Source organism: Cervus canadensis, chromosome 26, assembly GCF_019320065.1.
Source record: "Cervus canadensis isolate Bull #8, Minnesota chromosome 26, ASM1932006v1, whole genome shotgun sequence".
Taxonomy (NCBI): Eukaryota; Metazoa; Chordata; class Mammalia; order Artiodactyla; family Cervidae; genus Cervus; species Cervus canadensis.
Window position 1 is genome coordinate 42514068 of NC_057411.1, and position 72089 is coordinate 42586156.

The 72089-nt window shown below is 45.4% G+C and overlaps 1 protein-coding gene across 3 annotated transcripts; it reads right to left on the bottom strand.

Moving 5' to 3' along the window:
* Nucleotides 1-14740: 14740 nt before the first annotated feature.
* On the bottom strand, nt 14741-50615 carry HS3ST1 (heparan sulfate-glucosamine 3-sulfotransferase 1). Of its 3 annotated transcripts, none has more exons than XM_043448254.1 (2): nt 50482-50615; nt 14741-16139 (listed from the first exon to the last, which is right to left on the bottom strand). In XM_043448254.1, the coding sequence occupies exon 2, from the start codon at nt 16025-16027 to the stop codon at nt 15089-15091; it is 939 nt and encodes a 312-aa protein (XP_043304189.1). In that variant the 5' UTR covers nt 16028-16139; nt 50482-50615; the 3' UTR covers nt 14741-15088. The 3 variants fall into 3 exon arrangements, with proteins under 3 accessions (XP_043304189.1, XP_043304191.1, XP_043304192.1); XM_043448256.1 differs by lacking the exon at nt 50482-50615 and adding an exon at nt 49921-50122; XM_043448257.1 differs by lacking the exon at nt 50482-50615 and adding an exon at nt 47432-48420.
* Between the last annotated feature and the right edge of the window lie 21474 nt (nt 50616-72089).

The following is a 72089-nucleotide window of genomic DNA, read 5'->3' on the forward strand; positions in this document are numbered from 1 at the left end:
TGGTAGAGTTATGCTTCTCAAAAAGCTACCTTGGTGACATGTACATCTAGCGATGATTGACAACATTGGTCGGGGTGGGGTGGAATGAAATTCAAGAAAACCTTGCATATCTATCCAAGAATCCACTGAAGAATGGGGACTGCAGTCCCCTGGAGACAAACTCAGGACCGCCCTCAAGACCTGGAGCAAATGTCACCTGTCCTGTGATGCCTCCCCCGCCCAGGTGACCGCCATGTCCCTTCTCACCTCCTCCTGTCCACCTTTCTATCACACCTGGCAGGATATGCAGTCACCTCCCTTCTCCTGAGCCATAGGCTCCTCCAGGACAGACACTGTCTTCCCATTTTGCAAACATTAGAGACCTCTTGCAATGCACTGCATGAATTGAAAAGAATGCCCATGGGTACCTACACTAGGATTTCAGCATGTAGACCCTGAGACACACTCTATGAAAACAGACAACAGGACAGGATAGCCTGGGGAGAAAAGAAACTGAGTGAAAACAAGTTTGCCTTCTCTGATCCCATTTCTCAACCTGCCCAGGGCTGGGAGGCAGAAACAAGTTCCAGGCCAGAACTCAGAACTGTTAAAATAAAAAATCCCATCCACCACCTCCATTTTGTAAACACCTACACTCCTTTCTGGGCTTCCCAGGTGGCTCAATGGTAAAGAGTTCACCTGCTAATGCAGGAAAGGCAGGTTTGAGAAGATGCCCTGGAGAAGGAAATAGAAACCCACTCCACTATTCTTGCCTGGGGAATCCCATGGACAGAGGAGCCTGATGGGCTACAGGCCATGGGGTCCCAGAGTCAAACACGATTGAGTGGCTGAGCATGTAATTTGTTGCAATATCCTTAGGAAGAAAATACAAGCACATTGATGGGTCTTCTGGGTTGACCTTAACCCACATGTTGGTGAACAACCCATTCCTATACAAGGCAGACACTCTAATTATGTATATAATTTGTTTTTGCTTATAAGGAGGTAATCTTTTTTTTTTTTTATCTTTTGTTTCCAACAGTTTGATCAGTTAGTCCCAACTCATGATGAGAAATTATTGTCAAACAGAACTGACAGCATCATGGGTTAATTTTCATCCTGGATGATGCAGACAGCCTAAGGTTGGGATGTTGAACATTTCACAGGAAGGTTGGGAAGAGAACCATTTAGAGAGGAAATAATGCACTTCTCATGGGAGGGATTGAAAACTGTGTTCAGTTCAGTCATTCAGTTGTGTCCAACTCTTTGAGACCCCATGGACTGCAGCACGCCAGGCCTCCCTGTCCATCACCAACTTCTGGAGCTTGCTCAAACTCATGTCCATCTAGTCGGTGATGCCATCTAACCATCCTATCCTCTGTCATCCCCTTCCTTCCTGCCTTCAATCTTCCCCAGCATCAGGGTCTTTTCCAATGAGTCAGTTCTTCCCATCAGGTGGCCAAAGTTTTGGAGCTTCAGCCTCAGCATCAGTCTTTCCAAAGAATATTCAGGACTGATTTCTTTTAGGATGGACTGGATTGATCTCCTTGCAGTTCTAGGGGCTGTCAAGAGTCTTCTTCAACACCACAGTGTAAAACTGTGTATAGTAGCTTAAATTATAACTGTAAATGATGTATTTGGTCTCAAGATAAGTCACCAGTTAGGCACATGAAAAGTGGATCTAATTAGGCCTGCTTTACAATAAGTATCAGGTTTATTTTCCATCTTAAAATTGATATACAATGCAGCGATTATAAACTAGAATTGTTGTGCAGTGATTGGTGATACATGGAGTTAATACTTTTATGAAAGTCCACCTGCATAAATTGCAGATGAATTAAGAACAAGATTGACTTGCTTGCAATTAAGTAATAAGTTACTATAGACCCTAAGGTTGAATTTGTGTCTATATATATATACATATATATATATAAAGTGATAAGAAATATAACATAAATTTTAACCATTTTTAAGCATACATTTTAATTATATCATTCATCACTATTTCCAAAAAAAAAAAAAAGGAACATTGGTCACCATTGTCTATTTACAAAACTTTGTCATTATCCCAGCATAAACTTTGCTGTTGTTGGTGTTTAGTTACTCAGCTGTTGCACTCTTTTGCAACTCCATGGACTGTAGCCCACCAGGTCCTCTGTCCATGAGATTTCCCAGGCAAGAATACTGGAGTGGGTTGCCATTTCTTTCTCCAGAGGATCTTCCTGACCCAAGGATCGAACCCCTATCTCCTGTGTTGACAGGCTGATTCTTTACTACTGAGCCACCTGGGAAGCCCTGTAGCAGAAACTTTCCTCCCATTAGATAATAGCTCTTCATTTCTCCTTCCTCTCCAGCCCCTGATCATCTCTAATTGTCTTTCTGTCTTTATGAATTTGATCAATTATTTATTTCCTATAATTGGAATCATACAATGTTTGTTCTTTTGTGTTTGGTTTAGTTCAGTCAGCATAAAGCTTTCAAGGTTCATCCATGTTGTAGCATATATAAGAATTCATTCCTTTCCACAGCTGAGTAGCTTTTTATTGTATGGGGAGAAAACATTGGTTTACCAGGTCACCTGTGTGTGGACACTTGAGTTGCTTCTACCAGTGAAAATGCAGGTGAAGTCGCTCAGTTGTGTCCGACTCTGTGACCCCATGGAATGTAGCCTACCACACTCCTCCGTCCATGGGATTTTCCAGTCAGGAGTACTGGAGTGGGTTGCCATTTTCTTCTCCAGTTTCTACCAGTGGGTGATGTAAGTGAAAGTTTGGATTTTAATAGATAGATGACTAGCATGGGTTAAATATCCCTTGAAATTTCAAACTCTTTCAAGTCACCTTTTCAAAGTTCATACATTAGGAGATGGGAGAACTGAACCTTAAATGAATGATTATGGTACAGATCACACTCTCTCACACACACACAGATGAGAGAAATAGCAGCTAATTGAAAAACAGTCATTTTATGTCCTTAGCAAATAGTTAGGAGCCTTCTCTACCAAAACAGGTAAATTTCCAAACTATTTAGTGGAAGAGATTTTCTTTTTAAAATACCTTTAATTTGCATCTGACATGTATAGAAAAGAAAGGAGGAGGACATTCAGACTTATCTACTTCAATACTTGAATACTTCAGAAAAACAAATAGACCTTTATCATTCAGATAATTGTCTCAAAAATTGTGTTTGCTCATCAATGGCCTGGATTTATCTGGATGCTTATATTTAAAGGCACAACAAGTTTTCACTGATTTTTTGAAGGGTTGGCCTTGATATTTAAAATGGGCAGTGATACCAAGGGCCTCTTCTGTTTTCAATAGCCAGTTCTTTATTACAGAACTTTTGAAGGGATTCACAAAGAGTGTGTTAAAGAACAATGAGTGCACGCGTGTTGAATGGCTACCACGTGACTGTCTGTGCTTGCGGCCTTTAATATGCACAAGAACTCCTTAAATAATATCCTATTCCTATTTAACATATGAGCGTATTGATCCTCTGAAATAGTTAATCACATTTGTCCTGTATGACCCCCAATTAATGTCAAGATTTAAGACCTAGTTTTTTGTTTTTTGTTTTTTTAACTGGGAAGCAGATAAATAGAGGAAAAAATGTAAGTCACAGCTGAATTGGATACTTCAAGTGCAAATCAGAACTAGGTAGAGTCTTTAATTGTGTGGAAAATGTAAATCACTACTAAAGATAGAACTTCCAAATTAAAGAAAGTAGAAATGGAATCTGCCATGCATTCTTTTCAGAGTGCTGTACACAGCTTCTAAAATGCAGTGTTAAATGTCTCAGTAACCTTCTTTTGTGTTTGACAGATTATCTGAGAGGTCCTGTAGCTCTGCCTACACAGAGGACAAAATTTCCCTGCTGACCCAGTCCTCAATGTGTTCTAAGTGTATCTTTTCTCCTCATAAGGTTTGGCTGGGCTATAATAAAAACACAGTGTAAGTAACATGGAACAAATGATTCATGCAAAATCACTTAATCACCATCACACACAATCAAAAGATTGGGCTGAAAATAGGCAAATGCTTTAGGTCAAAATAGTTGAAATTACATAGTTGGCCTGAGGACTTTTAATAATGATACCTTGCATTTGTATAATGGATTCTAAGATTCATGAAAGCTCATACCTATATTAATCTCTCTTTTAAATATGACCAAAAATCCATTAAGTAGGTGTTCTGTCCATTTTATTGTCAAGGAACCACCAAGCATGGCAGCTAGTCTCCAAAGAGGTCCCCCCAGTGAACCACGCCTCCTATTATTCAGCTCCTTATATAGTCCTTTCCTACTGAATCTGGACTGGCCCCACGGTAACAATACCGTGTAGCAGTAGTTTCTCTAGTAACACTTGCAACTTTTGCTTTGCTCTTTTAGAACACTCATTCTGGGGAAAGTCAGATACCATAAAAAAGTTCCACCAATGACCTTAAGTCTGCCATGCGGTAAGGAAGGAGAAGTAGGTCACATGGAGGGTGGAGGGAGGGAGACCCAGCCAGCCCCCGGCATAGCGGTCATTCCAACAGCGGCATCAAGTCAGTCAATCAGTTCAGCTCAGTTGTGTCCGACACTTTGTGACCCCATGGACTGCAGCACACCAGGCTTCCCTGTCCATTACCAACTCCCAGAGCTTGCTCAAACTCAAGTCCAGTGAGCCAGTGATGCCATCCAACCACCTCATCTTCTGTCATCCCCTCCTCCTCCCATCTTCAATCTTTCCCAGCATCAGGTTCTTTTCAAATGAGAACCTGTTCTTCGCATCAGGTGGCCAAAGTGTTGGAGTTTCGGCTTCAACATCAGTCTTTCCAATGAATATTCAGGACCGATTTATTTTAGGATGCAGTCCAAGGGACTCTCAAGAGTCTTCTCTAGCACCACAGTTCAAAAGCATCAATTTTTAAGTGCTCAGCTTTCTTTATAATATAGCTCTCACATCCATCCATGACTATTGGAAAAACCATAGTTTTGACCAGACAGACCTTTATTAGCAAAGTGATGTCATCTCTTCTTTTTAATATGCTGTCTAGGTTGGTCATGACTTTTCTTCCTAGAAGCAAGCATCTTTTAATTTCATGGCTGCAGTCACCATCTACACTGATTTTGGAGCCCAAAAGTATAAAGGCATCAAACATGTCATTAACAAAGCTGTCTTAGATCTGCAACCCAGCCCAGCCTTCAGGCAGCTTCAATCCTAGCCACCATCTGACTACAACTGGCTGAGCACCCAAGGAAGAACTGGCCGGAATTGCCCAGCCCACCCTCGGAACTACCAGAGATAGTAAATGCTGCTTGGCTCTAAGTTTTAGAGTAATTTGGAACATCACCATGGGCAATTATAATACTAGGTCTGTGTGTGTGTGTGTGTGTGTGTGTGTGTGTGTGTGTTTGCTCAGTTGCTCAGTCATATCCTGCTCTTTGTGGCCCCATGGACTGCAGCTTGCCAGGCTCCTCAGTCCATGGAAATTTCCAGGCAAGCATACTAGACTGGGTTGCCATTTCCTACTCCAAGGGAACTTTCCGACCCAGGGATTGAAACTGCATCTCTTCCTTCTCCTGCATTGGCAGGTGGATTTCTTTACCACTGCACCACCAGTTAAGCCCAGAATACCAAGTCTACCTAGTTTTTGTTGTTTTTCCCATTGCACCCAAACCACGACTAAATGAAGACTTTAACTTTACTTAGCTGCTGTCACCTAGATATTGGCTTCCTGCAAAACATTGTGAGGCAATGGTTTTGTAGGAAGCGACAGGACGTCACCTGGGGACCAAACACTGGTGGGGAGTTACACGAGTGATATGACATCAAACACACAGTGTAGAAGGTACTAAGGAGTAGTTCTGAGTTCTCATCTATTATAAATTCAGCATGAACAGTGACTTGCCTCCTCTAGAACTCACACCCTTCTTCCATAAAACAAGGTTAGCTTAAAGGATTTCTAAGTTCTCTTTCAACTTTATCAGTGGATAGGTATCAGCTGATGTTTACCCTCAGGTTGTTGAGTGAGTTATCAAAAAGATGTAATTTATTTTTAATATATTCATGTCTTGGAAAACTCTGAAGCAAGACAAAACGTTGGCAGTGATTATTTCTAGATAATCTTACTTGAAGGATTCAGTTTTCATACAATGAACATGTATACCTTGGGTAGCAAAAAAGTCATGCATTTTGTTTGTTTTCAACAGAGAGTATATAAAAGTGAGTATAAATTGAGAAGAATGGTTAAAAAGTAGATTTAAGACTTTGTAGTGTGTGTGTGTGTGTGTGTGTGTGTGTGTTAACTGCACAGTCATGCCTGACTGTTTGCGGCCCCAGGACTATAGCCCACCAGGCTCCTCTGTCCATGGAATCCTCCAGGCAAGAATACTGGAGTGAGTAGTCATTCCTTTCTCCAGGGGATCTTCCCCACCCAGGGATCAAACTGGGTCTTATACATTGCAGGCAGACTCTTTACCATCTGAGCCATCAGGGAATATTCTATTATTAATACGTAACAAATAATTATAAATCTAGCAGCTTAAACCAACATACTACTGTTTCAGTTTCCATGAGACAGGAGTCCAAGCAGGCCCTCACTGGGTGGCAGTCAAGGTCTCAGCCGGAGTGTTCTCATCTGGAGCTTGGGGCCCTCTTCCAAGTTCACATCTTGTTGGGAAACCTGAGTTCTTTGCAGCTGTAGGGCCATGGCTTTTGTTTCCTTGCTGGATGCTGGCTGAGGGACTCTTCCAGTATTGCTGGCCAGTGCAGTCCCTTGATAAGCCTCTTGTATGGCAGGTGACTTCAAAACTAGTAGGAGAATCTTTCTCCCTCCCCAGTATGCTAAGTTGGAGTCTCAGAAAACCTGATAACGTCACATGCCATTATCCCTACCAGATAATGTAACCCGATCAAGAAGGTAAATATCCAATCTTATTTGCAAGTCCAGCTTACATTCAAGAGGAAAAGATTACACAGAGTGTGTACACCAGGGACTAGGAATCTTGGGAGGACATTCTTGAATTCGGCCTACTACATATCCTTACTGATATTTACCTTAAATTCCTAATCTCTATGTTTGCTTTCTTTATGCTCTAGCTCTTTTCAGGAGAAGGCATGTTAGAGAGAAGGGTTCTCTTCTGCACTGAAAGCTGGGATAACGTGGTGATACTAAGCTACCCTACTGGTACTAGCTAGTACTACATACTTATGCTAGCCAAGAAGACAGTCGAGGGAGCAAATCTAGCTTTATTTACTAGTCATGTGACTTTGAGAAAATTAGTTAATGTCTCTGTGCCTTGGATTCCCCATCCATAGAATGAGGTTAATAGTAAAGCCTGCCTCAGAGGCTGACCTGAAAATTAAATGAGATAATACATACCCAGCTTGTCATTATTAGTCAGTATTATTCCATTACCCTCTAAATGGGGTGACACCAGTCATGAGAGCTAAACTAATTTTCAATGTTGATGACTTTTTGTAGAATTATGATCTCTTATATGTGTACATTGGCCACTGGCCATGCCAGACTCACAGAATCTATGTGAAGAAGGCATCATTTATCTTGCTTTGCAGAAACGTACCAGAAGTTGAGAGAAGCTATAGAAATTGCCCAAGGTCACTTTGCCGTGAAAAGCTAGGTTCAGGATTAGCTCTCTAAGTTCAGTACTTCAGAATCCAAGGTCAGTGTTCTTTCCAGGGTGCCAACATGAAAAAGGGAATGAGATTTGTTCTTCATAAGAAGAACAAGCAGAAGTCACAGCCACTGGAGGAAGCTAGGGGAATAGAGTTGTCGTTACAGGAAGTATGAATTTTAGTGGCCAATTTGGAGATGCAATGGCTTGCCTTAGGGAATACTGGATTCTCTTCTAGCGCAATGTTCGGGAAGAGGTTGTATCATATGGCACAGTGGAGAGAGCTTGGAAGTTGGAATGATTCATTTAGTTAATAAATGTTTGTAACTCTTAGGCCAAACATTGCTCCATTTGCTGGGGATATGATGGTCAGAAAACAACAATGAGCTTGGACTGATTATTTCCCCCGGGTTTTGTAAGGATTAAGTAAAACAGTATACTGTGAACTGCTATCAGTGCCTGGCCCAGAGAAGGCGTTCCCAGGACGTCAGCTCAGGAAGCTGGGATACCGTACAGGGGGTTTTCACATCAGATTGACATCTGGGCTAGAATTATAATTCAATCCACAAAGAAGTATTTGCTATCTACCATGTGCCAGGCACAGTGCTGAGCGCCAGGGTGTTGTAATGAAGAGGAAAAGACATTCATTCAGGAGCTCTAAAGTAAATACTAACCAAACAATAGAGATACAATATCTTGTCACATAAGTAAGATGGAGTGATGCCCTCATGTTGGTGAGAACCAGAAAGCTTTCATGATGCTGGAGGTTGATGGTAATGCATGGACACTGTTGATAGTCTGAGAAGGCAAAAGAAGAGACTACTCCTTGATAATGATTATGTCTATCATTGTATTTAGCACTTCTGTGTGTCAGAGAACAAAATGGCCTCATTCCTTATGGGAAAAGTTAGAATAACTTGTATTACTGGCTGGTCATATTACTCATATGAAATACAGAGAGACTAAGACCTGTATGCAAGTTTACAATCTTAGAGTAGATGCTCTAGAAGCGAAGCCCTAGATGGGGATTCTTGTATTCTTGCTGCTGCTGCTAAGTCGCTTCAGTCGTGTCTGACCCTGTGCGACCACATAGATAGCAGCCCACCAGGCTCCTCCGTCCCTGGGATTCTCCAGGCAAGAACACTGGAGTGGGTTGCCATTTCCTCCTCCGCCTGTATTCTTGGGCAAGTCATTTACTAAGAATGGGATTGTGGAAGAAATAGATAACCAGGGACACAGAATAAAACAGGAGAAGAACTAGGCAGACACGTGGCTTCAGGAGAAGTCTGTGTGCGTGCATGTGTGCTAAGTCGTTTCCGTCGTATCCGACTCGGTGCAACCCTATGGACCGTAGCTCGCCAGGCTCCTCTGTCCATGCAGTTCCCCAGGCAAGAATACTGAAGTGGGTTGCCACGCCCTCTTCCAGGGGACCTTCCAGGCCCAGGGATCAAACCCACATCTCTTGCATCTCCTGCATTGGCAGGCATGTTCTTCACCACTAGCGCCACCTGGGAAGCCCTCAGAAGTCTAGCCTCCACTTGATCCCACGAATTCTGGAACATGAGTTTTACCATAGAGGTTGTCCTGCTCAGAGACCAGGAGGCTGGGCTGCTTCCCTGCGATCCTAAGCCTCATGCCACATCAGTCAATCATTAGTCACAGGCAACCACATGGAGAGTAGAGAAGAAGGGTGGGCATCACTTCCCAGGCACCTCCAGGGAAGGCAGAAACCGACAATTAAGAGAAATGCCCCAGAACACAGTACACAGAGTGAGCTTTTAGTAGCCAGATGGGGGTGGAGAATGGGCGATGGGGAATTGGAGTCTTTTTCTGGTGAATGGAGTCCAGACGGGACACCAACAGCAAAGGCCATGGTCCCAAAGCTGGGAAATGGGTGGGAAGCCAAGGCCTCGGCACCTGCTGTTTCAAAACCAGTCTTGGTCTACATCCCAAAGTTCTCAATGCTCTTAACCACTAAACCACATACCCACAGTTAACAGTTTTTACTTTATCTCACTGAATTCTCCCCAAAATAGAGTTAAGTAAATGTCAATCCATTTATATTCAGAAAAAAAAAATTTTTTTTTGAGTTTCTGGGAATTTGAACCTAATAGCTGGTGGAATTGGGATTCACATTCATACAGGTCTCCTAGCTCTCCTTGCTTTTTCTCTCAGGTCACCTGACTTGGAAATTTGAGGAAAGTGGAGTGAGGATCTTGATTTCAGGGTGAACGGAAGAGTCAGGGTCATTTCTTCCACCAAAATATTTCAGTTAAGCATCTCAGTCAAGAATCTCAGGATCTCGGGCCTCATCCTTTACTTGCCATTTGGAGAGCACCTTTGGGCTTCTCTGGTCTTTAGCTCAAGTTCAGACTTTCTAAATGAATGTCTACTGGTAAGGAATCTGCTTTATCACATTCCTTTTGTATCAGGATCCAGCCACTCTTGGCTTGAAGATGATCCAATAGAACTAGACAGTGCCTCCTGACATTCTGGATGCCTCTTATGCTTCTAGGAGCTTCTCTGGTCACTTAGTGGTAAAGAATTTGCCTGTCAATGCAAGAGACCTGGTTCAATCCCTGGGTCAAGAAGATCCCATGGAGAAGGAAATGGCCACCCACTCCAGTATTCTTGCCTGGGAAATGCTATGGACAGAGAAGCCTGATGCATATGCTTTATTTCTTCCTCTGCTGACTCACAGTTGCATAGACTTTTAGTAGCAGGGTGTGGACACTAGACCCTAAATTCCAGTTATAGCCATCAATGGCTCTGGCATTGTGGTCAAGCCCTTCAGCGTCTGAGTTTGAGTTTCCTCCCCTGTAAAATCAGTACTGTGTTGTTTCCTACTTCTCAGAACTGCCACATGGGTTAAAAACAACATATTTAAAATACCAAGCACATAGCAGGCATGCAAAAATGGTAGTTATTTTTATATGACAGATATACACCTGCACAAGAGAGAGAGAGACGCTTGGATGCCTGCTAAGCAAGCTTCCGCCACTTGGGAAGCAGATGTCAAGGCCACAGAGTGAGCTCCAGTGTGTTGAACCCACTCCCATGCCCAGGAGACCATCTCCTGCTTGCATCTCTACTTCCTCTGCCTCCACACCCACCCCCCCCCCCCCTTGATTCCTTAACCTGCTCTTGTCCAGAACGCCCTGCTCTGGTTACCTCCATTGCCTTCTGTGCTCCAGCTCTACGGCAATTCCTCCAAGAAGCCTTCCTGTGGTAACCACAGGGTCTGCTGGCCCACAAGATAAGAGATCTGGGTCACAGCTTTGCCATGCCACCCTTCCCATTTCTTCCTACTCCTGAGCAATGGCGTGGTTAAATGATACCTCTGTCATCTCTACTTTCTATGATCCTCGATGCCAATATTCCCCAACTCTGGGACGACCATCCCCATAGCGGGAATAATATTCTTCTCTTTATTATTATCATCATTGAAAAATATTTATATTTATTTATCTGGTTGCTCCAGGTCCCAATTGTGGCATGTGGGATCCTCAGTCACAGCACGTGAACCTCTGGTTGAGGAAGGCAAATTCCTGATTGCAGTATGCAACCTCTTAACTGTGGTTTGTGGGATCCAGTTACTTGACCAGGGACCAACTTGGGCCCCCTGCATTGGGAATGCAGAGTCTTAGCCATTGGACCACCAGGGAAGCTCCCTTTATTTATTTTCTTTTAAAACAATGGGGGCAGTTCCATGTCTTATGCCTCAGTTAGTCCACTCTATCCTAGGGCTAACTGACTTCTCTCAGGGATGTTCTTGAATTCATAAGCACACTACACTGGCTAATCTGTACACAGTTTAAGCTGCCTGCTTTCCTTGCCTTTCCTTTTTTAAATTTAAACACAGAATAGCCTTCCTAGCGCTTCTACGTTTTTGTTGTTTTTATTTTAAACACAGAACAGTTAATGACTATTTATTCCTGCATTAACATTTTCATTCTCCTGAGAGTTTAGTGCCATAGCCCACAGTAGGGTCTCAAAAGAAAAACACAATTGTAATGAATACCTAAACTCTCAGCAGTGATCTCTGATTCCACCTCTGCGGGTGGTAGGCACTCTGAACGATGGCCTCTTTTGCCCCATATCTCCTTTCTGCTGCGTACCGTCTCCCAAGATAGAAAGAGCAAGGCACTCTGCTCAGAGCCACACCAGCAGTTTTGCTAAAATAGCCAATTTCCAGGCTGTGAGCTGATAACCAAAATAGTGTTCCCAGGGTTTCGGCACTATCTGGTTCCTGCAGGATGGGAGGGGGCTGTTCTGATGCCTCAGAAGCATCAAGCAAAGTGAATATTCCAAATATCCCAAACACAACAGCTGAGGCCTTGTTCAGCTGCTCTCTGCCGCCTTGCCAGGAGGTCATCACCCAAGGCTGGCCCTAAGCCTAGACTAGTCCGGACAGCAGCCTCACTCCCTCAGCTTCTCTCTGTTAATAGACTTTCTATGAGGCGTTTGGAGACAGATCAGGTGTCCATCTGACTCCTGAGTCACTGCATTTGGGCCTCTGAGTAGGCCCACCCTGGTCTACAGCAGGACCCCTCTGAATCTGACCGTGCTCCGATGAGAGCTAAGGGCCTGGAACAGGTCTGGAGCAATGGCCTCACGATGCCTATCCCTTCCAAATGGCTGGCTCACGGGGTACCAAAAACAGATGAATAGAAATAGCTACTAGGGCCCCTGCCCCCTGCCTGCGGTAGACCTCCATGAGAGCATTTTTAGTCAACACCACCCCCATCGGGCTTCCCAGGTGGCTCAGTGGTGAAGAACCCACCTGCCAATTCAGGAGATGCCAGAGATGTGGGTTCGATCCCTGGGTTGGGAAGATCCTCTGGAGCAGAAAATGGCAACCTGCTCCAGTATTCTTGCCTGGAAAATCCCATGCACAGAGGAGCCTGGTGGGCTGTAGTCCATGAGGTTGCAAAGAGTCAGATGTAACTGAGCACACAAGCATGCCTTTAAACCAACAATTATTGAGTTTATACACATTGATCGTCATAAATTGGGGCATCCCCGAGCATCAGCAGTGTCAGCCACAAAAGGTAGATCATGTCTCCAGTGTTTGGTCCTTCCCTCCTTCATCCCGACCCACCACTTTCTTGCCCCAACAGTGCAAGCTTCAAGTACACCATCCCGAGGGTGCTGGCATGCTTAAGTATTTTGCAAAAACCATCCTCTTTGGACTCAGAAAACACATACCAGAGTCTCCACTCAGTCACCCAATTCCTGGGCAACCTTGATAACTCGATTTCACCTTTGTCTCTCATTTTTCAACCTTCATCTATCACAGTGGGTATGACAGAAGTAAGATCCAGTGATTCACTATAGAGGGAAACACTCTGCAGATGGCAAAGTACCACATCAACAGGAAGCCCGCTCTATTTCTGCCATACCCTCTGGGGAGCTGGTTTTTTTAATGACAACCTTGACTTCCCTGGTGGCTCAGACGGTAAAGGATTTTCCTACAATGTGGAAGACCCGGGTTCAATCCCTGGGTTGGGAAGATCTCCTGGAGAAGGAAATGGCAACCCACTCCAGTATTCTTGCCTGGAAAATCCCAAGGATGGAGAAGCCTGGTCAGCATGGGGTCACAAAAAGTCGGACACGACTGAGCGACTTCACTTTCACTTAATGAAGGTGCAGAGAAGGCATTTTCTGCTGTCTGCTGCAGGGTGGGGCGCAGGCCATGCTAAGGTCAAGCCAGGCTGCAGCTACTGAAGCATAACTAAGGTGACTCATTTCCCTGATAGCACGGCTGAGAAAACCTCAAGCTCCTTCTTGTCCTTTCGATCTGGCTCAGGCTCACCTCTTGGGATGGAAGACATTTGGCACCAGAAAAGGAATGTGTCAGGAAGAACTGTCTCTAGGTCTTTCCATTTGCATTTAGAGAAAAAATGGGTAGAACCCACCCCCCCCCCCCCCCCCCCCCCCCCGCCAAAAAAAAAAAGAACCTTGGGCTTTGACTGTAAGTGAACTCTGAGCTCTGTTTTATAGTCAACGTGAACTTGGGCGACTTCCTTATCTTCACTGTGCCTGTTTCTTCCACTTTGAACTTGCCACTATGATTCCTCCTTCCTGGGGTTGCTTGAGGGAAATCTCAATGAGTTCCTCTACAAAATGTCCATTTCACTCCTCTGCCTTAAGTAAGAACTATGTCAGGAGACACATTTGTGTCCTTGTATTTTTTTGTTTTACCATAACGAACATATTTGTAGTCATAATAAGGAAAAAAAAGTCTGATTTATTTAATTCTGAATGAGACTGACTGAACGAAGAACACATGAAAAAACTGAGGCTCAGAGGGGTTTATTTGATCATTCCTAACAACCCAGTTGTTCAGGGCAGAAGTGAAACTGAAATTGGGCCCCTTGCCTCTGAGGCAGGTGCAAGAGGTTCCAAACCTATTTCTGCCACCGCTTTGAACTTTTCTCTTTTCAATTTCAACCCTTGGGAATTTAAATTTCCTTTCACATTCAGAACTCTAAATTTGGAGCTGATGTTTAAACATGTACATGCCCAGGTCTCAAAGCATATGGAATATATGTCTATAAGTGCATATTGATCTTTCAGGAAATAGATTAATAAACTCCCAGCCCAAGCAACCGGTTATCCCTTTAGTCAGCTTTTCACAGATGAGGACATGCATACATTCTGCAATTCCTCTTTTCTATTCTAAGTGACTTTCCGGAGACCCATTGCCACCTGGGGCAAAGTACACAGCCCCAATAGCATTCTGAAAGCCAGGTTTAATTTCCTTTATTGTTGTTTCATCTATTGCTGCAATCAGAAGGAAGTATAAGCACTCTTTGAAGCAAGCCTCTTGCTGGTTAGCAACTAACTTCTCCAGCTTAATTGCTTTGTCCTCTTGGAGTTTACATGGAGTTAGAATCCACACTCAGGGACCTGCTAAAGCTGGAAATGGGTGAAAATGTCACCTCCAACAATAACAGGGCATCTCAATGAAGAGAAATCTCACAATGCAAGTAAAAAATAAATCTGATGACCTCAGGGAGACATTAAAAAGACAATGAACAAAGGAGAGAAGGGGAGAGGAAGGTAATAACTATGAAAAACATTTTTTTTAAGAGTAACAAAGAAATATATGCGATGAATGAACACACACAACTATTTGGAGTTGGGGGCAAGTTAATTATATTCAAAAAAGACTGCATCTCCAGAATTTCTTTTTTTTTTTTTGCAGTTAAATATTTTAGTTCCTTCATATAGAGACATATTACACATGTTAACAACCATGAAAAACAATACAAAATGCCCTCGATTTAACAAGTAGAAAAATATAACTAGTATATATGGCAATTGTGAATCTAATACTGTACAGAAGTAATTTATGGATCTTACAAATAAATTATACTTAAATGCCCTTTTAAAATTCTTTCCCCCACCCCAGATGTACACCAGAACTTACAATAGGAAAGGTTCCGAGCCTAGCTTATCGCAAAAAAAAAAAAAAAAAAAAAAAAAATCAGTGCCAGTCAAATGTTCTGCCGACAAGCTCAAAGAATTTCTTATTTGGCTCATGAAAATATTCGTGCAGTTTATTGAGGAGTCTGGGGTCCACTTGGGGGTGCGCCCGGCCTTTGGACTCGTGTAAGCAGCGGTCCCGGCCGCCATCCCGCAGGCAGTAGAAGCCCTTGGTCTTGTTAAAGTAGAAATTGGAGGCGTTGATCTGCGGCGACAGCCTCAGGAACCGCTCCACCTTCTGGATCTCGGGGAAGGGGTCCCTGATGAGGCGGTCGCCGTCCACGATGTGGATGCGGCGCAGCGGGAAGAAACGCAGCCAGTTCTGCATGTGCAGGTGATACAGGCTGCGGTTGAGAGCCTTGTAGTCCACGTTGAGGCGGCCGTCGCGCACCAGGAACTCCTCGATGGACGGGTAGGGCTTGCGCTTCTGCACGTGGTTGTAGAACACTTGGGTGTAGTCGGACAACACGCGCTCCGACGGGTCCCGCAGGATAAGCAGCAGCCGGATGGCCGGGTTCATGCCGTGGACGCGCTCAGGCACTTTGGGCGACGTGAAGTATGCGGGGGTCTTTTCCACCGTGAGCTGGTGCGGGGCGGAGAAGGGCATCTGGCTGAGGTACCAGCCCAGGCCTTGGCTGTAGTGCTCCTCCCAGTCGAAGAAGTGCACCTCGTTCTCGGCGGCCGCCACGTCTGGATGCAGGCTGAGCATCTCCAAGAGCGCGCGGGTACCGCCCTTGCGCACCCCTATGATAATGGTCTGCGGCAGCTGCTGGGCGGAGCCGTTGGGGGCCTGGCCGTCCGGGATCTCGTCCTGGAGGCTCGCCGCTTTCCGCACCAGCTCCGGCTGGCCCGGCTCGTCCCCTGGCACCACCGCGGGGCGGGAAGGCACTAGCTGGAGCTGGGCCACCAGCATCACCGCGCCCAGGAGCAGCGGGGCCATGCCGGACACCACGGTGGCTTCACTGGGCTGGGCGCCGCTGGGTCATGAAGCGCTGCCCGCAGGGGGACGTCTCCAGATCAGTGACACATGGGTATCCGCAGGCTTCTGATTACTAGGAAACAAAGGAGGAAAGTATTAACCCCACGTAAATACTGGGCTTAATCAAGCTGACAACTCTGTCATCTTTGGCAAGACATTCACCTCCTCGGGGTTTTCTCAGTTTTTTAATCAGATGGTAAAAAAATCTGCCTGCAATGGTGGAGACCCAGGTTTGATCCCTGGATTGGGAAGATCCCCTGGAGAAGGAGATGGCAACCCGCTCCAGTATTCTTGCCTGGGAAATTCTATGGGCAGAGGAGCCTGGCAGAGGGGTCCAAGGAGTTGCAAAGAGTGGGACATGGCTGAGCGACTTTCACTTTCACTTATCCTATCAAGCAGGGGTGGCAAACAGTTTCTGTACCAGGCAAGAGAGTAAATGGTTAGGCTTTTGGGGACATATAGTCTCCATGGGAACTCCTCCAACTATGTTGTTTTGCTCTAAAACATCCACAGAGACCTGGGTGTGGTTGTTTTCCAATAAAGCCTTATTTACGGGCACTGACGGTTGAATTTCATATCATTTTCATGGGTCATTAAAAATTATTCTTCGTTTACTTTTTTCCCCCAAACATTTATATGTTTAGTGCTCTTCTGGCACAAAAACCAGGCCAGATTTGGCCTGTAGTCCTATTTTGCCAACCTTTGCTACAAAGGAAAAAGATGGGCAAGGTCTGTCAGACCTCAGTAAACATCAGTGAATAGCAACCAGCTGCCAGCCCCAGGCAGAGGGGCAAGTGACAGAGAAGCGGGCATGGTTTCTGCTCCCCTACCCACCAGGGGCTTCTCATTTAATAGGACCGACGGACCTGTTTGAAAAATGGAATGGTTACCTCCAGTTGTTCACTTGTCCCTGGATCTAGTTCTTGCTGTGGCCTCAGTGCAGGGGGAGTGTACTTCCTAGTGATTTTAGATTTGGCCAGTGGCACGTGGGCAGATTGACTGGTCTGAGCTCCTTGCAGTGCAAAGAACTCTCAAGAGTCTTCTCCAGCACTAAGATCAAAAAGCATCAATTCTTTGGCGCTCAGCCCAAACCAGTTAGTCCTAAAGGAAATCAACCCTGAATATGCATCGGAAGGACTGATGCTGAAACTGAAGCTCCAATACTTTGGCCCCTGGATGCAAAGAGCTGACTCATTGGAAAAGACCCCGATGCTGGGAAAGATTGAGGGCTGAAGGAGAAGGGGGCTGCAGAGGACGAGATGGTTAGATAGCATCATTGACTCAACGAACATGCGTTTGAGCAGGGAGATAGTGGAGGAGAAAGGAGCCTGGCGTGCTACAGTCCACGGCACTGCAAAGAGTTGGGCATGACTTAGCGACTGCACAACAACGTGGGCAGAAACGACAGTGTCAGTGCCCAGCATAGATAGGCCTTAAGAGGACTGTGTGTTTTCACATGCCCTCAGCCCTTACACCATTGCGATGAAAAAAAAAAAAAAGTGCCCTGGTCCTAGGAGGAAGATGAAACACACTTGGCGCAGAGCCACCCCATCTGTCCCCTGTGTGCAGCCTAGCCATCTCCCTCATGTGTAAGAATGAGTGCTTGTGGTTTTAAGCTGTTGAGTTTTGGGGTGGTTTGTATTTCAGGACACATTTGGCAAAAGTTAACTGACACAGCCTGGCTGCAAGCATCAGTGTGGTATCCGTTATGATCACAGTTTAGGTACTTTGAGGACCTGTGTTCCTTCATTTTGCCTGAAACGATTAGGGATGTCTTCCTAGTAGAGCAAGCGTGTGCAGTGGGCCTAGAGGGATATACAGGTGAGGTTACTGGAAGAAACAAAAAACTTTCACAGAGGCGAAGGTTAACTGTTTATAAAGAGCGGGTCTTACAGTCTCAGTTGAATGTCACTCCAACACGACAGTGGAAGGTAGAAACACAGGACAGTTATAGATGAGGGTCTTGCCCAAGGACACAAAAATTTATTCCATTTCAAAATTCACAGTCCAAATTTAAAGCTCTGAACGCAGGGCTCTTCCCATGAACTGCCTCCTTTATGCCTTCTCCTCTTTAACTCTCTGAGATTTATCACATTTGGGCATTAAAGTCCCTAAGGAACACAGGCACTGCTGAGCTGCAGTGCATGGGCCCCCAAGACACATGAGCCACGGTTGATGTTTTTACAGGGCTGATAAGCAGCAATCCGTGTTTGACCCTCTCCAGGAAAGAGGCGATTGGAAGTTCTGTTTTAAATAATCTCTGTCTAAACACAGCTCAGGGAGAGTTGGAGACAGGCCCAGTTTGGGGACTGTGGGACTTACAAAGCCAGAAAACATATTTTCTATCAAGAAGGCCCATCATCTTCATTATGCCAGGCTTAAAATTCACTTTATTAGTTTAAACTTGTCTGGGGTGGTTGGTTTAGTTGCTAGTTGTTTTCGACTCTTTTGACCCCATGAACTAGATAGCCCACCAGGCTCCGCTGTCCATGGGATTTTACAGGCAAGACTTCTGGAGTGGGTTGCCATTCCCTTCTCCAGGGGATCCTCCTGACCCAGGGATTGAACCCAGACTTCCTGCAGGCAGATTCTTTACCAGCTGGATCCACTAGAGAAGTACTAAAACTTGTCTTAAATGTGTCAATGAAGAACAATATACAGGGCTTCCCTGTTTGTGATCAAACTGATTTGATATCCTTCAGATATCAATTGTATTAACCACTTTGAAAAATGTATCTTCAAGATCAAACAATTAAAAAGTTGAAAAATCACAGAACACTGGAAAAGGAACCAGAAAAATCACCTGACATGCTTATTTAGGGGGAAAAAAAAAGAAAAAAAAACGTTTTGGAGAGATGGTCAAACAAGATGGGGTTCAAGGTTGGTCTTACTGGTTGGATGAGCTAAATTTAATGGGCCATTTGCTTTAGTCAAATGCATGTTTTAGCACGACTCAGTGAAATTCTATTTCCTTTTCCACTGCCGGTGTGGGTCAGCCAAAGGGACCAGTTGTGCTTGCCTTTCACATGTTTGGGGTATGTGAGCATGTGCACATGCGTGTCTGTACGTCTGTGTGTACATGTTTCTGCACACACGTGTGCGTGTGCAGGCCGTGGGGTGGGTGAAGCGAGGGAGATAGCAACTCTTCCACATTGAATAGCTATGCACTGCCCATCTCACAGCTTCACATCCCAGAAAACAACCCGGTCCTGGAACACGGCAGGGACAGAGTCAGAGGCCAGCCCTGAAAGCCACATGCGTTGACTCTCCATGCTCTTTTCACGTTATTATGAGGCATGCCTGTTAGCACAGTGAGCATCTGAGATCACTTTCCTAACGGGGAGTTACCAGCAGACAGCAAAAAGAAGAAACATTTTTTTTTTTTCCTGCTTGAACCACGAGGCTTGTGGGATCTTAGTTCCCCTCCCGGGGATTAAATCTGGGCCCTCAGCAGTGATAGCCTGAAGTCCTAACCACTGAACCACCAAGGGATTCCGGAGAAGAAACTGAATATAGCTTGTCCTTTACAAAAACAAAACAAAAACAACACCACTCCAAAACAACCCCCCTCCAAAACAACCGAAAGACTAGTATACAGTTTAAAAACTCCCTGTTGCTGTTCAGTCACTCAGTCGTGTCCGACTCTTTGCAAGCCCATGGACTGCAGCACGCCAGGCTTCCCTGTCCTTCACTCTCTCCCAGCGCTTGCTCAAACTAATGTCCATTGGGTCTCTGATGCCATCCAACCATCTCATCCTTTGACATCCCCTTCTCCTCCTGCTTTCAATGTTTCCCAGTATCAGAGTCTTTTCTAATGAGTTGGCTCTTTGCATCAGGTGGCCAAAATAATTGAACTTCATCTTCAGCATCAGTCCTTCCAAGGAATATTCAGGACTGATTTCTTTTAGGATGGACTGGTTGGATCTCCTTGCAGTCCAAGGGACTCTCGAGAGTCTTCTCCAACACCACAGTTCAAAAGCATCAATTCTTCTGTGCTCAGCTTTCTTTATAGTCCAACTCTCACATCCATACATGACTACTGGAAAAACCAGAGCTTTGACTAGACGGACCTTTGTTGGCAAAGTGATGTCTCTGCTTTTTAATATGCTGTCTGGTTTGGTCATAGCTTTTCTTCTAAGGAGCAGGTATCTTTCAATTTCACGTCTGCAGTTACCATCTGCAGTGATTTTGGAGCCCAAGAAATAAAGTCTGTCACTGTTTCCATTGTTTCCCCATCTATTTGCCATGAAGTGATGGGTAGATGGCATGATCTTAGTTTTCTGAATGTTGAGTTTTAAGCCAGCTTTTTCACTCTCCTCCTTAACCTTCATCAAGAGGTTCTTTAGTTCCTCTTCGCTTTCTGCCATAAGGGCAGTATCATCTGCATATCTGAGGTTATTGATATTTCTCCCGGCAGTCTTGATTCCAGCTTGTGCTTCATCTGGCCTGGCATTTCACATGATGTACTCTGCATATAAGCTAAATAAGCAAGGTGACAATATACAGCCTTGATCTATTCCTTTCCCAATTTGGAACCAATCCGTTGTTCCATGTCTGGTTCTAACTGTTGATTCTTGACCAGAATACAGGTTTCTCAGGAGGCAGGTAAGGTGATCTGGTATTTCCTACCTTCACCAATACCTTCTCCCCTCCACTCTTCCAACCACACTGCCTTCCCCAAAGGAGTTATGTAAATAAAAGTGTAACACATTGTTTTACAAGATATTTAGAAAAACTCAAATCTTCACAGGTCATTAAGAGCTGCTCAGGAAGGTAAGAGCAACCCCTCTCAATTCTGACAGTAATCACTGTTCATTTATGTCTCTGACAGTTTGTCATAGCTTGTCCTAAGATGGATCATGTCTCCTTGTTACTTTTATTACAGATGTTAAAATGACCCACATATGCACTTGCACATTTTCCAGAAGACCCGATTTAAAAACCAGTCTTTTCTGTAACCCTATCCAAAGTGTTATTACTTCAACACATAATCACTAGATAAAATGAAGGAGATAATGAAGCAGTTTTTTGTCTTAAGTCTTCAAAAGCCAGTGTGTATACATTTGCAGGACATCTCAAGGCCATTTCTTGTTGCTGTTGTTCTGTCACTAAGTCGCGTCTGAGTCTTTGCAACCCCTTTGCAAAGCCAGGCTTGCTTTTTCATATGCTGTCTAGGTTTGTCATAGCTCTTCTTCCAAGGCACAAGAATCTTTTAATTTCGTGGCTGAAATCACCATCTGGGGTGATTCTGGGGCCCAAGGCCACTTGTGGTTTCTGACAACTGGAGTAGACAGCCCAGAGACTGTTGCAATTCTTACTCTGGAAACTCTTTTAATTGTGCAACGTGCTTTCTTCAAAAGTAAGATCCTTGACCCCACTCACAAATCAAGAGAGTCTCAAACAGGAAAAGAACCAGGAAGGCAAGTTTGAAATTGCAAGCAGCACAAAAATAAACAGCTTATTCTCTCTTCAGAAGTAAACTAGGTGCTATCAAAGGGAATCTTCTGGAAGTCTGGAGCCTGAGCTGGCCCCAGCACAAAGACTGTTCAACAGCACTGGAGGCCAGTCCACATTCCTCCCAAAAGCAATGTCGGCAGCAGTCATCCGGAGCACTTGCTACTGAGCAGACACTAGGCTAGCCACTGTGCACGTAGGACCCGTGTGACGCGCACTGCATGCTGGACAGAACTGATATTGTCCCAAGAAAGTGAGGCTCGGAGAAATGGAGTGGTTTCTTCAGTCATGTCCATCTCTTTGCATCCCTAAGGACTGCAGCCCACCAGGCTCCTCTGTCCATGGGATTCTCCAGGCAAGAATACCAGAGTGGGTTGCCTTTTCCTACTCGAGGGGATCTTCCTGACCCAGGGATCGAACCCATGTATCTTCTGTTTGCCTGCATTGGAAGGCGGGCTCTTTTACCACTGCCACCACCTGGGAAGTGCCATCCTTCCCTGTGTAGATGGGTTAAAAGATCCCTGAAAGAGATCCAGCTCACTCTCTGTTCATGCCCTTTTACCAGGGAGGCTGCTTGCTTCATCCTGCGGTGATAAACCAAGCCCTGAGTTTCAAGAATTCCAAAGCCAAGAGTCTTTCCCATCAGCAGCACTAGGCTTCTTTGGGCCCCACATGAAGATGCTGACACAGGAGAGGACACAGAACTTTCCAGGTGGAGATTCCCCTGCGTTAACAATTAAATCCAAGGGAACTTCCCTGGCGGTCCAGTGGCTAAGACTCCTAGCTTCCATTGAAGGAGGCATGGGGTCAGGGAAATGGGAAGTCACATGCTTTGAGGTGAAAAAATAAAAGAGTTAAATCCAAATCCTTTTCAGGTCAGGAATGAACCTAGGATAGGATCTGTCTGCCCCTCCCACCTCACTGCCCCTTTAAGCCAAGCTCAGGCCTTCCGGTTCATTTGAAGGTACACCAGCTCTGAGCCTTGGCATTCTCTGCTCCATCTTTCCAGGATGCCCCACCCCTCCCCACCCCCCACCAGGCTTCCTGAGGCTGGCTGTCCCCTGTCACGGATTTTATTTCAAATGCTGGCTTTTCTCGGCAACATGAGCCCACCCTCTCGCCTTTAATCACTGTCTTTCCCATCATCTTGTTTTATATTCCTGATATACTATCCAAAATTATGTTTGCTTGTTTACTGCCTGCCTCTCCACCCAAAAAAGTCAATTCAGAGCTTCCTTATCAGCATCCTACCTCCCTCCACTGCATCCTTGGGGGCTGGCGTGATTGCTGGTACCCAGCGGGTGCTAGAGAAGCTGTTTGCTGAATGAACACATCGAATGTAGTGGAAAGTCAGGCAAATAACGGAAGGCACTGACAGAGGCTTTTCATTCAGCAGAAAGAGAAACTTAACCATTTGCCATTTATGAAAAAGACAGTGGCAAAAAGTAGTAAGCTTTCCTCCCTAGAGGATCAAATAGAAACCAGATGTTGAGAAGGGGGCTCAAAATTTCTCATAGAGGACAGACAAAATCGCCTGAGAGCCTAGAATGCATTTTCATTAAAGAAGGATGGGAAGTAGTGAGATAACCCTTCAAAAATATTTAATTTTCTTCTTAAGTCTTACTACATAATTCACATTATGACTGAGATTTCAAATGTAACCAGTACAACACATTTACTCTCAGCCCCATCACTAGAACATATTCATGGATAAAATTAAAGAACTAGAATATTTCACAGGAGGGACATTCAGTACACATCAAGCACAGCGATGCTCGTGGTCCCTCTGTCTGCCGGAAAACCTTCCCAGCCCCTCAAAAAAGTTGGTGAACCAGCCAGCACAGGTAAGAATCTTCTTGGATAACAGGGATGGTTATCTGGGGGGACAAAAGTCATCCAAGGGATTTGACAGAAGGGTTGGAAAGGAAACGATTACTCTCTCCCTGAGTGCCGGCTGTGTGTCAGGCGGTAGGCCCTCGTGTAGAAATCATCCCCGCTAATACTTGTAACAGTACCAAGGGGGTGGTTATTTTCCTTTTATTCTATATGTTTTTTGCAATAAAAGGGCAGTGAGTGGTAATAGAAAAGCAATTGGACAGACCCAGGCTAGAATTCTGAGAGCCAACCGAGCTCAGGTTAGTTTCTCATTTCTTTGGGCCTCAGTGTGCCATTCTGCAAAATGGGCTAAAAACTACTTCCTAGGGATGCTATCATGATTCCAAAAGATTACCCATGCCAAAGAGACAGGGCAATGTCTAGCATTTACAGGGCATATGACGAATGCTAATGGCCTGGCTTTCTCCCCAAGGCAGACACAGAAACATGCTATTAAGGTTAAAGTGAAGTGAAGTCTCTCGTTCGTGTCCGACTCTTTGCAACTCCATGGACTGTAGCCCACCAGGCTTCTCTGTCCATGGGATTCTCCAGGCAAGAATACTGGAGTGGATTGCCATTTCTTTCTCCAGGGGATCTTCCTGACCCAGGGATCGAACCCAGGTCTCCCGCATTGCAGGCAGATGCTTTAACCTCTGAGCCACCAGGGTTAAAAGACCTTCTCAAATAAAGAAGGCTGAGCACTGAAGAATTGATGCTTTCATACTGCGGTGCGGGAGAAGTTTCTTGAGAGTCACTTGGACAACAAGAAGATCAAACCAGTTAATCCTAAAGGAAATCAGTCCTGAATATTCATTGGAAGAACTGATGCTGAAGCTGAAGCTCCAATACTTTGGCCACCTGATGGGAAGAGCCGATTCACTGGGAAAAAACCCCTGATGCTGGGAAAGATTGAAGGCAGGAGAAGGGGACGACAGAGGATGAGATGGTTGGATGGCATCACCGACTCAATGGACATGAGTTAGGGTGAATTCCGGGAGACAGTGAAGGACAGAGAAACCTGGTATGCTGCAGTCCCTGGGGTTACAAAGAGTCGGACACAACTGGGCAACTGAACTAGAACAAAAAGGTCACAGGACCAAGAAGTGTGCTGCTTTGCCTCTGAGCGGAGATGCCTTCCTTGGGCTGTGGCAAGCACATTCCAGGCAGAGGGGCGAGCTTGCTCCAAGCCTGATAACACAGCAGGAAGGATGCGAGCTCTTGTGTTGCTCTCTAAGAATCGCCTCTGTCCATGCATGCTGGGGTGTTAAGTGATTTAACTTTCTGGAATGCACTAATACCCGAGTAAAGACGGTTTGGTCAGAACTGTCCTTTCTGTATCCAACCATTTATGAGCAATCAATGGTATATGATTTTTTGTTTGCCTTTAGGAGACCTTTACCTCTGCATGGTTAACTTAAGAGCCTGTGGCAGTGGGGTCAACCTTCCATCCTTGGCAGGTCATTTTGGAAACCAAGAGAGGAAACAGATTTAGCTCCTTCCTGTCAGTCTACAGAAGGACAGCACGATCTCAGGATTCCCATAAATATTTATTTTCTTGAAACTGCCCACACATGACACTCGTCAACAGCTGCTGACATTGACTTTGGCTTGGATTTACTCATGGTAATTGCTGTGAGGTAAGTTGGGGGTAGAAAAGAATTCAGGGTACAAAAGACCCAAGGTCGGTTCCCATAATGTTACTACAGAGAGAAGTAAGTCAGAGTGAGAAAAACAAGTACGGAATATTAATGCATATATGTAGAATTGGAAAAAAAAAATGGTATAGACAATCTTATTTACAAAGCAAAAATAAAGACACAGATGCAGAGAACATATAGATACCAAGGGGGGATTGGGATGAATCGGGAGATTGGAATAGACATATGTACGTTGATATATATCTATTTTATACAAATTGGTACCATGTATAAAATAGATAACTAAGGAGAACCTATAGTATAGCATAGGGAATACCACTCAGTGCTCTGTGGTGACCTAAATGGGAAGCAAATTCAAAAAAAGGGGGGGGGATATGTATATGAATAGCTGATTCATTCTGCTGTACCACAGAAATTAACACAGCATTGTAAAGCAACCACATTCCAATTTAAAGAAAAAAGTTCCTCTGGGCCACACTGACTGCCTGGGAAAAGGAGGGTGACTAGCCCTATTTTCCTCTTGAAAAAGACCAGGACTCTTCCAACACTCCCTCCTCCACTTTATAGGCTCCATGACCTCCATGACACAGGACGTTCCTTATTTACAGAAGGTTACCTGGATAATGAATGCAACTCCCCGGAATTGAAGGAAGTAGGTGCCTGGGTCAGCCAGGGAGGGCAGCATAGTGGGGTAAGGATTTGAGGCCAGTGGATTTCAATCACCGTGTTATTTCCAAGCTTCTGAGAATTCCCTGATCCAATGCCAACTGCCCCATAGGTAGCCTGAAGTCAACCCACAGGACATACTTTTCCAAATTAGGTGAGAGATTAGGTTGAAGGATCTGGACAAGGGGTTGCTAGTGGGAGGCGACTAAAGCTCCCCACACCCCCGCCAAGAGCTCTGGCTGCTCCATCACTATCGCCAGGCATAAAGCTTTTTCCAGACTTACAAGTGCACATCGATTCCCTGGGGATGTAGTTCAAAATGCAGATTCTAATCCAAGAGTTCTGGGCAGAGGCCTGGGAGTCTGCGTTTCTAACCAGTTGCCTGGAGAACCGGTCTGCCCACCCACAGCCTTTGGAATGGCAAGAACTCAAGAACTCCCTGAGCTTGGAACAACTGCATCCATTCAGATTGGGAGCCTGATGGTCCTGGCCTTGGGCTGGGAAGGCTGCCTTTGGATTTGGTTTCCTATGGTTGTTAGGGTAGTTTGTTTTTAAATCCAGGGTTGGAAACAATTGCAGCAGACAAAATAGAGAGGGATCGGTCTGGTCACAGAGGTGGTGTTATCTGTGGAGGGGGGCGGAGGGCCGATGCTGGAATTCAGAGGATTTAGAGCCAAAAACCCAGGCGCAAATCTCAGCTCTCTAATTTAAAATCCACGAGAGAGCACTGAAAACCCAGACCTTCGATCGAATGCCTTGGCCAACCTACACCGATTGTGGGGATTAAACAGAAGCCTATGAGGGTGCTTACGATGTTGCCATATTGCCTGGCCGATGGCAAGCCCTTCAATCGTGGCAGCTATTTTTGTCTCTTAAAAAAAAAAAAAGGAGGCTGTGTGATATAAATGGGAATCAAGGATGATAATTAGTCAAACGCATTTGTTCATGATCCAAAGCACTGCAGTGACTCAACCAGACAGAGGCTTGCAGGAGAAAGGACAGTGACACATAGGGGCGATCCGGGCTCTCTGTCTGGGGAGGGGTGCAGAGGGGCCTCCAGAAAGGCCCCCCTGCCTGAGTGAAGGGCGGCCAGGTGTGTGCAGGGGGGATGAAGAGGAGCCCCTCCCCCCTCATGGTTAATCTGCGGTGCCGTGCACAGAAGGCAGTGGTGACCTAAATAAATCCTTCATTAGCAGCAGAAACACTGGCACAGGCTGAGCTCCGTGACGGGAGGGCGGACGGGGCCTCTCTTACTACTCAGCGCAGCTGAGTGGAAAAGGGGGCCATGCCAGCAGACGGGAGACAGGATCTCAACCGCCTCGGTGCGCTCGGATACGCACGGCTCAGCTCCCGCTCCAGGTGTGAGCCAACCTCCTGACAGATGCCATCTGACTCTGAGAACGTCCCTGGACGAGGCGGACAGTCCTCATCACCCCACTCACGGCCAGCACCCGTGCAATCCATTTCCCTGGAAACGGACAGGAGAGACACAGAGCATCAGAGGCCAAAGAACCCCCTGTCCCATCTGCCTCCCTGTCGATGAGGACACAAGTCGCAGAGAACCGGAGCCCCAAGGCCAAGGGTGCAGGGGCTGAAATGAATCAGAAAGCAAGGTCTGCTGCTGCCCATGCCCCGAACCCCAAACACATGGGAACCTGTGCTTCTTTTATTTGGGGTCACAGAGCCCTAGAATAGTTGCCACTGGAAATAAATATATACAAGTCAAAGTAAATTCTTCCCCTGGGTAGGCAAAGGTGGAGGGTGAATTTCTCTCATTTCTTGAGTCAGGCTGGATAGACTGAATTTGGTTGCCTCTCAAATTTCACACGTTGAAGCCCTTGTCCCTGGTGTGGTGGATATTTGGAGATGGGGCCTTGGGGAAGTAATTAGAGTTAGATAAAGTCCTGAGGATAAGACCCGTAACGAGATGAGCATCCCTGGGAAAAGAGGAAGAGAGATTCGTGCTCTGTCTCTGCCACCTGAGCATGCTCTTGCTTGCTTGCTTAGTCGCTCAGTCGTGTCTGACTCTTTGCGACCCCATGGACTATAGCCCACCAGGCTCCTCTGTCCATGGGATTCTCCAGACAAAAATACTGGAGTGGGTCGCTATGCCCTCCTCCAGGAGATCTTCCTGACCCAGGGACTGAACCCAGGTCTCCCGCGTTGCAGGCGGATTCTTTACCATCTGAGCCACCAGGACTGATACACAGCCCTTAGGAGAAAGAAGAAAGAGTCTGCCTGGGACTGTTTCCACTGGGTGAGTCTTCCCAGGGGTGGCACACCATGGTCTCCTGGACCCAGGCAGGTGACATGACCCTCGGAAGCTGGGTGGCTGGGGCGGGGGACAGCAGCAAGCAGCTCCGTGTGTCCGTGGGCGGTGTAAAGAACAAGCCATAACTCTGGCCGATGTTGTTGGGGAAGAGGGACCAGTGTCGTCTGATCTTTGGATTTTTTGAGACTCTACTGTGAATACTTGTATGAAAACTCCTGATTTTTATGGATGCCCAAAGAAGTGAAGATGAAATTAAAAAAAAAAAAAAGAAAGATTAGAAGGCAAGTCTGCAAAGACTGATGCCTCAGGTCTATACTTGCCAACAGGCGATCACTCCACACTTCTACAAGGAACCTATGATGTTTCCATCCCCTTCAAGGAGCACAGCCTTGGCATGGTGAAGGGGCTTGTGTAACTCAATGAAGCTATGAGCCATGCCATGCAGGGCCACCCAAGACAGACGGGTCAGTGAAGAGTTCCAACAAAATGGGATCCCCTGGAGGAGGGAATTCCTGGGGACACAGAAATGACCCAGTCACTGACTTCAGAGCACCCTGTAGTGTAGAAGATACCCGTGGAAGGAAACCTATTACTGTGTCCAGGGTGAGCAGGGATCAGGCACCGCTGTATCAGAGTGCCGGGGAGAGAAGCCACACAAGAAGAAGACAGGGAGGGCCTGGCGTCATTCCACTAAAAGGTATCAACAGCAAGGCCAGAAATAATCCAGGAGGAGGCTCGGGGTCTGCTTAGCAGCAAGTCCCCAGGGACAATCAGCCCAGAAAGAGTTTGTAGCGGAATCAGGGCTGGGCAGGGGGCAGGGACTCAGCCCGTGCTGGGGTTGGCGGTGGAGGTTAGGTCTTTGGGGGAGAGTGGCAGATGATACCAGACTGCAGGAGCCTTTGGGGGCCACAGGTTGAGATTCAGAAGCACGGGGAAGGAAAAGAGCCCTGGCAATGGAACAAAGGAAAACGTCCCAAGCCTAAGTCCCAGAAATGCCACTCACAGACTCCAAGTTGGGACACGTTAATGGAAAATCTTGGAAACTACTGCTCACTTTAGGTCCAAGAGCTTGTTTTTGTCTTTCCTCTTGGATACGCGTGTTCTTGGTTTAACGTGATCATTTAAAAACAGACGTTTGCGTGTGAGCTCAATACTGACCTTGAAAGACACCAGGGTGGAGCAAGGACTGAGATACCCCTGACTGCAAGTTGCTGAGGGGGAAACAGGCATGGGCAGAATTAAAGCACGGTACCATAGCTAGTTTCAGTTTTACATTGTCTATATATATATATATATATATATTTTTTTTTTTTTTTCCTCTTCTGAATTGAGTTGTTGCTGTTTCTGTAACAGCACTGAATAAAGTAACGGCTGGTTTCTCCCCCCCCCACACACATACACACAGAACTGTGATTTCTGTCCATCCTTTACTTAAAAAAAAAATAAATAAATACTATTCAAGTTAAATATTTCCTTACTCTTAAAGCTTCAGGTTTTACAAAATGAGTTAGTGTCTCATTTGCCTCCGAGTCGAGCTTGAACTTATCCATAATAAATTTAAACAGAAAGCATCTGCCTTATCATCTCAGTCATCCTGGAATCTTTAAATGCTGTTTAATCTGCCCAGAAGAACTACACCTAGATCTTGCACTCGACACAACCTTCTCTGCGATCTCTTGTTATCGCTTGTGATAATTTCAGTGTCTTCAGATTAACTACAGTACTATGCAGTAAGTTCAACCATCGCCAGCCTGATCATGTATTCTTTCTGAATGCTGTTGCAAAGTGGTTTATAGTTTAAAAATATTTTCAGTTTATTATTCCTTAAATAATGTATCCGAAACAATCTGGCATCTGAGGGAGACATTCAGGAGTCTTCAGGAATGACGAGCTCAGAGGCGCCAGCTGGTGGTTAGGAGTGTGGGTTTGAACCCCAGCTCCATCCCTCACTCCCACTGTGACCAAGGTCACGTGACCTCCGTGGGCTCTGTTCTTGTACATAACACGCATGGATGATGGCAGCATTAATACTGTAGGATTGTTGTGAGGCTTAAAGGAGATATTACCACATACATGAAGTGCTTAGAAGAGGCCCTGGCATGTAGACAACCCTCACCAAACGTGATCACCAGCCCTTGGCGGAACTCTGTTTTCCATCTTTAATCCAGGTAATCAATTTCCCTAACACCGATCATTTCAGGCACATAAAATGCATCGCCACAAAGTCATCTTGGCTTGAAAGGACCCACACACAAGAGTGAGCAGGGTGTTGAGCTGGGGTCTAGTCCCAAGTTCTGTCCTGACTTCTGTGTGACCTTGGCCAAGACCCAGAAATACTCTTAAGCCTCTTTTACAAAAGAAAACAATTGGACCATAAATTCTCAGAATATCTGCCCTCTTATATCCATCTACAATATGAAGGCTTTACAGAATTAAGAAACATTCTTGTCTGTCAAAGCAAGACACTATTATCCAAGATTCTAAACAAAACAATCACTGTTAAAAATAAATATTAATAACGTTTTGTCACTTGGTATCAGCCTTCCATTTCATGGGCTAAAGGTAGAAAAATACATTAAATTTCTGCATTTCTGAGGTCTTTTTGATAGTCAGGAAAATAATATAGCTTCTAGCAGGAAAGACTGTCCCGTTGAGGGTGTGTGTGTGTTAAGTCACTTCAGTCATGTCCTACTCTTTGCGACTCTGTAACCTGCCAGGCTCCTCTGTCCATGGAATTTCCCAGGCAAGAATACTGGAATGGGTTGCCATTTCCTACTCCAGAGGATATTCCCAACCCAGGGATTGAGCCCATGTCTTTTATGTCTCCTGTTTTGACAAGTGAAGGCAATGGCACCCCACTCCAGTACTCTTGCCTGGAAAATCCCATGGACGGAGGAGCCTGGTAGGCTGCGGTCCATGGGGTCACGAAGAGTCGGACACATCTGAGCGACTTCACTTTCACTTTTCACTTTCATGCATTGGAGAAGGAAATGGCAACCCACTCCAGTGTTCCTGCCTGGAGAATCCCAGGGATGGGGTCACACAGAGTCGGACACGACTGAAGTGACTTAGCAGTAGCAGGGTCTCCCAAACTACCTGCTGCTCTGGTTCTATTCAGATCATATTCAGCATTCAATCAACAAATATTAATCAAACCCAGGACCTGATTAAGAGGTGAATATGCAGGATAGGGGAACCCTCTCTGAAGGAGGCTTCATCACCCCAGGGGGGGAAAAAAGATGAAGGAAAATAGCATTATATCAAAGCTTAATGAAAGGAATCTATACAAAGTAAAACAAGCCCTTCCGGGTGGGGTGGGGGCTGAGGGGTTGTGTGTGATGGGATAAGCCTTCCCCACAGTCAACTCCAAAGGGTGAGCCTCAGCATGTTCTTGGCTGGATGGAGGCAGTTGAGTTCGGGACTTTTGCTTGGGTACCTTTGGGATGGAAGTTTGGGAGTGAGCAGAATTCCTTAAGATGACAGAAAAGGACTGAGGGCTGCCAGACGGGTCCCGCTTCTTGGTCCTGACCACACGTAACATTCAATCTCTTCCTAAACCAATGAAGATGCAACCTTTAAAGAATAGTAGGAAGTGCAAAACCCAATTATCAGCCGGCCCAACATACCCAGAATCCAGCCAAGACCTAAACGGACTTGTCGTGTCTCAGGCACTGGGGAATTAAGAGACACAGCTTGCATCCTTGTTCCTTCCCTCCAATAACTCAGGTACATGCAGGGGTACAGGGTGTGTTGGGGGTGCGGATGAGAGAGAGGAGGCAACATATGTGATAACTGCACTATGGTTAGGGATAAGAGATGGCCGTGAATACACTGCTTACTAGCATAAAGATTCACAGACAACGGAATGCTGGGTATACATACATCACACATCACATTATTTTTTTATTCACAAATTCAAATTATTTTAAATTATTATTTAATGTGTCAAGAGACAAGAAGAATTATAACAAAGTTGCATTTAGAAATAGTTTGTTCTATTTGTCAAAATCAAAGGTGGGAGAATGGAGTGGGAATGAGTTATCACGTCCCAATAATAGGCAGAATTTCTTCCTCCAAGTCTTAGTGAACAAGAAGGAAAAAGCAAAGGTGTTGGGAGAGGGAGAGATGAGACAGGAGTCTGTGTGTGAGTTTCTCCATTGCTCCTTCTTTGATGGTGTCAACTCGATTTGACGGGACTTCAATAGGGTTCAGGCTTCCTAGGTGGTGTCAGTGGATTAAAAAAAAAAAAAAAATCACCTGCCAATGCAGGAGATACAAGAGATGTGGGTTTGATCCCTGGTTGGGAATATCCCCTGGAGTAGGAAATGACAACCAGCCTCAGAATTCCTGCCTGGAAAAATGAGTACGCACACACGACATGAAGGCTTATCCATGGGATTCCCTATTCCAGTTCCTTCTGAAAGGAATTTGCTACATAAAATCTGTATGTATGTGTATGCATGTGTGTTTGTGTGTTAGAGCTCTGATAATAGACCAAGTTTTTAAGACTTTCTGCAACTTTCACATCCTCTCAAGGCAATCAAGGCACTAAGGAAGCTGACACACGCCTTGAGGTCTTGCCTATGTGATGTTTCTATGACGATGCCTTTCCAAGGGACGTTTTCAAAGATGTCAAAGAATAAATCACTACAGTCTCCTTGGTCACTGAGCCACACAGATATCCCATGTTGACAACCACCTTCATTTCCCCATCAGCTGGTGTGAACTTGTGCTGGTGTGGCTTTGTGCTTCAGATCAGATTCAAACCAGCATTCGCTATTCAGTCGCTCAGTTGTGTCTGACTCTTTGCCACCCCATGGACTGCAGCATTCCAGGCTTCCCTGTCCTTCACCATCTCCTGGAGCTCACTTAAACTCAAGTCCATCAAGTCGGGGATGCCATCCAGCCATCTCATCCTCTGTCGTCCCCTTCTCCTCCTGCCTTCAATCTTTCCCAGCATCAAGGTGTTTTCCAATGAGTCAGCTCTTTGCATCAGGTGGCCACAGTATTGGAGCTTCAGCTTTAGCATCAGTTCTTCCAATGAATATTCAGGGTTGATTTCCTTTAGGATGGACTGGTTGGATCTCCTTGCAGTCCAAAGGACTCTCAAGAGTCTTCTCCAACACCAATTCGAAAGCACCAATTCTTCAGCATTTGATGTCTCATATGTTGGGGCAAGTGAAGGGCTCAGCCAAAGCTCAATGGTTCCAATTCAATGAGGTATTGGCGATTATGCTGACATTTCTGGTTTGGCTGTCCATAAGTGTCTTTCAGGTACTTAGAGTCACAGGAAGAAAGACATTTAATAATGTGAATCACTAAAGCAAATTTCAAGATTTCTTCTTACACACATTACCCTCCTTCTTTTCTCAGATACCATCCAGGAGACTACATCGTTTGCTCAGGACATGGACACCAGGTCTCCAGAGCACAGGTCCCTTCTGGACACTGGTCAGGGATACAAGAAGGAGACTGGTCCCTCCACAGCCCCCAGAGGCCCATTGTGGAAGGAGGAAGATGGATGTGGAAACAGACACTTCTGGCCCAATTAGTTGGAGGAAGATCTGGGATGAACACTATTTTAGCAAATTAAAGAAAGCCAGGAAGAGGAAGTTTGGGACATACTTCATGGAAAAAACACCTAGGGAACACTCAGAAGTCTGGTGAGGACAAAAACCAAGTTCAATATGCTTTTAAATGACATCCAGGGTAAAGCACATAAACAGAGAAATAAATAGAATGGTGTGGGAAGATCAAAGCAAGTGAGTTGATATCTGCTGGGGTTTAAATCCTGGCTTAGTTATTTGATCATGAAAAAGTCACACATCTCTCTGGGTCTTATTTTTCCCATCTAAAGAAAGTGGGGGCTCCCCCGGTGTGGCTCAGTGGTAAAGAACCCACCTGCCAACACAGGAGATGTGGGTTCGATCCCTGGATCCTGAAGATCCTCTGGGGAAGGAACTGGCAACTCACTCTAGTATTCTTGCCTGGAAAATCCCATGGACAGAGGAGCCTGGCAGGTTGCAGTCCCTGGGGTTGCAAAGAGTTGGACATGACTAAGCACCCACATATGCAAAAAAGGGGGTGGTTCCTACAATGTTGAGTGACTGTAAGATTTAAATGATACATTGAGGAGAACACTTTGGCTCACCTGATACACCCTCATGACAAAGGAGTTCAAAAATAAAAGAGTAACACTAGCATGATGACATCATCTTGAAAAGAGAAGGAAAAGGACAATAATAGCAATTAAAATTCAGATTTTTATAACACCTAGCCTGCTTAAATAATGGTCCTAAGTAAAGAAAGGAATCACAACATTCCAAAACTGACATGTTAGGAAAAGGATTCTTTAGGGAAAGCAGAAAATTTTGAGCATTGAGAGCCATTCATGGAGAGAGAGAGACGACAAAGGAAAATAGCAGAACGAAAAGCACAAAGTGGCTCTTAATCTAATGTTTTTTATAGCCACTCTCCGACATAAATCACAGCAAGATCCTCTATGACCCACCTCCCAGAATATTGGAAATAAAAGCAAAACTAAACAAATGGGACCTAATGAAACTTAAAAGCTTTTGCACTACAAAGGAAACTATAAGTAAGGTGAAAAGACAGCCCTCAGATTGGGAGAAAACAATAGCAAATGAAGAAACAGACAAAGGATTAATCTCAAAAATATACAAGCAACTCCTGCAGCTCAATTCCAGAAAAATAAATGACCCAACCAAAAAATGGGCCAAAGAACTAAACAGACATTTCTCCAAGGAAGACATACAGATGGCTAACAAACACATGAAAAGATGCTCAACATCACTCATTATTAGAGAAATGCAAATCAAAACCACAATGAGGTACCATTACACGCCAGCCAGGATGGCTGCTATCCAAAAGTCTACAAGCAATAAATGCTGGAGAGGGTGTGGAGAAAAGGGAACCCTCTTACACTGTTGGTGGGGATGCAAACTAGTACAGCCGCTATGGAAAACAGTGTGGAGATTTCTTAAAAAACTGGAAATAGAACTGCCATATGACCCAGCAATCCCACTTCTGGGCATACACACTGAGGAAACCAGATCTGAAAGAGACACGTGCACCCCAATGTTCATCGCAGCACTGTTTATAATAGCCAGGACATGGAAGCAACCTAGATGCCCATCAGCAGATGAATGGATAAGGAAGCTGTGGTACATATACACCATGGAATATTACTCAGCCATTAAAAAGAATTCATTTGAATCAGTTCTAATGAGATGGATGAAACTGGAGCCCATTATACAGAGTGAAGTAAGCCAGAAAGATAAAAGAACATTACAGCATACTAACACATATATACGGAATTTAGAAAGATGGTAACGATAACCCTATATGCAAAACAGAAAAAGAGACACAGAAATACAGAACAGACTTTTGAACTCTGTGGGAGAAGGTGAGGGTGGGATGTTTCAAAAGAACAGCATGTATACTATCTATGGTGAAACAGATCACCAGCCCAGGTGGGATGCATGAGACAAGTGCTCGGGCCTGGTGCACTGGGAAGACCCAGAGGAATCGGGTGGAGAGGGAGGTGGGAGGGGGGGATCGGGATGGGGAATACATGTAACTCCATGGCTGATTCATATCAATGTATGATAAAACCCACTGAAATGTTGTGAAGTAATTAGCCTCCAACTAAAAAAAAAAAAAAAATACTAAAATCAAAAAAAAAAAAAAGGACAACGATTATGAGATAATTAGCCTTGGCACCATCTTTGCAGAGGACCATAAAGAACTCTTCAAGTAAGAAAAGGCAGCAGGTGAAGGCAATTCTGAACGTGAGATTGTTTCAATCAGCAGGGTCCGGTGGTTTGTGTAACTGGAATCCTCCAAGTGGCTCCAGGCCAACCCTGAGCCCTTCTGCAGCTTCTGCTGGAATCTGTGCAGCCAGGAAGCGTGGCTGGGAGCAGAGCGAGGTCAAGGCAGGCTTGACTTTCAAGACTGTGTGTGTGTGCATGTGTGCCCAGTTATGTCCAACTCTTTGTCACATTACGGACTGTAGCCCTCCAGGTTCCTCTGTCCAAGGGATTTCCCAGGCAAGAAGACTGGAGTGTGTTGCTATTTCCTCCTCTAGGGGATCTTCCTGACCCAGGGATCGAAACCACATCTCTTGTGTCTCCTACACTGGCAGATGGATTCTTTACCAGCTGAGCTACCGGGGAAGCCCACTTTCAAGACTAAATAATGCAAAGCCGTCCCTGGAACAGAGGCTGCCAGGCTGGGGGAAGGCTGGTGCACAGAGGGCTTCCTGCAGCCAGAGAGCTCAGGAGAGAACAGAGCGCCAGCTGGAACTGATGTTACCCAGAGACCATTTACTCAGGTTACTTTCATTCCCTGAGGGACCACTGCCGACAGCTGCCCATCTGAGCTCACAAATCTGGACGAAAACCTCAGGCTTCTCTCAAAGACTCCTGTTTCTGTTTATGGTAACAGTACTTTCACTTCCAGCAGCTGCGACGGGAGGCTTTTTTTTCCTGCCTTCTCCCCACATAGATCCACCTTCTGTTGCGCAATCCTGCACTGAGATCTGGGACCAGGCAGGAGCGGGTGCAGAGCTGAGAGCAGAGGTTTATCCTGCTCTCCCGTGGCAGCCGTTTCCTGCGGGAAGCAGCCAAGCCCAGGTCAATTACAGCAACGTCACGGCGCCAGAGGAGCCAGGAGCACGGAGAATAGACCTTGCATCTCAGCACCTCCAACCCTCAGCTTCTTGTCCCACTCGGGTTGGTGGCAGGCCTCTGCCCACTTGAGGGTCGCAGAGACCTAGAAAGACAGCGCCAGCCATCTGGGGCCAGAGTGGGGAGAACGTGCATAGAACCTCAGCTGGCCCTTCTAGCTCTAGGAAGTGACATAGCGCTTCCTGTCACTTTCACTGCCCGCAGCAAGTCCCAAAGCCATCCGACCTTCAGATGGGGGGGGGCGGGGAGTGCAACCCTACTCTGAGCCTAAAGACAGCAGGATGCTGCCACAGGCATTATTATTTATTGGGGATGGGAGGCGGGAGGCAGAGAGCATCCAAGACAGATCTGAGGGAAAGACAGAGAGTTGGAGCTAAGAAGAAAGGGGAGGGGGCTGACAAAGGGTGGGGATGTCCATGTCCCTGATTTGTCTGGGGAAACAGCGGGCAGTCCTGTGGGCAGACCACGAGGTGGGTGTCAGAACAGAGGACGGTGAGGGACAAGGCTTGGAAGAGTAGCCTGGGAACGCCAGGCTGCGGTACTTGGAATTGCATCATCACTTGCATTATTAATAGCTAGGTGTGGAGCACCCACGACGGGCATTAAGGCTTCCCTGGTGGTTCAGTGGTAAAGAATCCACCTGCCAATGCAGGAGACAAGGGAGATGAGGATTCGATCCCTGGGTTGAGAAGATCCCCTGGAAAAGGAAATGGCAGCCTGCTTCAGTAGGCTTGCCTGGAGAATCCCATGGACAGAGGAGCCTGGAGCACTAGGGTCCCAATGGGGTTGCAAAAGAATCAGACGTGACTTAGCTACTAAATAACATCATGAACATTAAATGTTCTCTATACACCACTGCCTTTAATCCTGACAAATCAATAAAACAGAGTATGTTGGGGTCCTTAGTTTTTTTTGGTCAATAGTTATTTCTTGGGTGACAACTGCCTACCACATCCTGGTTCAGGATTGACCTAGGGGTTGAGGGGTCCAGACAAAGCCTCCATCCTCCTGTGATTTAATCTACTGGAACAGATTAAACATTAAATAAGTGTATGAAAAAATCATGAAGAGTATGTGAGGTTTGCAGAAATGATAACCTTGCCCAAAGGGATACTGTGATGTAGCAATATAGTTGGGCCCAGAGCTCATCTGCGTTTAAGTGTCCTGTACTCAAACACCAATGCCGTATACCATGGACTCCATGGGACACTGTGCACCAGGGGACGGGGCCGGGACCAGATTATATTTGTGTTCTTCACAGTGGGTCAGAGCTAGAGAAATTAACACAGAGAAATACTGTAGATTACAAACAGCTGTAAAAGTTATGAAGCTGAGGGGGGAAAGAAAAGCAAAACCAGAAAAATACAAGATTTACATTTCAGCTGAAGACAGCAGTCAAAGATGTTATAGAGCGGAGCAGCTCCATCACCAATTGCAGGATCCAAACATAAACGTAATTGTTCTGCCCAAAGGCGTGTGCATGCTAAGTCACTTTAGTCATGTCCAACTCCTTGCGACTCTATGGACTGTGGTCTGCCAAATTCCTCTGTCCATGGGGATCCTCCAGGCAAGAATACTGGAGTGGGTTGCCATGCCCTTCTCCAGGGGATCTTCCCAGCCCAGGGATTGAACCTGTGTCTCTATTACCTCTCCTATAGTTGCTCAAAGGCAAGAGGGATTAATTCTGGATGGCCAAGATTAATTGGCTTATTATTTGATTAATTGGCTCCTCCACAGATTCAAATGGCTGTGCCTTAGTTTCTCCTTCTGTAGTTCTGGCCTGTGTGCATGTGACCAAACTTTTGGATGAGGGGACCTACAGGGAAATCTGGCTTCCCTGGTGGCTCAGTTGGTAAAGAGTATGCCTGCAATATGGAGACCTGGGATCAATCCAGTATCCTTGCCTGGAGAATCCCATGGACAGAGGAGCCTGGTGGGTATAGTTCATGGGGTCACAAAGAGTTGGACACGACTGAGTGACTAACTTTCAAATTTCTCTGTTTCACAGGGAAATCTGCAGGCTTTTGAGAAAGATTTCCTTCCCTGATTAAGAGTCCCTCAACCTTGCTCCCTTCTTACGTGAGGGCAGAGGGTAAGGGCAGCTGTCGGGGTCGTCCTGGGTTTCTCCCCACCTGGACAGATGAGTGTAGGACAAGGTGGTCTGGGTAGGGATACACTGCTAGAGCCTCAGTAACATTCTTAATCCGCTTTTCACACAAGATCAGGCTTACCAGCAAGAAAAGCTCATAATCACTGCTAAGTGCTGCCTTAACACACGTACCCAGTACCAGACCCTCCAATGGGTATTTTACACATATTATCCAATGTTTACAGCAGCAAAAGGTCCAGGTTCTTGCTGTTGCTCAGTCGTGTCTGACTCTTTGTGACCCCACGGACTGTAGCCCACCAGGGTCCTCTGCCCATGGGATTTCTCAGACAAGAAAACTGGAGTGGGTTGCCATTTCCTTCTCCAGGGGATCTTCCCAAACCAGGAATCAAACCTGCGTTTCCTGCATTGGCAGGTGGATTCTTTACCACTGAGCCAGCAGGGAAGCCCAAAAGGTCCATGAGGAAGTATAATGCCTTTTAACAGGACGGCCAAGGTTGGGAAAGACAAAAGCATTTTCTCCAATGTCAAAAACCTCAAATAATGCAGTGTTGTTGGGAGCAGGGGCGGTTCTCCTGTGCTGTGATCTCCTTAGTGCTCTGGCCCCAAAGATGCTCCTGCCTCACTGGACAACTGAGGACTGACTTGTCCCCCAGAAAAGGTCAGTTCCTCTGATGTGTGTGTAGATGGGGCTGAGAGGTCAGGAGGGAAGGAAGCATTTCACAGGGAGAAAGCAGGGCAGGAGAGATGCCATCCGAAACTCTCTCTAATAAGAGCCCATGCTTAAGAAAGAGACTCACAGACTTAGAGAACCAGTTTATGGTTGCTGGGGGCAGGATGAGGGGAGGGGATAGTTAGGGAGTTTAGGGTGGATATGAAAACACTGCTATGTTTAAAATGGATAACCAACAGGGGCCTACTGTACAACACATGGAACTCTGCTCAATGTTATGTGGCGGCCGGGATGGGAGGGGAGCTTAGGGAGAATGGATACACGTATGTGTGTGACTGAGTCCCTTCGCCGTTCACCTGAAACTATCACAACATTGTTAATGGGCTGCTGCTGCTGCTGCTGCTAAGTCGCTTCAGTCATGTCCGACTCTGTGCGACCCCATAAACAGAAGCCCACCAGGCTCCTCCGTCCCTGGGAGTCTCCAGGCAAGAGTATTGGAGTGGGGTGCCATTGCCTTCTCCAGTTAATGGGCTATACCTCAAGAAAAAATAAAGTTAAAGTAAAAAGAGCTCCTGTGTGATGAATGGAAATAAAATCAAGCCCAAAGTAACAGACCCACCCCTGGCATCATGCGGAGGACCACGAGGGGCATGGTGGCCGATGTCTCCACCAGATGGCACTGGATTCCCTTGCGTTCAGTTGTCATCGGGGACTTCGTGCTGACTCGGAGCAAGGAGAGAGGCCTCAGCTTCTCTAGTTCCATCACATTCCACATTCTTTCCAGTTCCACCAGTACAATTTGTATGTCCTTCCCTCAAGGTCATAGGTATTAAGCCCAGATCCTGAGAAGCCTTGGGACAGGGAGAGGGAGTGACATTTACTTAAATGACTGTATCTGGATAGGATTTAACCAGGGACTTCCTACTGCAAGAGGCCACACTGCATTTCCCTGGGCTCCGAATCCTGTCTGCTCATAATCCTCTTCTGTCCTGGCTTCTCCTCCCTTCTCTTCCCTCCTCCTTTCCTGGGTTCTTCCTCCTTCCCTTCCTGCATTGCTGCTTCTAAGCTTTTGGCCCAGAAAATGAAATAATATTTGCTCACACTATATAAATTAAGACTAAAGAAACAAAGGGCAAAAGACTCAGACAGTCTCCCAAGAACGTTGAGTTATGAGATCCAGGCTCTCTGTGAAATAACACTGAGTTTGCACTCTAGAAGTCTACACTGCTTTCTTTTGTTATCTTATTAACAGCATCTTTTGAGATCCAGGCTCTCTGTGAAATAACACTGAGTTTGCACTCTAGAAGTCTACACTGCTTTCTTTTGTTATCTTATTAACAGCATCTTTTTTTTTTTTAATGCTGATTGAGTTAGGCATTGTGTAAATGTTTGACATTACTTATTTAGTTTAATGTGCACTGAACAATTATCTGCTATAATTTTAATTATGCCCATTTTGAAGATGTGGAGACTGAGGCTTAGAGATGGGAGATAACTCATCTCCTGTTGCACGGCCAAGGAGTAGCAAAGTGGATCTAACCAGATCTTTCTGACTGAGTCAGTCTACATGCAACCCGCCAAGCCACGTTGCTTTCTTTCTGGTCCATATTCCATATAAACATACTACTAGTAAGCAGCTCAAGTTAAACGAAGAGTTAGTGATTTCATATGCAACAGAAACACCATTTTGGCATAAGCAGTATCTTACTATAGAAGAAAGCATTAAACTCTGCTTGGGAAAAGTTCACTGGCAACCAAAGTATTGCTTATTGAGTTCCCAGGTTATTACCTGATATGGAAACATATTTCCATGACCATCCTCAGAACAACATAGTCCAGCAGTCCTGGGGAGATCTCAGACTCAGTTCATAACCTGAGGTCATCTGCTTGGGAGGAGCCAGTCTGAAAGGCCCTCTCACTGTTTTATTAGCTTTGGATTCATCCGAGGAGGGAGCAATTGCAAGCGTGAGTTTTCAAAGCACAAAGCTCCCCTTCAGTGTACTCAGTGGAGCCCTTGTGCGCATCTCATGGTTCCAACTCCCGTCCTGCAGTAATGAGCTCAGAGCAATGTTTGTGTTGAATACTGTGCTGCGTTGGTGGACTGGCTGCTCCCCTGGTGGCCTCAAGGGTTGAAATGCCTTCTTCCCAAAGAGTGCTGGGAATAATCTGCTGCATAGATGGCAGAGATCTGACTCGTCCATAATTCTTCTGTTTCTTTTCGAAAACAAGTAAGTCTGCCTCGGTTTGATCTGTTGCTAAGCTCATCAGAGAAAACAGCCCTTCCTTCTCTCCTTGGATCATACGGTGGCTAAATTATTTCACCTCCAAATGACTGTTTTCTTCCCTGTCTCACTGCCTACAGCTCTAGAAGTTTCATCAAAGGCATCAGCTACAACTGTCACTGCAAGATTAGAGATGCTTAATAATAGGACTTCCAGTTATATTTAAATTCCAGAAAAACAATCAATCATGTCTTAATATGAAGTATCTGGGATATACCTACTAAAAGAGTATATGTTCTTTATTCAAAGTTCAAATTTCACTGATCATCCTATATTTTTACTTGTGAAATCAGGCAACCCTGCATAAGAAGAATATGCATTTTCTTGAGCATTAGGCTAGGCATTTGACAAGGGCAATCTCCTTTAATCCTCATTAGAATACTGAAAAATCTGAGACCCAGAAAAGCTGTCTATTTCTCAGGGTGATACCATCAGTAAGGAGCAGATCAGAAATTCAAACAGACACGATTTCAAAAGCCACACTCTTCGAGAACAACTCCTACATCTAATTCCAGAAACTTGTAATTGACACCTTCTCCGGCCTTCCTCTCAGGGACACTGGGAAATATCTGGCTGAAGATGGAATTTATATCAAGCTCAATTGAGTTTTTCGGAGGTGGCACCATGCCGGCCTGCTTTCACTCCATGCCACTCAAGTGTGTATTTCTCTGCGCACAGCTAGAAGAGCAAGCCTTTTCATTTCAGCTGCATCTGCAATCACCTTTCTCCCACTGTATGTGAACTGCTGATACAGGACTCTGATTTACTCTCCTTAAAGAGTGAAGATATTTACACAAAAACAACCCTACTGCAGCGTGTACCTAATCTGTAGGAATTCTAGGGGAAATTCAACAAGACACACAATGCATCTCAGAAAGTGCTGAAGTGGAAGTTCTCAACACATCAAAGGAGATGTGAATGTTTGAAACCTACATACCTTCCTTTGCTTACAGAAAATGTGGGCTACTCAGCCCACCATGGATTTAACCAGTTTCCACCTTGAGCCATCTGCTCGCTGCAAGTGGAGAATTGTGGCCCTGGATCCGGGGTCTGCTGCCATCATTTTGAGGATCTAAGAAAAATCACTTTTCTGAATCTTGGTTTCCTTAAATATAAAATAAAAATGCTAAGAGATCCCTGTCTCCCTTGAAGGACCAGGTACAAGAGAAAAAGGAGACAGTGGGTATGAAAGTTCTAGATGGAAGTTAAGAGTTATCATTTTCATTCTTTTCTCCTATTTTTTTCCCCCATTTTTTCATTCTTTTTAAATCATTTTCATGCCAGAGTGCTTTTGTGCTGCCAGAATCTATTCAGGGAAGGGTTTGTGTTTAACATGCCAGCTATTCACCTGGGCTGACCACATTGAGAATCTCTAAAATGGACAAATGGGATGGCTTGGGGCCATATTTTGATTATCTTGTATCATCACCATTCATTGGCTTTTCTCCGCAAGCCTCTCTTTCCTTAAATATTTCTTTCCCCCATGAAGCCTTTCCCAGTTCCCCCCCGGCAGAAATATTGCCTCTTGTTTCTTTTCTGAGCAACTACTTGGAACCAGACACACTGTTCTGCAAACTGGTGGCAGAAACAAACCTGAGGCTCCAGATGCCTGCTCAGACCGGGTGTATATTCTGATGGAGGCGTGAACGGTGGGGAGCACGGGAACCAATGAAGTAACAGGACAACTCCAGATAAACATTATGGCTGCAAAATTATGCTGTGGGAAGGAGGATTGCCATGAAAGCAATACACAGAGTTATTGGAAAGAAGCTGTCCTCAAAGGCAGGCCTACCTGATGCCACAAGCAAAGGCCCAAACAGGATGCATTTCTTGATTCATATGCAAAAAAATTGGGCATTTATCTGACTGCCATACTAAACTGTAAGTTCCTCAAGAACAAAAACATATTTTTTTTTTCCACTTCTGTGCAACTACCCTGGCAACAACAGTCGCCATCAATGGCAGAAGTCGACTGGAGAGGGAGATGTACTGGAGTCTCAAAGGGCCTAAGTACATTTCACACTTAGAACAGATTTTTTAAAGACTCCATTTTCTTGATACAAAATGAAATTTGGTTAAGAATACAAAATGTCACCGCCAGGTTTTTAAAAAAAAAAAGCTTCAAAAAATTTTTATTGACGATGGGGTCCGGGGTTCAAATAGATTGAAAAGCACAGATCTAAACTGTTCCTGGTACATCTCAGATGGTCCATTAAAAAGACGCTATGGGGGGCTGGCAGACTAGTGGTTAAGACTTTGCCTTCCAATGCTGGGGACCTGGGTTCAATCCCTGGTCAGGGAGTTAAGATCCCACATGCCTTACAGGCAACAGGCCAAAACATATAAGCAATATTGGAAGAAATTCAATAAAGACTTTAAAAACAGTCCATGTTAAAAAGTAAAAAAATCTTAAAAAAAAAAAGTCAAAAAGATGCTGAATGTCAGCATTCTGAGTGTCAAAACTCAATGGTTACAACTCCCTTCTCACCCTCATCACTCATTTTAGCAATGTCCTCTTTTGTGACTGTTTGTTCATGTCTTCCACACTGGCCTGCAATTTCCTGGAGGACTGGAAATTTTGTCTGTTAATGGATTCTAGCACCTAAGGTAGCGCCTACCACCTGCTGGACACTCAATGAATGGGCTCAAGAGGTGACCTCATTAAAACTAAGAGAAGAGTCTGCTTTTAGGGGTTTACCCACAATAGCAACTCCCGGAATATAATACTAGGTCCAAACTCCCAAATCCTCAAATCCTTTTTGTCTGTTATGGCGGACCTGACTTCAGTTGTGTTAGATCAGAGACTGAACCTGGAGCTTCCTGGCCCCTTGCCAAAGGCGTTACCCCAGTATCCTGACATTTCCCCTTATTTATCTTTATTCTTAGCACCTAAGAGTCTGACCTAAGATGGACTGTCCGTCCCCATCTTGCTTTTCCCTGTCTCCGCCACTGAGGACAAGCAGAAGAGCAGAGATTTCCATCTGTTTTACCCCCTACTGCATCACCAGTGAGAAGAACACCACTTGGGACACGACTGGAACTCAATAAACATGTGTTAGGGGCATAAATGTGATTGGCGTAGCAGCTTACAGGACAAGGAAAAAGTAACACCGCAAACAGAAATTCTGTAAATGCAAAATTTAACTCACAGGAACACGGTTTACACGACACTCCTGATGCACTCTTGCCTCAAGCTTATGAATAACTGATTCTACTGAGCCTCTGTAGTCCCACCAATTTCTTTTCTCTGCCTGGAACCCAGAGGCCATAAACTGGAGGCCTGTGGGATGCAGGTACAGATGAGGAAGGAGGTCTGCCTACAGACGTGCTTTCCTCGGTCCACATCATATCATTTTAAAAATACGGAGTTAGCTGCTGATAGGAGACTGGAGTTTGATCCCTGGGTCAGGAAGATCCCCTGGAGTAGGAAATTTCAATCCACACCAGCATTCCAGTCCATGGAAAATTCCATGGACAGAGGATCCTGGCAGATGTCAGTCCACGAGGTCACAAAGAATCTGATACGACTGATCACACACAGACACAATGAAAAGTCAGGGGCTTTCCTGATGGCTCAGCGATAAAGAATCCACCTGCCAATGCAGGAGATGTGGGTTCCATCCCTGGGTCGGGATGATCCCCTGGAGAAAGAAATGGTAACCCACTCTAGTATTCTTTGCCTGAAAAACCCCATGGATAAAGGAGCCTGGCGGGCTACACTCCACGGGGTCACAAAGGGTTGGACACAGTGAGCAACTTAAAAAGTCAGTCGATTCTACATAAAATTGTAAACTTACAGCCTATCTTGGAAAATAAAATCATACTCGGCAAGACAGAGCCTGAGGTCCCAGCTTGTGCGCTGGGTCAGAACCAAGACATCCCCCTTACCCAGCCTGTCCCCAGGCCTGTTTCACTCAGGCTATTTACTTGCCTGGTTGCTAAAGGCATTTGAATGAGCGACCCCTGCTGGAAAGTTACCAAAAAAACACACAACATGGAGGAAAAAAAAAAGAAAAGAAAATATGCCCACTGGGACCTATTTTTGTTATGTTCAGGCTATTTCTCAGAAGAATAATGTATTCATTTTTCTAGAACTCTGGTGGTATCACATAACTGTTGACATACTATGGCCCAGTAAATATTACTCTAAGGGCCTGAAAAAGCTATGAAACTTAATTCCCTAAGGGTAGAGGAAGCTGAGAAAGCTTCATGCCAGAGGCAGGCCTGAAGATGGATTGTAAGAGGCTGACATCAACTGGTTACAACTGAATCCGAGAGAGAAGGAATTTACTTGAAGAGTATGAGTTACCTCGAGGAATTCATGAGAAGCTGGAAAGCCAGTCTTGGAAATGAGAAGGAACGAAGAGAACCTGGGAGCATCAGGATTATGCCACTGGAATAGCATCCCTGGGACATTCTAAGACACTGTGGCTGCAGCTGACGCCTCTTGATTCATGACTCACACTGGTAAATAAATGCTCAATTGTTCTTTTGTCCTTCAGTCAGTCCTTTGAGATTCCAAGCCTCAGGTGGGCTCACCAGGCTGAGCCCCAGTTCAGAGCTCAGAGATATGGATACAGAGAAAGAGCCCCCCGCCCCATGGAAAAGTCCCTCCACGAGGGGAGGTTGTTGTTGCCGTTGTTTAGTAGCTAAGTCCTGTCCAACTCTCTGGGACCCCAGGAGCATGCCAGGCTCCTCCATCCATGGGATTTTCCAAAGAATCCTGGAGTGGGTTATTTCCTTCTCCAGGAGATCTTCCCCACCTAGGAAATGAACCCACATCACCTGCATTGGCAGATGGATTCTTTACTGCTAAGCCAACCTGAGGGAAGGCTGGTACCTCCCTGAAGAAGAAGGGTGTTTGATTGCTGGAAACCTTACAGAATGCAAAAGTCCACTATGGATTAGGAGGATTTTAAGTGGTGATGGGAGAGGGCAACACAGGCTGTACAGTGGAATGGAACAAGAACAGGCAGACCTCAACTCCAATCTGGAATCCTTTGTACCTTTAGAAAATTAATTAACTTTTCTCATTGGCAGATTCCAAATCTTTAAAATAGAAATATTGCCATCTGCCTGTGTACTGCATGAGCTTGCTGTGAAGATTCAGTTCAAGCATTCATTCACTTATTTTGAAAATACTATTGGAGCATCTATTAAGCCACTTAGCTAGCACCTGGGGACAAATTTTGAACACCAAAAATGCAACAGAGAGACAGTGCTTTATGCTAGATGACAGATGTAGATAATGGAGACCCAGGTCATCTTCTAAAACTGATCAAGTATCCCTTTTCCCCAACTGCTAACACTCATCTGCAACATTCTTCCTCTTTTGGTTAATCAATACCAAGGCCCTTCCTGAAACATACATTTCCTTCTGATATACAAAATGCATTAAGCTAAAAAAAAAAAAAAAAAAAAAAGCACCAAAAAACTTTAACTCTGATTCTACAAATAAGAAACTAAAGGTTCTCAGAAGCAGTGAGCCCTGATGCTGGTGAATTTCAGGTGGAATAATCAGAAGATATTGGCCCCATTATATGAAATCCTCTCCCTCATTGAATGTTTAGAATATGTAATTCACACAGACATTCACAAACTAAATTGAAAATTAGCATTAAAATAGACCAAATGAAATTTGCAGCAAAAGGAAATTAAGTAACCCAGTACCTTTGTCACCAGTGCTTTATAACTGCCCAAATGCTCTCCACATGTATCTTCCCACTTTCTCATAATAATCTTCCGAGCTCGATTTTTTAGGGGATGAATCTGAGGCTCAGAGAGGAAAAAGAATGTGCTTAGGGTCCTGAGGCAAGAAGCTGGTTCCAAATCCCACTAGCAGTCTTGCCATTCCCCACTGGGAAAGGTTGGTCTGACTGGGAAGCACTGGGCCATTAGTGGGGTTGAAGGAAGATACTTACATCAAAGTGATGGGGAAAAACACAGATCTTTTCCAATACCAGCTGGAAAGTTACAGCTTTCAGCAACAGCCAGAAAGTCACTTCATTTCCCACAGAGCAGCTAGAAGACTGCTGCTACTCACCAAAGTTGCTACTTGCCTTTACTCCTCCAAGACTGTATCTTACACAAGAACCCTGGCATAGAAGCAGGCCCTGGAGCCTGAATTCTCAGCCCTGATCCTGAATACACTCAGTTCCACCAGGATGTCAGTACCTTTTACTATCCCTTTCTCCAAACTGACTTCTATAGCCAGAATGTGACTCAGGACTCACTGTGGGTTTGGACCACCCTGGGTAGATGGCTCTGTTCTGGAAAAGCCACTGTGTACCGATCAAGCACGTTACATCAGCCTCTCCCCAGCCTCTTTCTAGCCATCATCAAATTTTAATTCAAGATAAAGAAAGCTTCCACATTGCATTTCCCTTCAAGGAGCTCTCTGGACATTTCCAGTCAGAGAACGGTCTTCTTTTCAGAACAAAAGCACATCCCCAATTACATGGGAGAATACAAGTAAAGGGTTTCTGAACAACAACGTGGAAGACTTGAAATTTCACAAAAGGTACACCAACAACACAGCTAAGAACCATGGGCTTTTCCTGTTCTCCCCCGTAAAGTTCAAGGTATTACCTTCTCACCACTTTCCCAAGCAAAGAATCTCCCATCTTAAAGCTACAAGGCACAGTACAGCGGGCAGCTTTAGCCTGGATCAGAAGCCCCGAAAGCAAGGCTCAGGACGCCTCAGTAAAGGATCCTCAGTGGATGCTGTCATAGTAATGAACTGTTTGGACTCACGAAGTTGTTGATCCCAGGCAAACTCTCGGCTGAGTTAGAGGGACCCGCTGAAGCCCTGAAACGCTCCATAAGAAGTTGATTTTGCTCTGCCGAGCGCTGGAGAAAACCTTATGTAACACAATGGGCCATTTCAATATGTTATTTCTGCAAGCCTATGGGAGGAAAGGGGGAAAAAATCTAAGCGCTAGAAATACAAAGAGTAACGCGGGGATCTGCAGCTGAAGCGTTCATCTCCTGGAATTTCACTTGGTCAGGCTTATTCGAGTCGCACCCAATCAGTACCGAGGAAGCAGAAAGGAAGAATAATTCCGAACGCCAAAGGATGGGGTTTAGAAATGCAAGGAGGCAGAAGTTGGGTTATCGCCCTGTGCTTTCTTTTTTTTTTTTTTTTAACATAAAATTCCTGAAATTAACCCTTGAAAGTAGTGGGCAATTGCATTTCAACAAAATAAGGTAAGATGTGGCTGCAGAGCAATAACGCCCAAGTAGGACCCGAAGGATCCTGAGTGTAAACGGGTTGCGGCCACAAAAGCCAGCAAGCACCGGCGCCCGGGCGCTATGGGACCCTCGGGGATCCGCGCCCGCACCTAGCGGCAGGCGGAGAAGCCGGGCAGGTGAAACCGGGGTTTCACCAGAGCTCCGTCTTCATACCTCGGCAGCTCCTCGCGGCTGCTCTCTGCTAGAAGGGTACCGCTTCTGGGAGCGCAGCGATTAGACACCAGATTTGGAGTCGCCTCCCCAGAATCCCCCCCGAAAGCATCTCTGTACAAGTAGTGGATAAAAATAGCCAGCGGACCGCGCCGGGGGGGAGGGAGGAGCGAGACTCACGCAAGGCTAAGCAAGGATCCGACTGGTCCTCCAAAGTGGAGGGCGGAGGAAGAGGGGTGCGATCCCCTCCCGAGAGAGGGGCCTGGGTGCGCGAAGAAGCGTGGACGCTCGCCTCGCCGAGGGGAGGAGATGGAAGAGTCGCGGAGCTCGCAAACTGCCGCGGAGCAGAGCACACCTCACACTCTCCGCACCGCACCCCCCCCCCCCAGCCCCCCGCCCCGCGCCCTGCATCCCAGCTCTCGCTCCCTCTCGCCTCTCCATCTCATTTTTTTTTTTTTCCTTTTCTTGTCGGCGTCGGGGACAGACTGGGGTCAGAAGCGCGAGTCGCGCGCGATCGGCCGCCTGGCCGGGAGGGAGCACCTGCAGACTTCAGGCTCCGCGAGTGTGCCCGGGTTCTGAGTCCGGGTCTACGCGCTTCCACCGCGGGTTGGCGCCCCTCCTCCCCTCACCTTCATCTGCTGTCACCACCCAAGGTGCTCGAAATAGAAACAGACGCAGGGGAAAAAAAGAAAGTCAAAAGTAACACGAAAAACCAGAACCGTCTATCTTTGGCATGGGGGGTGAGGGAGGCTACTTACCGTCTGTCCGCCACTTCCATCTCTCTCCTCCAGAGCTTTCCCCGCCCCTCGGAAGATGTCCCATCTCTGCTTCGTTCCCAAAGCTAACCGCACTGAGGTTTCCCCACCCTGGATGCTCCCTCAGGACGGACTTTCTGCTGTTATCCCCGCCCCAGTTCCCAGCCAGAGTGGTACCCAGGCTCCGCGGCGCTTTGCGCTCCTACTGCCCCTCAGGGTCGGTCCTAGAGAGACGCGTCGGGCAGAAGCAAACCTCCTGACTCTTCTAGGGGGTAAGGGAAAAAGAAAAGAAAATCCACTGAGTCAGAAACCTGCTTGAAAAAAACCAGTCCCTGAAGACTTGCCTAGCTGAGGGACCAAGTCAGGAGGCTAGCAGGATGGGGAAAGCTCCGGGCTCTCCTTTCCCCCACCTACGTGCACTCCACTTGCACCAGCCTCCAGTCACCTTGGGCTCTGCTCTGGCCCTGAACTCCAGGATGCCAGGTCGGGGCACCCCGACGGGCCCGGGTCCTGCCGCTCCCCACACTAGCGACCCCCGCCGCCACGAGCGCGCGCCGCACTCACCTGAGCCGCGTCGCGGTAGTCCAGCCGGTCCGGCGCCCAAAGTCGGCTCCCGGGCTTGGCCATGGGCAGCGCCGTGGAGCCCCGGCGGCCGGCGGAGCGAGCTTTTTCAGGACGACCCGGGCCAGCGGGCGAGACACGGGCGCAGGCGCCCGCGGAGACCCGGCGGTAACGGCGGTTCGCAGCTGCCCTCGCGCCGGGGACTTTGCAGGCGGGGAGGCGAGGTTATCACCGCCGCCGAGGGGAGGAGCAGGGGGAGGAGCGGGAGCGGGAGGAGGGGACAGAGGAGGCCGGGCCCGCAGGGATAGCGTGTCAGGTCGAGGAGGATCGCGAGCGCCCACTGCTGCCCGGTCCGCTCCGGTGCTGCCCCGGGGTTGGGTCGGCTCGGAGTCCGGCTCGCCACACCGCTCCCGAGGCGGCCGGGGCAGGGTTCGGGAAATCCCGCCGACAGGTACCGCACGAGTCAGTCCCGCCCCTTCCCTGGCGCGGCAGTTCCCGGGGTTTCAGCCCTGGGAAGCTGGGGGTGGGGATGGGACTTGGGGAGGGGACCAGCGCTCCCTCCCGGGAGGGTGGGGCCGGTTGTGGGTTGGGTGACTGCCGTCCCTGCGAACCTGGGACATCCTGGCTCCACCGTCACTCTTGTTAGGGAAGGCGAGGTCCTAATCCCGAGCCCACGTCTTCCTCCACTCCCCGGCCTCGCCGGGTCCTCCCACGTGCGTCAGCGGGGCCGATCTCCGTCCGGGCAGGTGCCCACCTTAGGCATCGGTTGCTCCCTGCGCCGCCCAGGAAGCGAGGGGAGCCATCCACGCTCACCGCAGCCGGACCCGGACGCCGGCGGCCGGGCAGCCGGAGCGAGGATCCGCGCGAGGAGCCGGCTCCCCAGCGCTCGGTGTCGCCATTGAATGCTCCCTCCCTCTTCGGTTTCGCGTCCCCGGAGCGGATGCGGATTCAGCCGGAGAGCGCGGAGCTTTTAGCTCTGCCTTCGCTAGTGCATCGGGATTGCAAACGTCAGCTCTGAAATGAAGCCGGTCCCGCTGCCCGCTTCCCCCGCGTTCCTATACCTGGGAAGTTTTGTGTCAAAACTAGACCGGCCTTCAGTCTTAATTTCAGATATAAGGTTTCCAGGGACCCGGGATTGGAATCCCCTTGGAGAAGCTAGGCTGCCTGTCTATCCGAGCCCAAACTAGTGGTCCTAAAAGGCAGATCAGCCAATACGTTAAGAAATTAAATAAAAGAAAAAGAAAACGTGCCAGATGAGTGCCAAAGTAATTTATTTTAGATGAAATTTCAGTCGCTCTTCCATATCTTAAGTATTGGAAAATAAATGTTTGGAAGAAATCAAATTTGGCCTTCAAGTGTAAAAAATCTCATTAACTTTGCTCAGATTAAAAATACACACTCACCTAAGTAGTAAATCCTGTAGGAAATTGACCTCTTTCTCACGTAGTGTTACCCACTGCCCTTTTAGAAAGCAAAACGATGATCAGCCTTTTCTGGCTGTCTAATAAAACCAGGAGCATCTGGGAGGCCAAGGCCAAGTCTTATTCTGGAAAATAAGATTATAGGAGTTTTAATGATCCTGATCGCTTCTTTGAGCCAGACTAATACTGACATATTTTTGAACTTTTAGAATACATTTGGAGTACCTTTGTGTTAAGTTGCTTCTGTCATGTTCCACTCTTTGTGACCCCATGGACTGTAACCCACCAGGCTCCTCTGTCCATGGGGATTCTCCAGGCAAAAATGCTGGAGTGGGTTGCCATTTCCTCCTGGAGGGAATCTTCCTGGACCAGGGATCCAGCGGTCCTCTCTTACATCCCCTGCATTGGTCGATGGTTCTTTACCACCAGTGCCACCTGGGAAGCCCAAGGAAATGGCAACCCACTCCAATAGTCTTGCCTGGAAAATTCTATGGACAGAAGAGCCTGGTGGGCTGCAGTCCATGGGACTGCAGAGAGTCAAACACGACTGAGCCACTGAACACACACACACACATGCACACACACACACACACACACACATGCACACACACATACACATGCAGCACACACACATGTGCGCGCGCACACACACACGTGCACGCACACACACACACATATGTATTTTAAAAAGTCACTTTAATCAAACTTGTGGTTGGGGGCTGGGTGTGGAGGAAGGTAGTCCAAAAGTACAACTTCCAGTTAAAAGACACAGAAATATCAGAGGTATAATGTACAACACAATGACTACAGCTGACACTGTTGTATGGTATATAGGAAAGTTGCTAATAGAGTAAATCCCAAGAGTTCTCATCACAAAGAGACTTTTTTCTTTTCTTCTTTTCTTCCATTTTATTAGGTTTATGTGAGAAGGTGTCTGTTAGCTGAACTCATTGTCATAATCATATCACAATAGATGTATATCAAACCAGCAGGCTGTATGCCTTAAAGTGATGTATGTCAAGTACTTCTCAGTAAACCCAGAAAAAAACAAAGTCAGTTTAAAGCCCCTTTTTGAAAAGCCTTAACATTCAAATTTGCATTAGCTTTAAAAAAATGTGCTTTTCCTGCCTCATTTGGTGAAGCCCTGTAAAATCATGTATGATGAGGTTGTGCAGGTCAAATGGTAGTTTCAGATATACCCTTGCCAAGTACTGGAGTCCTTAAGCTCCTACCAGCAGCTAAGCCCAGCACAGATCACAAGTTCTTCAAAATAGGGAGCCACTTTGATGTCCTAAGTTGGTATGATTGCTTTTCCTTAAGAGTTCAAAGTGCTTTTGGGCCCACAGTCTGGATTTCACAACTCATTTGTGAGATGCAAAGTGAGACTGGCAGTGATTCCATTTGCACCCTGGGAGCCAAAGTCGGGTTAACTGATCTACTTAGTTACCTGCTGCAAGCCCTAAAAGGGAACTAGAACCTCAGGCCTGCAGCCCTGAGACTCTGTTACAAGCTTCACTTGCCCCAAATGACTCCAGACAGATATGGCCACTGGCAAGGATGGGTGTTTTAGCTTCTCTCTCTTTTTTTATTTTGGCCAGCATTCATTGATCAGTGATCAATATTCTTATGCTTAGGTAAATAAGAAAGTATTCACTGGTTATTTTGTTCTTATTTAGCATCTTTGTTGCTGTAATTGTTGTTCACTCACTAAGTCCTGTCTGACTCTTTGCAACCCCATGGACTGCAGCATGCTAGGCTTCCCTGTCCTTCACTATCTCCCAGAGTTTGCTCAAACTCATGTCCATTGAGTTGGTGATGTCATCCAACCATCTTATCCTCTTTCGCCCCCTTCTCCTCTTGCCCTCAGCCTTTCCCAGCATCGGAGTCTTTTCCAATCAGCTGGCTCTTCGCATCAAGTGGCCAAAGGATTGGAGTTTCAGCTTTGGCATCAGCCCATCCAATGAATATTCAGGGTTGATTTCCTGACTTCCTTGATGGCTCAGATGGTAAGGAATCTGCCTGCAATGTGGGAGATCCAGGTTTGATCCCTGGGTTAGGATGATCCCCTGGAGAAGGGAATGTCTACCTGCTTCAGTATCCTTGCCTGCAGAATTCCACGGACAGAGGAACCTGGTGGGCTACAGTCCATGGGGTCACAAAGAATTGGACATGACTGAGCGATTAACACTTCCTTTTGGATTGACTAGCTTGATCTCCTTGCAGTCTAAGGCACTCTCAAGAGTCTTCTCCAGCACCATAGTTCCAAAGCATCAGTTCTTTGGTGCTTAGCCTTCTTTGGGGTCCAACTCTCACATCCATACATGTCTACTTGAAAAATCATAGCTTTGACTATATGGATCTTTGTCGGCAAAGTGATATCTCTATTTCTTTTTAAATAAGTTATCGATGATTGTCATAGCTTTTCTTCCAAGGGGCAAGCATCTTTTAATTTCATGGCTGCAGTCACCATCGACAGTGATTTTGGGGCCCAAGAAAATTAGATCTGCCAGTTTCCATTTTTTCCCATCTATTTGCCATGAAAAAGATTCCTAGCCCAGTGCCTTCTGTACTGGAATAGTTTATGTTTGCTTTTGTTACCTCTGGTTTTCTACTTTTCCTCAAATGTATGATGGAAGAGAGAGGTCAGGAGAAGGAGAATTAGAGAGAGGGAGAAAGAGAGGGCTTGCTTCCTCGGAAGACGTCGAGGGTGCAGAGTCACTCTACCTTCTTGAGCTCAACCTGATTTTATCTGTAAGGCTCCCCTGTACAGCCTCAGCCTTTCCTCCCTTAATGGCTGTTTGAAACTTGCAGGTTAATAGCATGAATATTAAGGAGTCCAATGGGATTCTTTATAAGCAGAGGAAATTGGGATCAGGTTAAAAATCCAATTTTAGTAAACTTTCCAAGTCTTGATTTAGATGATGCACTAATGGCTTTTGGTGCTGAATCACCTTAAAAGTCAGTGTATTTTTAAAAGGTCCTTGTTGTAGAGAAAGCTGGATGGGTGTCGTTTAATTGTAGACTGTGCATCCCTGTCGTCATAGAAAAGATCACGTGTATAATGGATGAGAGCAGATATGAAATGCCACTGTGCACGGAGCTGGTTGGCAGAGGAGAGGGCGTTTGGTTTGAAAGATAGTTTTCGCTCATTTGACCAAAACAAAGAGAGTGTGATTACACTGTGTGAAAACGGTATCCTCAAATAACTCCTCTAATTTGATTGTGCTGAGGTCTAGAATTGTTTCCATTTCTTTTGACTTGCTAATTAGCTGGAGCAGAAGGCTTGTGAGAATAGAAAAATGATGGTCACATCCAGAAAATATGTAGGACTGTGATTCCTCCCAGTCAGCACACCTGCCACCTGCCTGCCCTACCAGCCTGTCCAACGCCCAGCTTTATCTATGTGTCCTTGAAAATGACTCATGCCTCTGCAATTAATAGACTGTTGGATGTTTTTCTGAAAACAGGACTTTCATCCCCTTCGTAACACTGGACACACTCACGCACATGTGGTTACAAGTTTCAGTTCTAACTTTTGCCTTTGTAGTACCTATCCTTCTCCCATATTGCTTATGTAGTTAATTAAATATTAAAATTATATGGCATGTCTACGTCACCATAAAGAAGCATGTGTGTGCGTGTTCAGTTGATCAGTCATGATCTGACTCCCCACGACCCCATGGACTGTGTAGTCCTCCGAGCTCCCTTGTCCATGGAATCCTCCAGGCAAGAACACTAGAAGGGCTTGTCATTTCCTTCTCCAGTAAAGAATATATTGATATTATTTTTTATTTATTTAAATACTTTCTGAGGCCCCCAAATCGGTATTTCTTGGGAGTTTAAAAGAGATTAAAATAATTTTGAAAGGCCCTGAAAGTACCTTGGGCTCTCAAGACTTCTAATGGAGTGGGTGGCCCTGTGTTGGTGGTGATGTTGCTGGGGATGAACGCTTAGTTGATTCTGATCAGGAGGCGCAGTGGTAAAGAATCTGCCTGCCAATGCAGGAGACAGAGACATGGGTTCGATCCCCGGGTCAGGAAGAATCCCTGGAAATGGCAACCCACTCCAGTATTCTTGCCTGGAAAGTTCCATGGACAGAGGAGCCTGGAGGGCTGCAGTCCATGGGGTCGCCTAGAGTCAGACATGACTGAGAGACTGATCACACAGAGTGTGTGTGATAACCACAATTCCAGACTCATACTTTAAGGTCCATTTGTTATGTTGGATAAACAACTATAGAAAACATGCTGCTTTTATTTCTGGTCCTGTGTCAAGCTTTGCCCCAAATTACACACATCAGTGCTGCAAAAATTGCAATATTGCAGTCCTGAAGTGGTCCCCTTGTTCAAATTGTTAGACCCTGCTGAGTGCCAGAAAACCTTCCGGGCCATGGGAAATTGCGGCACTCTCTTTGATTTCAGGTTTGCAGGGACCAAAGCTGATGATGCTTTGACAAGCAGGTCTTGCTGATTCTCTCTTTTAGGCCTTATTCAAAGATCCTGAGAGGTTCAAACTCTTCAGGAAAAAAAAAAAAATGGATCTTTACTTCTCTCTCTAGCCCTGTCAGTTCAGTGGAAACACTGGGTACGTCCTAGATAGCAGCTCGGTGGTAAGTACCTGGGTGGAGACGTATAGAGAGGAATAAAGTGTAAGCCCTAACCCAAAGGGGCTCACAGATGTGCAGAACAGAAAAAATTACAATTCAGCCTGATGCTTCTCATGTGCTCAGGTTCCCTGTATACTAGGAGGGTCGATGGAACATTTGGGATGTGATTCTCACGCCCTTACATTCTACCCTGAACGCGCAGCTTCAAGCATCACTTGCTATTTCTAGCAGCTCTCTCCTCTCGGAGTCCCTGCTGAAGTCCTCCAGAGTGTGGCCTTAGTGTCCCTGAAAACCGGCAGGGCTGCCTTCTCACTTCTGAGCCTTGTTTTGATTCCAGATTTAAAATAGAATCAAAACTATGAGAAAAGTCTTGAAAGGTGCTCACGAGTTCTCTTTCTGACTTTTATAATACTTTTCTTATAAAAGAGTTTGTAATGACACTCAGAAAGAGCTAGCTATATATATATATATATATATACATTTTTTTTCTCCTTTATGGTAGTAACGTGTATTTTATAGAACACTTTGAAGCTCAGACAACTTAGCTCTAAAAGGAGAAAACAAAAGCATTTGATATTTAAAATGATCAAGTTGACATATCTCAATATATTGGTAACAATATTTATTATAAAATGTTAAAATGGCTAGCTTGCAAATATGATACCTCAATTCCTTTTTGTGTCTATCCTGTGACCATGAGAGACCTCAGCGTGGAAACAAGGTCTGACATCCGGGACACAGAAGATGTCAAAACAAGTGGACCAAAGACGGATTAGGATAGAGACTCAGTGAAACCTGGTGAAGGATTCACCTGCAATGAGGGAGACCTGAGTTCGATCCCTGGGTTGGGAAGATCCCCTGAGTAAGGGAAAGGCTACCCACTCCAGTATTCTGGCCTGGAGAATTCCATGGACTGTATGGAGTCACAAAGAGTTGGATACGACTGAGTAACTTTGATTAGATGAAACCATGCTTGAATTCCATGTTAAAAATGGCTAACTTGTACAAAGTTGGGAAAACATATTAGACAGCATGGGAAATAAGGTGGAGGTGTGAAAAGGTAAGTAAAAATCATGGCGTTTATTGATAAGCTTTGTGCTAGGAGATCTGAATATCTCTTACCCTCATTTTGCACCCAGACATAGAGCAGTTAAGGAAGTTCCTAAAGGGCATACAACCAGCAATGCTGGATTTAGGATCAGGTGAATATCAAGTCCTTCTGTGTTTTTCCCCCCTGTCTCATGAAATAATCTCTGTTTCTTTACTTAATTTCATGTATTCACTTCATCAAAGAAAGAAGAATCCAGTGGGGTTTATGGTCTATCTCTTCCAAATGAAGAAGAGATCAGGGGTTCTTTTCAGGCCTTGAAAAGATACTTACATTCTAGGAATTATCCATAAGGTATTTAAATCCCATATTCATGATACTATTATAATTGCATTTAGTAAACTAACTCTAGGCTTAAAAGCTCAGTTCTCAGCGTAATTGTTTTTCTCGCCCTGCATACATTTATGATACAGATGTATTGCTGGCAAACTTTATCTCACACTGTCGCCCTTGATTTCATGCAGGGCTTCAGATCTCAGCTCTGGTGTCTGTGGTCATTCCTTCATTTATTCCAGCACCATGCACGTTTTAGTTCTTAGTCTGCGCCAGGCACAGGGGTGGGCCCTGGAGATACAGGGGTGGAGTGGAGATAGCACTCCGTGTCGTCTTTAGAGCTGAAAATCAGGAAGGCATCCAAACATCCTTTGGAGGGTTGAATGCCCTTCCCAGCTCTTGTTCCTTATCTGGAGTCAGCCTGCCTTTCTGGATTCACTCTACCTAGAAGCTGTTCTGATTGGTAGAGACACTCTGCCTGCGTAGGGAAGTGGATGGACTTGTGTGTGGGTGTACGTGTGTTCAGTTACTCAGTCGTGTCTGACTCTCTGCAACCCCATGGACTGTAGCCCACCAGGCTTCTCTGTCCATGGGATTTTCCAGGCAAGAGTACTGGAGCAGGTTGCCATTTCCTCTTCCAAGGGATCTTTCCAGCCCAGGAACTGAACCCACATCTCCTGCATTGGCAGGCAGATTCTTTACCACTGAGCCACCTGGGAAGCCCAGTGAATGGACTTACTTGTGAGCGGACTGGGAAGTATGTCTTCAGATCATCCGTTAGCTCTGGCTTTCTTCCTCTTGGGAGCAAGATGCCTGTGGGAAGTGTCCGACCTGCTCGACTGCTCAGCTGCCTCTTTGGGGTCCTCCTCTGTGGGAGAGAGGTCTCTTCTGGCCCGGGGCTGTCTCTTCTTCCCTGGGTTATTGCCCAGTTCTGGGGTTCAGCTCTGCATCCCTCTTAGCTCTCACATGGGAAATTTCTGCAATCTCATTTCCCTTAGTAATAAGGGACTTATTTAGCTGATATCCATCTTCGTCTTTATGGCATGAGCATGGAATAGGGGTGCCACTTACAGAAGTTGATTTAAAATCTCCCACCTGATGAACTCTTTTTTCCCTTGTCCTAATTAACTTACTATTCATGGGGTTCTCAAGGCAAGAATACTGAAGTGGTTTGCCATTCCCTTCTCCAGTAGACCATGTTTTGTTAGAACTCTCCACCATGGCCTGTACATCTTGGGTGGCCCTACATGTCATGCTTCATACTTTCATTGAGCTGAACTCCAGAACTGCCCATAATTAGCACTCATTATTTACCATCCTGTGCTCTAATTGTTACCATGGCCAAGGTCATTTCCTGGGGTTAATGTAAGTCTGTTGGATTCACAGTTTATGCCTTTTAGACCCTACTCATTCTTGGAAAGAGAACATGAAGTGAATTCTTCCAAAATAAACATTCAGGACATATGACAAACCTCAAGAGGGCAGTTGCCAGGGTTCCGATCCTAGATCTGCAGAATGAGCTCTGTGATGTCACCTGAGTTATTTAGCCTTAACTTCTTGTCTAAAATTCTGAAAATGGCCCCCTTCTCTTCTGATTACACGGACAGCGCCTGGTACAGAGCACACACTGAATGTGGCAACAGGAACGTCCGTCTACGAACAGGCAGCGACATCAGCCTCATGACAACTTCTTGGTCGACCACAATGGTGAGATGCTATCAACTGTGGTATAATCTCAGTTTCATAAATATTAAAATGTAAAAAACAACCCTAAAGTCAGTGAAACGCAATGCTATTCCTTAGAACCTTTAAAATGGCACCCCTACATGATGTATTATAAATTTTTTTCTTGTAATTTCCACATTACCTTTGTAGTTATATGTTATAATAGAGGATAAAGAAAGCCAAAACTATGGAATCAAATTTTGAGGTACTTCATTAGTAAATCATTTAATCAGTCAAGAGATGGCTACCACTAAGTTCTAGGCATGTGACAGCTGCTTCATGCATGATCAGTCATGTCCAACTTCTTGCGACCCCATGGGCTATAGCCCACCAGGTTCCCCTGTCCATGAGATTTCCCAGGCAAGAATACTGGAGTGAACTGCCATTTCCTCCTCCACAGAATCTTACTGACCCAGGGATGGAACCTGAGACTGGAGTCTCCTGTATTGGCAGGTGGTTTCTTTACCACTGCACCACCTGGGAAACCCTTATGCGTGTGAAAGTGTGTTAGTCACTCAGTTGTGTCCGACTTTTTGCGATCCCATAGACTGTAGCCAGCCAAACTCTTCTGTCCATAGGATTTTCCAGGCAAGAATACTGGAGTGGGTTGCCATTCCTTTCTCCAGGGGATCTTCCCCACCCAGGGATCAAACCCATGTGTCCTGCATTACAGACAGATTCTTTACCAACTGAGCCACCAGGAAAGCCCTACCCTCAAAGTGTTTGATGGATTCAGGGAAAAAGATCAGCTGATCAGGGAACAGAATCCTTCACAATGAGGTGGGATCTGGGCCACATCCATGTCACATAATGCTTGGTTTCAGTAGAAGTTTCAAATAGCAAAATTCTCTACAAAGTTTACTGAACAGGTCAGAGGAGAGAAAGGCATACAGGCCACCAGTGATGCACAAGCAAGGACCACATAGTGTTTTCAAACTTCCACATCCCAGTATTAAGGGTTAAGCAAAATTTTAAAGTTTACTTTGGCATTTGTTTTGTTATAAAGTAATACTTGTTCATTATAGCTAATTTGGAAAAAAAATCACAGAAAATTAGATAGAGAAAAAAAGAAAACAATAATATCACTACCTGAAGGCAATTCTTGGATTAAGACTGGGTGGATAATAACTGGAATGAAAAACAAAATTGAAATCACCAGTTTGTTGTACTTGAGTATTTCTAAGTCTATAGCATTTAAAGTTGTTTATGTTTAACTTTACTAAACATAACATTATTGTGTATTTGGATTTCTGATTTCTTAGGAAAGGGTGCAAACCAGGGCCTGGTCTCTGATTTTTAAAAAATCAGTTTTAGTCATACTTCAATATTTACTTTATAGAGAAAATGAACAAATACATTCTTGTCTGATGATGCATGGAAGTGTGAAGAAAGGCAACTTGTCAAGCAACTCACTCTCACCCAGTTCTTGAGCCAGGAATGGGTTTAGATGGAGGAGTAGGTCTTTACCTCCACGACACTTTCAGGCCTCTTCCTCGTCAAACATCCTCCCTCCTATCCTTCCCCAAAGTCACCCCCTCTCCTGAATTTTAAAATTAGACATTAAATTTGCAAACTGGAATGTGATTTAAATACCAGCAGGTATCACTATTCTAAGTCCCAGACCTTTTTTTCTACCTTGTTTATACAATTCATCCATGCCATTGCTTGGAGATGGAATTCTTTGTTACTGCTGAATATTGTATGAGTATTGGAAGATTCTTAGTCTGCTGTTGATGACGTTCAGGGTGTTTCCAGTTTAGGACTTTCCCAAATCATGCGTCTGTGAACATTCCTGCGTGTGTCTTTTCGGTGCGGAAATGTAAACATTTATGTTTGTTGTATACTTAGGAGTGGGGTTTCTGCGTAGTGATTCAGTATTTTTGCAGTTACACTTGATTATAGGCTATGATATGATGGTTGCTATGATTTCCTGTGTTGTGCAACATAACCCTGTTGCCTATTTTATATGTAGTAGGTTGTATCTGTTAATCCCATACCCCTAATTTGTTCCTCTTTTATAAAATACCTATTCATGTTTTTTGCCCATTTTTCTATTGTCTTGTGTTTACTGATTTGTAGAAAATCTTTATATGTTTGGGGCAAGTTACTGTGCTTCTGCTTTCCTGCCTACAAATGTGAATAATAATAATGCCTACCTTACATCTCGTTGTTGCTAGGACTATGAGTTAATGCATGTAAACACTTAGAAACGTATGTGGCACATAGTAAGTGCTCCGTAAGCATTTGCTTTTGTTACCGGCCAGGTTCCCATGGCTAGCACATTGTGGACACAGAACTCCAAAGAGGCTTCAAACTTCCATTTACCGACATTTCCTTGCAAACACTTACTTTACAGATCCAGAAAGATTGGAACTCACCTCAGTCCCCCTTAACTGGGCCCAACTAGAGCCCTGGTGGCTTAGCGATTTAGAACCTACTTGCAATGCAGGAGTTGTGAGTTCAGTTCCTGGGTTGGGGCCATCCCCTGGGGAAGGGACACACTTCAGTATTCTTACCTGGAGAATCCCTTGGACAGAGGAGCCAGACAGGCTGTGGGGCTGAAAGAGTCAGACGTGACTGAGCGACATACACAAGGCCCTAGTGATAGATTTAGAGGGAAATGCTGGTTGTGATTTTATTATAATCACCACACTGTTTTTAAAATGGTAAAATTGTATTTTTTCTCTGAAGGAACAAAATAGTTTTTGACTGAAAATTACTGAAGTAGCAGTTACCTCACTGCCATTGTATGGTGCATCTGGCATGTTGATTCCAAGATTACAAAAGTTTTTATAGAATGACTTTGCACCAGGAGGTTAAACACACACACACACACACACACACACACACAAAAACCTCCCCAAACACAGGAATTAAATGTATTTGAAGTTATGCAGTGTGAGCAATGAAGTGTTTTAGGCTAAGTGCCCATCTCTGCCTCAAACAACTTCTCTTGGTTTACCAACCACACTTAGGAACAAAGGACATTTCTTTTCTCCCCATTTGGGAATTACTTTGCCTCTAGTAGCCAAGGCAGTAGAATTTGTTATAAACAAACAAATCAACAAACTGTAGTCAGCCCGCCTTGGCTCCTTCCATTTGTGAAATTTTTACAGATAAATTAAATTCATTCTTTTCTGAGGAGGGAAGCATGCAGAGGACCATAATTTAGGCCTTTACAACCAAAAATGACAATCTTTCATTTATTATTCCTCACAGAGAACAGCTACTAATATCTTCCTTCTTGGTCCCTTAATTAAATTCAGCTTCTTATATTTTTTTCCTGATTCACTCTGTTTCATTCCTGGATTAACCTAGTTCTTCATAGTTGTAATTTCTCAACTGTTAAATTTCATTTGCCTCATTTAAATTTCTGGAGATTTCTTTCCTGAGTGGAAAGTTTGTTTATTTTTTCATTTCTCTCCCCAGGCAAGAAAACCATCTCCTTTAGACCAGAGTTAACTAAATTATAAACATCCACACTGTATTATTCTATATATGTGTATGTGTGAATATAGAATGATTTTGGAAAGGAACAGTGATTGGCCTAAGACTGTCAAGAAAGCGGTCTTCTTCCTCCTTGAAGCCCCTTCAAGTTAGTTACAGAGTCCACAAAATTTTGTTCTCTCAACTTGTACAGACTGAGTTCAAGGATACTGTATAAACTGTTTTTGTCCCTGATATTGTTCCCACCTTGGAAGAAAAGTTATGACCAACCTAGACAGCAGGAAGCATGACAGCCTAAAAAGCAGAGACATTGCCAACAAAGGTCCATCTAGTCACAGCTATGGTTTTTCCAGTAATTATGTCTGGATATGAGAGTTGGACTATAAAGAAAGCTGAGCATCTAAGAACGGATGCTTTTGAACTTTGGTGTTGGAGAAGACTCTAGAGAATCCCTTGGACTGCAAGGAGATCCAACCAGTCCATCCTAAAGGAAATCAGTCCTGACTATTCATTGGAAGGACTGATGTTGAAGCTGAAACTCCAATACTTTGGCCACCTGATGCTAAGAACTGACTCATTTGAAAAGACCCCGATGCTGGGAAAGATTGAGGGCAGGAGGAGAAGGGGATGAGAGAGGATGAGATGGCTTGATGGTATCACTGACTCAATGGACACGAGTTTGAGTAAACTCTGGGAGTTGGCAATGGACAGAGAAGCCGGCGCACTGTAATCCATGGGGTTGCAAAGAGTGGGGCATGACTGAGCGACTGAACTGAACTGATTGCTCCCACCTTTCTGTGTAAGGTTATACATACTTGACTGTTGCTGTGTCATTATAACGCCCCTTGTGGCAAGACTGTACATTTTGGTGCAGTCCTGCACATTGGCATTGGCCATGTGATGTGCTTTAACCAATGGGATGTGAGTAGACCAGCCTAAGGGGAAGCTTTCAAAGACATCACTCTTGTTCTTCTCCTGTCCCAAGTTCCTTCATTCTGGTTCCAGAATGAGCATGCACATGGCATGCCAGGAACCAAGCTATGGTCTCCTACATAAGCCATCAGCAAGAAGTGACTATCTAAGGCTTGGAGTTTGTTGGATACTTCTTGTCATTGAAATTGTTTATTAATTTGTCTGGTTCAACATACCTTCCTTGAAGACAGTGAATGCATTTGCTTTGTTGGGTATGTGCACAGTTTGGTGCTTGGCTGTCGGTAGAGACTAATAAAATTTGTTGATCAACTGAATGACTTGATGATTGTCAGTGATGAACTTCTAACCTCTTCTACGGCAGCTGTGCCTTTTGAAAAATGTTTCTCATTCTAAGCAGAACTCTGATCCTCCAGAACTTCCACTAAGGGTATCAGTGCTCTTCTTTGGACTCACATAAAACCATCTCATACTCGTTCATAAGACAGCCCTCTAGGGTTTGAAAACAGTGCTGTTCACTCTTCAGGAGTTTGTTCCTTTTGGTTTATTATCTTTCATGCTTTCACCTCCTCAGCCTCCTGGGGGGTTCTACATTTTTGGTGCAGAGAGGTACCCGTGGGCTTCCCAGGTGCCTCAGTGGTAAAGAATCTGCCTGCCGATGCAGGAGATGCAGGTTTGATCCCTGGGTTGGGAAGATCCCCTGGAGGAGGAAATGGCAGACCTCTCCAGTGTTCTTGCTGAGATAATCACATGGACAGAGTAGCCTGGCAGGCTACAGTTGATGGGGTCGCCAAGAGTTGGATACGACTGAGCAACTAAGCATGATGCACCCATGCCCCCTCTAGAATGTGAGATTTGGCATCAGCACCAGTCTTAGTGTGTGGTCAGAGCAGCCCAGAGTGAGAAAGGGTCTTCTCTGGAGTAATCACCCATCTGGACTACTTACACTGCGTCTAACACAGCCTTTGCTGTTCTTGGCAGCTTCATCACACTGCTGACTCAGACTGAGTCAATCAAATCCCTTAAGCCTTATTCACGAGTCTTTATGACCACATCGTGCCCCAACTTGTGAGGTAGGTTTAAGGGACCCAGATGTCAACCCTAATACTTTTCCTTGTTAAATTCTTTACCTCATTTCATCTGGTTCGTGGTTTCTGTCTACTTGGGAAAAGGAAAGCTTTGATTTCTGGGAATGGAAACTCAGCTATTAGCCAAGAGAAAGGAGAAAAACCTTGTGTCATCAACTAAGGAATGATTAGAGGGCTCCATTGTCTGGTCCAGCAGCCTGTACTTAACTATGTGATGCCGTTCATTGCCAAGCATGTGGTGTCTTCTCTGAATTTGTCAAAGAGAATGGAAGAATACTGTGATCCAGCAACAAACAGCAGCTCTATTTACCGGTGGCAGACTCGAAGGGATTCCATGATCCCCACCTTCGAATAGTCATGCCTTTGCATAATTCCTTCTGCTTGAGTGCCTGTGTGTCTTCTAACTTGCTTAAGATCACTAGAATGTGTCAAAGGTGATGGAACATACGTGAGTGCGTGCGCATGGTTACATTACATGAGATTATAACATTGTCTTTCTAGAAGGCTCTCCCAACTGGCTCTGAAGAAGCCGGGCGTGTCATGAGCTACCCTGTCGAGGAAGCCATGTGATGAGGAAGTGAGAAGAGCTTCTAACTGAGTAAGAAACCGAGGTCTGTCTCACAGCCTCAGTCGTGATGCTCCCAACAGTCACGTGGCCCTGGAAGAGAACTTTTTTCCCCAGCTGAAACTCAAAGTGAGACTGTAGCCCAGGCCAACACCTTGGTTGAAGTGTTCAAATGAGACTCTGAAGTGGAGAAGCCAGCAAAGTAAGGCCTGGACTCCTGGTCCACAGAATAATGGTGTGTGTGCTCAATCGTGTCCGACTCTTTGAGACCCCACCTGGCTCCTCTCTCCATGGAATTTTCCAGGCAAGAATACTGGAGCGAGACTGTGATACAATAAAGATATGCTGTTTTAAGCTGCAAAGTTGCTTGCTAATTGTTACTCAAGGATATGTAGTGGGATATGTACTAATGTATCATGAAACCAAATTCAGTTGGAAGCCAAGGCCATCATGAAACCCAGAAAACGCACAGCCTTTGTCTTTTTTTGGTGGGTTGGATTGACTTGAAGAACCTTTGATGAACCCTGTGTACCATACTACCAGAATGATAGAAGATCACCTTAAAATCCAACCTCAGACAATAAAGATTTTTGTCTAGTATTTGTCCAAATGATCTTCTGCTAATTCATTTCATTCAATGGTCCTCTCTTCTCTTCCCCTGCCTTTGAATTCCTTGCATCTATACCCAAATCTGATTTTTCTTCCTGCACTCTGATCTCTTTGTTTCTTCACTGGATCAGGGTTCCTGGTTTTGATGCCTCCTAGACTTTTATTGAGAGGTGTCTCCATCTTGGTTCTAGTATATCTATGTCTTCCAGGTCTAGTTCTCCCAGGTCTCCTGCCAAAAGAGAAGCATCAAATATTCTAGATCCTTACTGGTAAAAAGCCTTCAGGCAATAGTGTGATTTTCCACACAATCTTAGATATTGCTGATAGCAGTGAGGTCACCTCAAACATTTTATTATTTTCACTTGAGTTCTTTTACTGTTTGAACATGAATCTTGTCATTATTATCATCATAGTAAAACTCTATGTGCATCTTCACATATAAAAAGGAAACTGTGACTTCCAGTGTCTGACTCAGAGTTGTTTGTATGTATGTACTGATGGCCCATTAGCGTGTCCCAGACATACCAATTTGTTTGTTCCTAGAAAAGTGCTTGTTGTCATGAATCTAGCTTGAATCCTGATTATAATGTCAGAGACGGGATACTGGGGCCTGAGGAGAAAGCTGATGATTGGGCTTTTGTGTTTGTATCAGCCATGCTGTTTTCCCATGCAGTTGAACTTGCCAGAGATGGGAAGGGCTCTGGATTTCTTTAGACCTAATGTACTCCTTTTTTGGCTGCACCAGGTCTTAGCACATGGGATCTTTAATTACAGCATTTCAGGATCTGGTTTTGTGACATGCATTGAGAGCAGAGTCTTCACCACTGGACCATCAGGGAAGTCCCCCTCATGTACTTTAAATACCAAATCTATGGAGATAGAGAATCTAGGAGCCCAGATTCTACTCACCCAAGCTTGTTCTTTAAAAGAAATGGGATCTTAGACATGACCTTTCAGGTTCAGGCAATTTCCCCCAATGTATCACTGCAGAGTAAAAACTTAGGCTACAAGCAACTTGAGTCATGCCTGTTAGATGGCCTTAGAATAATAGAGAGATCAGAAAGGAGACTGAGCTAACCAGTCATTCCCACCCTTCATTTTACAAGCAGAAAAACAGAAACTCAGAAAGGTCAAATGCCTGGATCAAATTTCTGCAGTTAATTCATGGCAGCATCCAGACTTGATTTCAGACGAGGTAGCCATGGTGTTCTTTAAAAGGCTGTAAAGAAATTTAAGTCCAGAGGAGAAAGTCAATCACTTCTAATTACTCAGAGGGGAGGTGGTGAGAACACACGAGGCCAGACCTGGAAGGACAGGCACACAGATCCAGACTAGACTTTGTCCATCTCCGGTCTAGACTTCGAGGAGTCCTGATAGTAGGCGGGGATGAAAATAGTATCCGCTAAGTCGAGGGAAACCGGGGTCTAGGAGGGGAAGGCGTGAGCCCTGATGCTCTTCCCCCAGGGATCCCATGTAGAAGGAGCAGACCTCTTAGACAAAGTTTTGATATGATAGGACTGTTTATTTCCTTGTTTCTGCTCCTGAGCATTCAGCAAAAGGCATATTGATTTTCATTATTTTTAATTCCAGCCTGGCCTCGGCTGTATGGTGGGGAGTTAATAGAAAGGTCTTTTCTGTCTGGGCCAGGGTATTTGAAGAAGATTACTACCCTCTGAGGCCAGCAGGATGGTGATAGCAGGAACCAGGGAGGGATGCAGACCAAAGGAGAATCTGAAAAATGAGGTCAGAACCTCAGCATCAGGTGCTTCTTCTGCTAAGATATTCTCTTTTAGGTGTCCACTTTCTTAGGACTTCTCTTTTTTGCTTATAATCCATTTAGGGCCTAGATTGAAGGTCGCTTCTATCAACCAGTTTTCCAGAATTGACCATCTACTCCCTCAATTCCCTCTTCTGCATCTTCACAGCCTTTAGCTGGACACAGATGCCTCTACCTGTCATCTGTTTTGTTAACTGTAAGTGGGTCTGTCTGTCCTACTAGATGAGCATCTTTCTCCAGCAAAAGTATCTTTTTTCTTTTACATGCCCCTCCTCCAGACCCCACAGAAGGCGGCTAAAACGGGGACTTAAAGGTGGCAGATAATCATGAAATAAGGCTTCCCTGGTGGTTCAGTGGTAAAGAATTCGCCTGCCAATGCAGGAGACATGGGTTCGATTCCTGGTTGGGAAGATCCCCTGGAGAAGGAAATCGCTACCCACTCCAGTATTCTTGCCTGGGAAATCCAATGGACAGAGAGGCCTGGTGGGCCACAGTCCATAACGTTGTAAAGTCGGACATGACTCGCGTCTAAACAACAATAAATCGTGAACTGCATAGTCTCTTAAGGAGAAGTAGTGGCACATTGAGGTTAAGCCAAGAGCCTCTGAAGTCACGTGACCTGGATTTGATATGTGGCCCCACTGAGTGCTTGCCTTGTGTCTTTCATCAGCTTTCTTGGCTTTTCTGTGCCCTATTTCCTTAATCAGTAAAGGTCAATGTTATTAGTACCTGCTAATTGGGGTTAGGGTGCATTTAAGGGAGTCATTTCATGAAAGGCTCTTAGAACGCTGCATCATTAGGCATTTACAAAACACTCCAATAATAGGGCTTCCAAGATGGTGCTAGTGGTAAAGAATTTGCCTGCCAACGCAGGAGATGCAAGAGACACAGGTTGGATCCCTGTGTCGGGAAGATCCCTTGGAGTAGGGAATGGCAAGCCACTCTAGTATTCTTGCCTGGAAAATTCCAAGGACAAAGGAAACTGGCAGGCTATAGTCCATGGGGCCACAAAGAATTGGACACAACTGAGTGAATTCCCATCCATCTGCCCATAGACCATATGTACTGGGTTCTATAGTCCAACTCTACACCTAGTGGCATCCCACCAGAGCATGGCAGAGCAAACTGGAAGCTCCAGCCTGGCTTTGTCAACTCTCCCCAGTTGTACCCACCCCCCTGCCTGGAACAACCTCCCCTACTGTCCACTGTCCTCTTCCTGACACTAGGGATGTGTCCCAAGGCCCAGGTGTCCTTGTCGCAGTTTCCTTGCTTTGACTCTGCCTTGGGTTTCCCAAGGCTGTTCTGTAGAACTATCAACCACTGTATAGGCATCCATGTCCCAACAGCCTCCTACTTTAGCCAGTTTAAAGAGGGTTAGGATTCGGGTTGCATCGCTGAGTCTACATGATGACCACACTGGGGATTCTAGATCTGATTGTCTGATATATTAGGATGGAGGGAAAATCTTGGCCTTTAGTGCCTCAGGGTATGTAATTCTTGACTGAGAATCTCCTGTCCTTTTCTGCCAGTTTATTGACTGGGTGAGGGATTTCCTTTGGGGGTATAGGTGAGTGATAATTACTGTGGACTGACCTCCAATGTGAATACCTATGGACTTTGTATTCTTTCTGGGTCAGTCATTCTCAAAATGTGGTCCAAGATCAGCAGCTTCAGCTTCATCTAAGAATGTCAGGAATATGAATTCTCAGACCCCAACCAAGATCTTCTGAGTAAGATACTCTGGGAGTGGTACCAGTGGTCTGTTTTGTTACAGGCCCCCTAGGAGACTCCAGGAGGTGCTGGGATGTATCAAGAACCACTAGTCTCACCCTGGAAACCCCCTTTATCTGTGATGACACCACAGATGACCAGGGAAACCCCTGCTAGTACCTACTTCATTTACCAGGTAAGAGACTTTAAAATGGTGTTTCACAAACTTCCATGATCTAAAAATCAGTCTCAGCTTTCACATCTACTCTCTGATTCATGCCCTCTGGGAGCAGCTTTGGGGAAACTGTGTTTTTAACCAGAGTTTCACTTTAAAATCTTACCTGTGAAGTTTAGGAAACTATTCATTAAAAAAAAAATTTATTAAAGGATAATTGCTTTACAGAATTTTGTTGTTTTCTGTCAAACCTCAACATGAATCAGTCATAAGTATATTTATATATATATCTCTTCCCTTTTTAACCTCCCTCCCATTTCCCTCCCCATCCTAACCCTCTAGGTTAAAACAGAGCCCCTGTTTGAGTTAGGAAACTATTCTTGAAGGTGGGAGTGGTGGCTGTAGGCTGGGTGGATTTTTCCCACCTGACATGTTGGAGATAAGCGTTGAGGAGTCAGGAACTGTCAGAAGAACCAATCATTATCAATTTTTCATTCTTTTTGGCATGAAGTGGAAAAACACAGCTCCGGAGTCTATACAGGAACCTCATGGAATGCCTCTACTGACATCTTCATTCATCCCTGGAGATCTCAAACAGGTGTAGTCACAGCCTCTGTGTCTCGTGTCTTCATTTCCCTGGTGTCCTGAGCCTCTGCATGATGGGAAAATGAGAAGGTCCTTGCTCCTGGGGTCTCAGCCACTCTGGGCAGCCGTCTTTCGGCTCCTTACCATCTGGGGGCATTCATTCCCTTGCGTCCTTTTGTTCTGACTGCCACTCTTTCTCAGGGAGGTCTCCAGCCTCCCTGGATAATAGTCCTGTGATGAAAGAATTTTTATCCATTAGAAGCTTCCCATCACTCTAAAGTCCAAATTCCTTGGGTCAGCAGGAAGCTGACATGTAGACTGGGTTCTGCAAGTTGGTAATCAATTTTAGCAATCAATTTGGATCTTGAGAGAATGATACACTTATGGGGGAATAGAGGTCATAGTCATCACTGTTGAGCCTGAGCAGGCCAAATTCCAAAAAAAGTCCAAATTCCACTGGGCTTAGGTAGAGACCTCTTTACAAGCACTAAAGACTGAATTTAGAAAACTAAGATCATGACATCTAGTCCCATCACTTCATGGCAAATAGATGAGGCAACAGTGAAAACAGTGGCTGACTTTATTTTTTTGGGCTCCAAAATCACTGCAGATGGTGACTGCAGCCATGAAATTAAGACTCTTACTCCTTGGAAGGAAAGTTATGACCAACTTAGACAGCATATTAAAAAGCAGAGACATTACTTTGCCAACAAAGGTCCGTCTAGTCAAGTTTATGGTTTTTCCACTAGTCATGTATGGATGTGAGAGTTGGACTATAAAGAAAGCTGAGCGCCAAAGAATTGACGCTTTTGAACTGTGGTGTTGGAGAAGACTCTTGAGAGTCCCTTGGATTGTAACCAATCCATCCTAAAGGAAATCAGTCCTGGGTGTTCGTTGGAAGGACTGATGTTGAAGCTAAAACTCCAAAACTTTGGCCACCTGATGGGAAGAACTGATTCATTTGAAAAGACCCTGATGCTGGGAAATATTGAAGACGGGAGGAGAAGCGGACAACAGAGGATGAGATGGTTGGATGGCATCACTGACTCAGTGGACCTGAGTTTAAGTAAACTCTGGGAGTTGGTGATGGACAGGGAGGCCTGGTGTTCTGCGGCCCGTGGGGTCGCAAAGACTTGGACATGATCGAGTGACTGAACTGAACTGAACTGTGGCAACTTAGGTGGAAAGGGTGATTATTGAAGGGTTTTCAGGGCTCATAGAAATGACAAGAGGAGGAAGAGCAGATGTAGAAACAAGTAATAGCCAGGGACAGATGACCACCAAAGACTGCAGCAGAAGGTATTACAGAGGTGTGTGGGCTTGCCTGCTCGGGCTGCAACAGTGATGACTATGACCTCTATTCCCACATAAGTGTGTCATTCTCTCAAGATCCAAATGGATTGCTGAAATTGATTACCAACTTGCAGAACCCAGTCCATGTGTCAGCTTCCTGCTGACCCGAGACAGAACATGAACTGTTTTGTTCCTCCTTTCCTAGTGAGGGATGGGTGTTTCTCCCCAGGACTCCACCTATTAGGAGTTTCTCAAATACCAGACTGAGGGTGGTAGGAAAAGGAGGCTGCATGTCCCAG

What these genes read in the sequence shown, in the direction of transcription:
- HS3ST1 (XM_043448254.1), bottom strand. Translation starts at nt 16,027, where the DNA reads ATGGCCCCGCTGCTCCTGGGCGCGGTGATGCTGGTGGCCCAGCTCCAG.